Consider the following 72089-nt stretch of genomic DNA (forward strand, 5'->3'; position numbering starts at 1 on the left):
AAAAAAAATAAATAAATAAAATAAATAAATTTAAGTCAGCTGTAATCCCTCTGTTAGTATTAGAAGTTCATAATGTACAGTTTATAATTTCCAGGCTCTCCAGTGATGCAACACAACAGCATATTATGTACAACTATAGTACCAACAGCAAGTGCTGGTGTGCTTGGTGGTGTGTGTCTGCAGGTCGTTGTTCATTAATCAAGACTAAGTCTCAACAAACTTTTTTTGAATATGGGTCCACAGCTGCTGTTGATTTCTTAAAAGTGATTTTCCCGTAAAGGCTGTTATTTATTTGGAAGGAAACACTTTATTTCATTATTGGCAATCAGCTAATTTCACCTCCCTTGAGCATTATCAAGATACATTTCAACCAAAACTGTTATGCTTGCAGCACATTATAATCAACACAGCAGTTTGATAACAGCAATGTGTGATGGCATACTTAATAAGAATTCCACATATCCATATTCGGTACAGGCACAACTACCAGAAATGTGATGCCCAACGTAAAATGAAAAAAGTGCTACCCTTAAGAGAGTTTTGTCACTGTAACAGCATATAATGCGCAACAAATGTTTCAGTGTAACTATTTATCTGGAAAAAAATAGAAAGAAACATTCCACATGGGAAAAATATATGTCTGCCTGTGTCTGTATACGTGCGGATGGATATGTGTGTGGGTGTGCGAGTGTATGTCTGTCCCTTTTTCCCCCTAAGGTAAGTCTTTCCACTCACTCCCGGGATTGGAATGACTCCTTACCCTCTCCCTTAAAACCCACATCCTTTCGTCTTTCCCTCTCCTTCCCTCTTTCCTGATGAAGCAACCGTGGGTTGCGAAAGCTTGAAATTTTGTGTGTGTGTTTTTTTATTGAGTCTATCTACCAGCGCTTTCCCGTTTGGTAAGTCACAGAATCTTTGTTTTTAATATACTTATCTGGAAGCATACACAGTGTGATCAGCATCTTAAAATCAAATAAAAGACATGTCAACTTAGCAGTGCAACTGTACTGTCAAACATATGAATGACAACAATAATAACTGCTGCTGTTGAATCCTTCATGTTCAATAATGAAGACTGGAAGTTATTCTTTGCAGCACAGGACATGTGCATATATAAGTTATAGAGTATGCTACAAATAAAGTGAGAAAGTTGGTGAGTATTGCATGAATAAGCACAGCTAACAAAAAATTAGTCACCTTCATTAGACTTCACACTAATACCGTATAACACCACCTCTAACCTCGATAATGACCTCAATTCAGTGAAGCAGAGAGTACAGAGGTTTCTTCACGTATGCCTTATCTAGTTCAAGCCACTCAAAGACGATTTGATGCTGCAGAGCGACTAAATTGCAAGGATGTTGATTGCTACATTTATCCCAATGTCATAAATAGTCCTACGCAATTTCTATGGGATTATGTTTGGCTGACTTAGCAGGCCAGCTGAGTTACGATAGGGTGGCTCAGTGTTCATCAAACTATAAATGTTTATGTGCAGTTCTGTGAACAAAGCTGTAGTCATCTTGAAAAAACAAAGTGGCCACAGCGTAATCATGATGAAGATGAATAAGAAAGGACAAAACTTGGTTATCGCGAATGCTGAAATAAACATCCTGGTTCTTGTTCACAGTAACCCAAATGACTTGATCCTAGTAAGAAAAACAGTTCCACGCCTGCAAAGAACACCCTCTGACCTGAGCTGCAGCCTCCTAACACTGGCTTAAGTGCCTCATTGGACCATCACTGTGGTCAACGCCTAGCATTATTTGAAAAGAGAGAAAATCATAACTTGTCAGACACACACTACATACAGTCCCGTTTCTGTGTTGCTTGATCCACTGAAGACATGCACTGTTATGTGTTGCTGTGAACAATGACTTTTTGAAAGGTGCGCAACTCCAAATGTACAATGCATTCAGTTCTTTTTGTAATGTTTGCTCGGAAATGCTGTAAGATGGACCTCCACTCACTGACAGCAACAATCCCTGTCTGGTTTCAAATTGATTGTGGTACACTATTCCTCGTAGACAGACATGTACAAGAAGCCAGACTTACACACAACAAAATCAGGCAACTACATTCTAGGTGTGGTCTGCCACTCTATCATGTCTCCATATCATCCCATCGTACTGCGCTGGTTCCATACAACTGACTGACACATGCACAGTGCATCACTGCCACGACTTGCGTCAGCTGTAATGGGTCATGTAACTAAGTGGTACCAGTTGCATACCATCTACATTGTTCCAAAGTGACCACTATGTTCTTTTAAGAATTTAAGGTGGTGATTAGTATTTTGTCCAGTGATATCATGAATACTTATTCTATATATTAATGCTGAAACAATTGCCAGAATCTAAAATAGATGTGAAAGAGTGAAGCACAATTGAAAATAGTAACTATGTCTAGGTATAATGACAGTTACATGGTTAGAAAATGATCTTCAGACAAAAGGAATCCCAAAGCATATAATATTACATTAAGAGTAATGAGGAGAAGAGTTGACCCTTCACAAACCCTTTCTTTAGAAGAGTAGTCTTCACAAATATGTAAACAAAGCCCAACACTTTTAGTCTCAAAGGTTCTAAGAAATGCTTCAGGAGCACAAAGAGCTTTGCACGTACACCATCCACACTGTGCACTGAATTATCACATTCAAATACTGCAAGGGAAATAGTCCATAAACACTTAAAAGGTAGCTTTTTTAAAAAATACATTTAAATACCGAAGGTTTCGTCGAGCATATTTACTATCATCAAACATTTCATTTAAGCCACTGACTATCAAACACAAAATGGAATGAATACCAATGTTTATTATTTAACTCACAAATACTGATGGAATCGTATGACAACAGAGCAGTTCTCCATCACCATGGTAAGTCTGATAAACTGCTTTCCAGTGTCTTCAGCCCGGAGTTCAAAAACTTCACTAAATTTGCTTTCAGTAAACAATGTGGTATGGTCATCCAAAATTACCAGGCCACCATAAAATGGAATGATAGTTACATCTGCCCACACTGTGATATTACAACAGGTATTTTTGGTTTATTATTGGGGCCTGTAGGGACATTTTCAATCTTACGCATTACTAGTAGTCCATCAATCACACGACCAAAAACAACATGTTTACCATCAAGGAAATTACATTTGGCACATGTAATAAAAAACTGACATCCATTTGTGTCTTTTCCGCTGTTTGCCTGAAAGAGATTGACAAGACAATTAATAACAAACGTGAAATGCATGGAACCAATTTATATTAAAATGTCACATAATAAATAAGAATAATAACAGATTCCCAACTGTTCACTCTTCTGTAATGGCCTTTTCTTTCAAGTTACAAGTTTCACAGCAACTGTGGAAATTTTATTAATCCTTTTTTGATCACTTGTTTTCACCTACATCCACCAAACTTTTATTTAATTATTTTCTAAATTATTTTGATGTCACATTTCTCTGATATACGAGGGTTGGAACTTTAACAGTGGCAACTATTTATTTACAGCTTGTGCAAAATAGATAAGTGTTTCAAAGTTTTACTGACCTTCAAAGTAGTCACCAGCATTGTGTATAACACATTGCCAGCGATGTGGAAGTCATAGGATACTCTTAGCAGTGCCAGTTGTGTTGACAGTTCGAGCGGCGCGGTCTATTGCCTGACTAATTTGTAGCAGCTCTGAAGCGAATGCCGTGAGTGCTTCCTTCAGTTTAGAAATCATGTTGAATTCATGAGGGCTAAGGTCATGGGAGTGCAGTAGGTGGTATAGCACTTAGCAGCCCCATCAGTCAAACAAATCACTAGCAGCTTGCACTGTACGTGCTTGAGCACGGTCATGCATAATGATGGTCAGGTCCTACAGAAAGTGTCATCACTTCTTGTGTTCCAGAACTGAACAGCATAGAGACAGAGACACTTTCTCCAGGACCTACTCATTTTGCAGGACAATGCTCAAGCACATAAAGTGCAAGCTGTTGATTTGTTTGACTGATGGGGCTGCTAAGTGCTATACCACCTACTGCACTCACTTGACTTAAGCCCTTGTAAGTTCAACTCGATTTCTAAACTGAAGTAAATACTTCACGGCATTCGCTTCAGAACTGCTACAAGTAGTTGGGCAATAGACCGCGCCGCTCGAACTGTCAACACAACTGGCCTGCTCAGAGTATCCTATGACCTCAACATCACTGGCGACGGGTTATACACAATTCTGGTGACTACTTTGGAGGTCAGTAAAACTTTGAAACACGTATCTATTTTGTACGAGCTGTAAATAATAGTTGTCACTATTAAAGTTTCAACCACCATATTAGTCTTTCCAGTTATGATTTAGAATCATCATATTAATTTCTGCTGTAATGAAATAAAGACAGAAAAAAGTATACATCAACTCAGAAAGTGGCATCAGAGCTACAATGCTGAATGTGTAATAATACAGCACTCTCAAGCAAAGTGTTCCACAAATACTGTCATGAAGGAGAGCCTTCAGGAAAGTGGAACAAGTCAAGTCATACATTAACAGATAGAAGTAATTACTGCAAACTATTTCTGTGACATACACTAATGCTATATTATGATTAGTGCTAATCAACTCGCACACATAATTATGGGAATTAATTTTAGTTTACATTACATATGTATATTAAGAGAAAGTAACTACTCTAATAAAAGATACTGCCTCTCCTCTAAAAGTACTCAATCACTGTTCTTTAACTTTTAATTTTATACTTCAAACAAAGCATTTATGTAACTTTACACAGAACACTATCAGCTGGTTATATGCTGCCTAAGTCCATTTCTGTTTAACGCAAACATTAGAACCGACCAAACTTTACATCCCTGATTCTAACAATTCCTAAAAACTGTAAAATGAGTTGTTTTTTAATATCTAGGGTTTTTCAGTTTCCTGCCTTACGTCTTCTAGCAACCTGTTACAGTCTTTTACACCACAATATAAATCTCCATTCTGAGCACTACAGAGGGATTCACATTTTATAAGGAAATGGTTGTGAATAGCACTGTTCATCAACCACAAATGCCATTAGAGGATAAGGAAAGTTCTGGCAGAATGTAAATAATTTAGGAGTAAAGGAGACCACTCACCAAATAGCAAAAGCATTGAGTTGTAGACCAGTACACACAAAAGAGAAATAAAACTTGCTTGCTTTCAGAAAAAAATGCTTTGATGAACTTGAGAGACACTCCCTCTCCACACAAACGTGTACTAGGGCGGAGAGGGGGTTGTGTCGGCTCAAGTGGATAGAGAAAGAGGCGTAAGCAGGAAGAGGGGTGGGGGGATGGGTGGCTTGGTGAGAGGCGGCAGGTTTGCTGTCTAGGAATGCGGGATGGAGGGGTGACAGACAGATGCATAGGCTACGCATGTGATATGTGGGTATTGGAGCCAGTGTGATGTGGTGTATGATGAGGATGATGTGGAGGTGGGGACTGAGAGGGGGTGACAAGACAGAGGAAGGTGAAACTGTTTGTTAGGGGGTACGGTGACTTGGGATAATGGTTTATATATGAGTTGTTTAAATGATTCATATGGTGGAGCCACCTAAACTTCTTATCTAGCTGAGTGCCTAAATGAAGATGAATTCCTGAACCTGTTGAATGGAAAGAATACCCCACTGAGCATGGAATATACACACAAAGTAAACTAAAGAAAGACAAAACTACCACATTGATAAGCAATAAAAATGGGCCGGCGACAAAATTCACTTAAAAAATGGAAACCACACAGTGTGCAAAGTAAAAGGAATTCTCCTTCAGGAGCAAAAAACACAAAATGAACAAAGCAAGGAGGAAACCAGCAGAAGACTAGCACATGCACAGAGAGTATGCCTCATTAAAAGAAGTAAACTAATATCACACTTAGGCCTTAATCTGAGAAATAAATTACTGAGAACGTAAGTCTGGAGCATAGCACTGTATGGAAGTGAGTCCTGACTGTGGAGGAAAAAAGAGAAGAGAATTGAAGCATTTGACCTGTGCTACAGAAGCATGTTGAAAATGTAGTGCACTGGCAAGATAAGTAATGTCATCCGTAGAACTGATGAGGAATACACAAACTAAAAGATGGGACAAGATAACAGGACTTTTTCTTTTTTAACATTTCAGGGAGCAATATAGTCATCATATAATTAAGAATTAAGGTGTTTGCTGTGAGCCAGCTTTAAGACTGTTCAAGTATTTTCCTGAATGTGTCAGGTACATATGTTTTTGCATCTTTTATCGGTATACTTCTGTCTTCAAAAACCACCACAGTTCTGACAAGTCATCCTACGTCCTAGGTTTAGGTCATACTGTAGGTCATAAACAGAAGCTAGCCAAACACTGAACCTTGGGAGACATATTTAATGTTTCCCTGCTCTGGTTGTAGTCTTACTCCTTTGATACCTTTTTTTTTTAAGTGTGACATCTGTTCGCCATTATTAAGACGTGGCTCCATCTGTAGCACAGCCCTGTTTTTTTACACATACCATTTGAGTTTCCCTAGTTGAACTTTATGACCTACACAATCAAAGGCTTTAGAAAGACACATAAAATGCTACCACAAAAGTTTTTGTTTGTTAGTTCTACCAGAACTGAGTTTATTAGCACATATACTGACTGCTCAATAAAGACACTGTTGTTAAAAGGTTATCTCAAAAAGGTGGCTAAACATTGTTGTAAGCCACTTTTTCAAAATAAAATTGAGAAAATGATGGAGATGGGTCTATAATTAAAAGTCACTTGTTTAAGCACTCTTTTATAAGTGGGAGTTACTACTGCATAACTCAATCTTTTAGGAATTAGACCCTGAATCATCAACTGGAGGCTAATTCAAAGCAGACACTACAAAGTAAAAACATGACTTTAATCAGGGTGTATACGACCCGGGAGATCCGGGAAAAACTCAGTAATTTTTTCATCCAGGAGAAAAGCGGGAAAAACCCGGAAATTTTTTAGAATTCCGGGAATGTTTCGTTATTTTAGTTTCCAGTTAAATTTTTGTGATTTTGATTGCTAAGAACCAATACTCCAACAAAGGACATTACTGTATCCCGCATCTGCAGGATAATACTGCAGCAACAAAACATTAACAAGAGGAAGAAAAAACTAAAATAAAACTTAAGTCGCAAAGGAAATCTGCCATATACAACAACAAAACATAGTGGTCATACAAGCGTCTGCCAACAGCAAAGTGTGTCAAAGGCTTTAGAAAGAATATGCAATGATTCATTACGACAAATTGCCTCCGATGAGCGTGACATGACAGCTGCTGACATTAGATTCGTTTGAGCAGTTGCGGGCGGGCTCTTGTGCATGCGCAGTTGAGTCGCGTATGGGTAGTACCTTCTCCCTCTTATGGCTACGGATGTGTGGCTGGGCGCCACTATCTAGTATTGCCCCGGTTCGGAAATATCGTAGATCAGGGGCTGATGCACAGAGCAGTCTGAGTTGTGGTGTGGAGGTGAGTAGTCTTCACATGACCTGTGTTTACGTTTAGTGATTTTGCAGTTTCCTCTTCATTTATTACTCTCACGTCAAATGAAAACAAAACGAATTTCTGTGCCCGGGAGCTATCAAATGAATTAAAATACGTTCACATAATTACGGAAGGCTAAAATATGTTACTATTTTCAGGTTTTATTTCCACCTTTCTGACAGTCAAGCGTTAGTCGACTTGCAGAACAGTGAAGTTATTTTTGTCGCTTTGCTAAAGAGATTTGGCTTTTATTAATCTTTTGGGCTGAGGCAGTCAATTTATCTGAAACGAAGTGTATAATTTCACACTGTTGGCTAGTTTCAACTGTTCGCTGCACGTTTTCCATCTTCTAGCTCGCATGGCATTATGCCATAATAGAGAACCACACATGATATAATACAGTACTGGTACTCAAGAAAATTTACATCTGAATCTGGACATACGAATGTGCACTATAAGGCCAATAATGTATTTTAATATGGTTCACGAAATTCCTATAAACTTAAAGTGTCCTCTGATGTCTTGTTTCTTTTGTGACATACGGCTTTCCTGTGTCATCGTAGCTGCGCAAGAGCGGTGGCGCCTGTTATCTGGCGCTCTCTGGCAACTGCTGAAACGAATCAGTTTCTAACAGGTCACAGGAAAACATTGCGGATGGTGGTTTGAAAAGCGTTACTTTCTAAGTGAATTTCCTTTTACACAAAATGAACTATATGCGAGAATGTACGATGAATTTCTTAAATCACAGAGCGTTTGACTCAGTTAAAAATCAACTCTGAGGACGACCATCTAGAAGAATTTCTAGCCCAGAAGATCAGACATTTACGTCGTTATTAAAAATTTTACTGGCACATTTGTGTGATATATCTTAAAGTGTAACACGCGCAAAAAAGATCAGCATTATATGTGGACGCTTAGCTCCTCTTGCAGCTTATTAATCTTCGAGACTACGATTATATGTGAAACCTCTGTTTTTCTTGTAGCAACACTATGTATATTAATTTAAACCATCAACTTTTCTTAGTTGTGTGTTCGCGCTACTTAAGAGTGATCTTGCTATTGGCTGACTACATCACGTGTCCTATGCTGTCATCAGCTGACGAGATCACATGACATGAGCTATGACTGGCTTACAAAAGCGCGTCGCAATCTCGACTTCAATGCCTTGGAAAGTAACATGCGTTGTTTGGTGTAATTCGAATTTATATATTCGTAACACAAAAATATGCAACGTACATCTTGCTGCTGCACATCAAAGATCTTTCCAAAACGTGTCCAATTCACGTTGTCACTCCTGCCATTCTCTCATCCACTATAACAAAAAGTAGAGGGCACAATGTACTTCTTTGCTCCAGCCCATTTTTCTGTTCGAACCAGTCTCTCTTCTGTAGTCCATTTTTACACAACTCACACTTCTTTGATACATTCCCTTTAGTCTTCTCCCAATAGCCTTCCACACTTACCTTTTACAAATCTTGCTTCTCTTCATACTATCATAAGCTTTCTCAGTGACCAGTAACACCATTACTAAATTTTTGCCATATTCACAGTGTGTCTCTTGGAGCTGCTTATACCAAAAATTAGATCCACTATTGTTTCTGTTATAACTTCAAGTTTAACAAGTATATTTAGGAACGACACAACAACACATATATGTCACAGAGTAAGTTGACATGTGTACACGTTAGCGGTCAGATAAGCACTGAGTCTCGGTCTAGCGGCCGCTGCTCGGCTGGCTGCTTAGATGGCGCAGCTGCTGCATGGCTGGCAGACAGACAGCGCCGCACGTAGAGGCCGTGCGTAATTGCGCGGCGGCACTTTAAATGATCGGCGAGTCACAACACTTTTCCCCCCTTTGAAATTGTTGCACCGGTCTTGATGGATGTGTCCTGGAGATGGCTGACGTCCATAGGCGTTGTTTGGCTCGTCGTAAAGTCTCGAGGAGGCGGCTTCCCGTACGGGCGGAAGTGTCCCCGATGATAACGGGTCGCGATGACAGGAGACGTAGGGGTCGACTCTGTTGGGGCCCCACGCACCAATCTGCCCGTTGCGGCAAGTCCAGTTGATATGACAGGAGACATGGGCGATGTGTCAACGTCTGTTGGAGGAGGAGGCGAGTAGATGTACTCGGACACTGGATGGTCCTCCGGTTCCCGCATGGGCACGTCTTCTGGTGGCATCCGTTCTGGTGCTGGCATCGCGATGACGGGTAGAGGGCGGCGTTGTGAGTATGGAGATGTGCCAAGATCCCGAGCATCAGGGAGAGTCAAGGGTGGTGTGGCGGCATTCGGAACAGGTGTTGCTGGCACCCGAGGCCGAAGCTGGTCCGAATGACGCACTGCAACACCTGTGTCCGTCTGGATTTCATACAGGCGTCTGCCACGGTGTCTTAAGATGCGGCCCGCGCTCCATTTTGGCCGCCTGCCATATCCCCGTACCCAGACGAGGTCGTCGGTGGTGAACCGGCCCAGTGAAGGCACCCGCGGCCGGGAGGTGGGAGGCCGCAGAAGATGAAGTAGAGTGCGGGGCTGTCGGCCATGTAAGAGCTCAGCCGGGCTGTGATCGCCCATGGGGGTGAAACGGTAAGACGCCAGGAACTGGAGAAGCGCCTCATCAGCAGCAGAAGAAGTCAGAAGTTTCCGCATCTGAGCCTTAAACGTGCGGACCAGTCGTTCAGCCTCACCGTTGGATTGGGGATGGAACGGCGGGGCCGTGACATGCGTAACACCGTGATGAGCACAAAAATCCGCAAAGTCAGAAGAGGCAAATTGCGGACCATTATCAGTAACAAGAGTAGAGGGGAGGCCTTCCAAAGAAAAAATGCGGGCGAGAGCACTGGTGGTTGCCGCTGTGGTAGGTGACGTGCAACGGACAATGAAAGGAAAGTTAGAGTAGGCGTCAATTACGAGGAGCCAATAAGTACCTAAAAAGGGTCCCGCAAAATCAGCATGAATGCGCTCCCAGGGCGTCTCAGGCGAAGGCCACGGTGACAAAGATGACTTCGGGGCAGCGGCCTGTGACGCACAAGGGCCGCAGGCAGCGACCATGTGTACTATTTCAGCGTCGATGCCAGGCCAGTACACATGACGGCGCGCCAGAGATTTGGTGCGAGACACACCCCAGTGCCCCTGGTGAAGGAGGCGCAAGACCGAAGCACGCAAAGACGCGGGGACCACAACACGCGGCGAAACATTGTCAGTGGAGAGGAGGATAACACCATCCCTAGCCGTGAGGCGGTAGCGCAAAGGATAGTAGTTCCGCAACGGATCAGAAGTCTTAGCGGGCGGGCGATCGGGCCAACCCGCCTGAATACAGCGTAAAACCCGGGAGAGGGTAGGGTCAGAACCCGTAGCAGGCGCCAGCCTGTCCCCAGTGATGGGGAACCCGTCCACAACCCGCTGCTCGGCAACATCCAGGTGGAAACACAAAAGTTCGTCCCTATCGAATGCCTGATCAGGGCCCATGGGGAGGCGAGACAAAGCATCAGCATTCGCATGTTGAGCCGTGGGCCGGAAATGAATCTCATAGTTGAAACGGGACAAGTAAAGAGCCCAACGCTGGAGGCGGTGTGCAGCCTTGTCGGGAAGTGACGTCGATGGGTGAAACAAGAAAACAAGCGGTTTGTGATCCGTAACAAGATGAAATTTTGTGCCATAGAGAAAAACACCAAACTTATGAAGAGCATAAATGATGGCCAAAGCTTCTTTCTCAATCTGAGAATACTTTTGTTGGGCATCCGTGAGCGTTTTGGAGGCATAAGCAATGGGTTGTTCCGAACCGTCAGAAAAACGGTGCGCAAGGAATGCCCCAACCCCATATTGAGAGGCGCCTGTTGCAAGGACACGATGTTGGCCAGGTCGATAAGTAGCTAGGCACGGGGCCTGTATCAGCATAGTCTTCAATTTCTGGAAAGCCGCGTCACATGACGCGGACCAGTGAAAAGGCACGTTTTTATGCAACAGGCGATGCAACGGTTGAGCCACCGACGCTGCAGACGGTAAAAACTTGTGATAGTATGCTATTTTCCCCAAGAAGGCCTGCAGTTCCTTAACAGACGTAGGGCGAGGAAGGGCATCGATCGCAGCAACAGTTTGTTGAAGCGGACGAATACCATCCCGAGAGAGTTGAAACCCCAAGTACGTGATAGATGCCTGAAAAAATTGCGATTTCCTAAGATTACACTTGAGACCTGCAGTCTGTAAGACATTAAAAAGTGTGGAGATTATGAAGATGTTCGTTAGTGGTGGAGCCCGTGACAACAATGTCGTCCATGTAATTGATACAGCCAGGGACGGGGAGCAATAATTGTTCCAAGAATTGCTGAAAGAGAGCAGGGGCGCTAGCAACCCCGAAAGGCAAGCGTTGGTATTGATAGAGGCCGAAAGGCGTGTTAAGGACCAGAAACTGCCGGGAAGCAGCGTCGAGAGGAAGTTGATGATAAGCTTCTGACAGGTCAATTTTAGAAAAATACTGCCCCCCAGCGAGTTTAGTGAACAGTTCTTCAGGACGGGGCATAGGGTAAGTGTCGATGAGGCATTGAGCATTTACCGTGGCCTTGAAATCGCCACAGAGACGAATAGCACCATTGGGCTTGGCAACTACAACGACAGGAGAGGACCACTCACTGGAAGTGACAGGAAGCAAGACCCCTGAAGTAGTGAGACGATCCAACTCCTGTTTGACCCGATCACGAAGGGCCACAGGAATGGGCCGAGCCCGAAAAAACTTAGGCCGAGCAGTGGGTTTGAGCGTGATATGAGCTTCAAAGTCGTGTGCACGGCCTAACCCAGGAGAAAAAATGGACGAAAAGGTCGTCGACAAAGAATCCAGTTGAGCATAAGGAATAGCGTCAGAGACAATATTGACAGAGTCATCTATGGAGAACCCAAAAACGCGGAAGGCATCGAAACCAAAAAGATTTTCTGCGTTGCCCTGGTCGACCACAAATATGGGAACAGTGCGAACGACGGATTTGTAAGATACCTCCGCATTAAACTGTCCCAAGAGAGAAATCTTCTGTTTATTGTACGTCCGTAATTGCCGAGTGACAGGGGACAGGAGTGGAGAACCCAGCTGAAGATACGTCTGAGAATTATAGTGGCGGCAGAACCGGTATCCACTTGCATGCGAACATCTCGACCAAGGATTTGGACAGTGAGGAATAACTTCCCTGAAAGGGAAGAAGTGCAATTGACAGACAACACAGAATCAGAATCAGCGTCATGTTCATGAATGTCATATATGCGGTCGGATTTACAAACGGAAGACACATGACCTTTCTTTTTGCAATTGTGACACACAGCCCAACGTTGTGGACAATCCTCGCGTGAATGTTTCGTAAAACACCTTGGACATGAAGGAAGTTGCCGGGGATTTTGCTGCAGTTTCTTAGGGGTTTGTTTACGGCTTGGCCGAGGCTGCGCGTGGGAGCGCACTGCGGCCACGTCGGCCGGCGGGGACGCGCCGCGCGCGTCGTCAACAGCGCACAGAGTTTGTATCTCCCCGACGTCACCCCACGCTTCTATTTGTGCCCCAGCGGCGCGAGAAATTTCAAAAGACTGCGCAATGGAGAGAACTTCATCTAGAGTCGGATTCGCCAACTGAAGGGCCCGTTGCCGAACTTCTTTGTCGGGCGCCGACCGGATAATAGCATCCCGTACCATGGAATCGGCATAGGATTCTTTGTGAACTTCAGTAACAAAGTGACACTTTCGACTGAGGCCGTGAAGTTCAGCAGCCCAAGCGCGATAAGATTGATTGGGTTGTTTGTGACAACGATAAAAGGCAACACGAGAGGCTACCACATGCGTTTGCTTTTGAAAATAGACCGACAGAAGTGAACACATTTCAGCAAAGGACAAAGACGCAGGATCCTTCAAAGGAGCCAATTGCGACAATAACCGATACATTTGAGGCGAAATCCAGGAAAGGAACAGAGACTTACATATTTGTTCGTCCGAGACATAAAATGCCAAGAAGTGCTGTCGAAGACGTTTTTCATAATCAGACCAGTCTTCCGCCGTCTCGTCGTAAGGAGGAAAAGGAGGTACAGCCAACGACGAGAAACGGCCCGCATTTGACGCCGCGACGAAATCGCGAATCGCCGCTGTTAGAAGCGTTTGCTGTTCAAGGAGATTTTGCAAGAGTTGCTCGACAGTAGCCATGGAACCCTGTGAGTCAACGGTGAAAAGGAAAAATCCCATCCTCGTCGCCAATTGTTATAACTTCAAGTTTAACAAGTATATTTAGGAACGACACAACAACACATATATGTCACAGAGTAAGTTGACATGTGTACACGTTAGCGGTCAGATAAGCACTGAGTCTCGGTCTAGCGGCCGCTGCTCGGCTGGCCGCTTAGGTGGCGCAGCTGCTGCATGGCTGGCAGACAGACAGCGCCGCACGTAGAGGTCGTGCGTAATTGCGCGGCGGCACTTTAAATGATCGGCGAGTCACAACAGTTTCCCAGTCTAAAACTGTACTGTTCCTATCACTGTTCTCCAACTACTATTTTCCGTACTCTCTTTTTCAGGATCTTCTCAAATACCTTGGCGGTATGACACTTCAGAGTAAATCCCCTACAATTTTGGCATAGTTTCTTCCAAACCTTCTCAAAGGCTGGCACTCTGATTTTTTTTTTGTCTTCAGGTGTTCCTCCTTTCCCTATGTACTCATCACCCCACTGAGCCACCACAGCACTCCAACAATGACAAATCCTCTTACCATCTCCATATTTGCTTCGTCAAGTCTAGGTGCTGTGCCTCCTTTCATGGGCTTTATTGCTTTATTGCAAAATGGCTAAGCAGGGATGGCTAGAGGACAAATGTAACGATGTAGAGGCTTGTCTCACTAGGGGTAAGATAGATACTGCCTACAGGAAAATTAAAGAGACCTTTGGAGATAAGAGAACCATTTGTGTGAATATCAAGAGCTCAGATGGCAACCCAGTTCTAAGCAAAGAAGGGAAGGCAGAAAGGTGGAAGGAGTATATAGAGGGTTTATACAAGGGCGATGTACTTGAGGACAGTATTATGGAAATGGAAGAGGATGTAGATGAAGATGAAATGGGAGATAAGATACTGCGTGAAGAGTTTGACAGAGCACTGAAAGACCTGAGTCGAAACAAGGCCCCGGGAGTAGACAACATCCCATTAGAACTACTGATGGCCTTGGGAGAGCCAGTCATGACAAAACTCTACCATCTGGTGAGCAAGATGTATGAGACAGGCGAAATACCCACAGACTTCAAGAAGAATATAATAATTCCAATACCAAAGAAAGCAGGTGTTGACAGATGTGAAAATTACCGAACTATCAGTTTAATAAGTCACAGCTGCAAAATACTAACGCGAATTCTTTACAGACGAATGGCAAAACTGGTAGAAGCGGACCTCGGGGAAGATCAGTTTGGATTCCGTAGAAATGTTGGAACACGTGAGGCAATACTAACCTTACGACTTATCTTAGAAGAAAGATTAAGAAAAGGCAAACCTACGTTTCTAGCATTTGTAGACTTAGAGAAAGCTTTTGACAACGTTAACTGGAATACTCTCTTTCAAATTCTGAAGGTGGCAGGGGTAAAATACAGGGAGCGAAAGGCTATTTACAATTTGTACAGAAACCAGATGGCAGTTATAAGAGTCGAGGGGCATGAAAGGGAAGCAGTGGTTGGGAAAGGAGTGAGACAGGGTTGTAGCCTCTCCCCGATGTTATTCAATCTGTATATTGAGCAAGCAGTAAAGGAAACAAAAGAAAAATTCGGAGTAGGTATTAAAATTCATGGAAAAGAAGTAAAAACTTTGAGGTTCGCCGATGACATTGTAATTCTGTCAGAGACAGCAAAGGACTTGGAAGAGCAGTTGAACGGAATGGACAGTGTCTTGAAAGGAGGATATAAGATGAACATCAACAAAAGCAAAACGAGGATAATGGAATGTAGTCAGATTAAATCGGGTGATGCTGAGGGGATTAGATTAGGAAATGAGACACTTAAAGTAGTAAAGGAGTTTTGCTATTTAGGGAGTAAAATAACTGATGATGGTCGAAGTAGAGAGGATATAAAATGTAGACTGGCAATGGCAAGGAAATCGTTTCTGAAGAAGAGAAATTTGTTAATCGAGTATAGATTTAAGTGTCAGGAAGTCGTTTCTGAAAGTATTTGTATGGAGTGTAGCCATGTATGGAAGTGAAACATGGACGATAACCAGTTTGGACAAGAAGAGAATAGAAGCTTTCGAAATGTGGTGCTACAGAAGAATGCTGAAGATAAGGTGGGTAGATCACGTAACTAATGAGGAGGTATTGAATAGGATTGGGGAGAAGAGAAGTTTGTGGCACAACTTGACTAGAAGAAGGGATCGGTTGGTAGGACATGTTTTGAGGCATCAAGGGATCACAAATTTAGCATTGGAGGGCAGCGTGGAGGGTAAAAATCGTAGAGGGAGACCAAGAGATCAATACACTAAGCAGATTCAGAAGGATGTAGGTTGCAGTAGGTACTGGGAGATGAAGAAGCTTGCGCAGGATAGAGTAGCATGGAGAGCTGCATCAAACCAGTCTCAGGACTGAAGACCACAACAACAACAACAACAACAACATTGCTTCCTCTAGCTCTGTCCAGGTTTGGTCCAGCTTGACATTCTCTACAGTTCCTAACTACTCATTTTCTTCTTCCATATTCCTGTTAGGGTTTAGTAACTCTTCCACATATTGCTCCCTTATCGCCTCGAGTTCCTTCACCTCAATGGCTTCCTTTCCTTCTTTACTGATCAGGCTGACATTTTCCATCACGCCTCTGTTCTTAGCCTTACGCATTCCATATAGTACGGGGTGGGGAGGACACAAATAAAAGAGGGCCAGAGAACACAGTTCCAGGCTACAAAGAAACACAGCAGACAAAAGGAAATACAGTACTAACCTGATGACAGCATATGCTGAAAGCGACCATCATTCATGTCTTGGCATTTTTGGCCCTGATGGAAGGAACTATAAGTCTTTTCTTCCTTGTTAATGCTGTCACTCATCTGAGCCACTTTTACTTGCCCCATCCTGTATTTGTTCTCCTTGCTGTCTTCTTCCATCATTTTTGTCTACTCTTCCATCCATTTCCTCTTCTCCCCTATTAAAATTCCTTTATTCACCAACTTCTTCTTCTTCTTCTTCTTCTTCTAAGTGTATTCCCTTCTTTCTTCCTCTGTTCTCTTCTGAAATCGTATCTGGAGTACTTTGGTTTTCTTTGCCATTTCCTACCATACACTATCATTACAACATTAAGTTTCTTTCCACCTTTTTTTGTACTGGTTCTTCCACACTTTTCCTGCTGCTTCCATCACCACTGTTTTGAACTTTCTTCTTTACTCCTCTGAATGTCCATTTCTTGATATGCTGCTCCTTACTATATTCTGAAATTCTATAAATTTCTTTTATTTTGTCTTCCAGACCCTGTCTTTCTGTTCCATTTTCCTTTTTTAATCCCTGCAAATATCACTACTAAAAGGTATTACTAAGGTACTACGTTGGCATTTGTGACTGTTCTCTACATCTACATTTATACTCTGCAAGCCACCTTACAGTGTATGGCGGAGGGTACCTCTGGCACCACCATCATTTCCCTCTTTCTCTGTTCCATTCACGAATGGTGCATGGGAAGAACAACTGCCGATAAACTTCCGTATGAGCCCTAATTTCTCTGACTGGCTGCATTGTAGTCATTTCGTGAGACATATGTGGGAAGAACTAATGTGTCATCCAACTCTTCTTCAAAACTCCACACTCTGAATTTTTTTGTAACACTCTCACTTTTACTACACTATCCTGTGATGAAATGTGCCCCTCTTTGTTGGATCTTCTCTACAGGGTGAGTGAGGAGGAAAGGTACATGATTTGAGGGGGTGATAGTATTAGTGATTCTGAACAAAACACTATATGAATGTGTGCCATATTCCAAATGTTTCTGAGATAGATGTAATGTAACTTTTATACATTTTCCTGAATAACTCAAAAACTGCACCTCCAGTGAAAATACATTGCAGTACAAATTTAAACTACATTTTTTTAATTTTTTGTTTTTTTTAGAACTAATAGTTTGCATGGAGAGAGCGTTAGAATTCTGAAAATCTTGCACAATGTGCTTGCACTGTATTTCTGTAGGCCACTTTGAGGTAGCTTCCCATCAATATCTGAGAAACACAGAAAATAAATAACAATGTACATTAAATGTGTCCTATCTCAGAAAACATTTGAAGTAGGGTATGTGTCCATATGGAGTTTTTTGTTCAGAATCATTAATATTATCATTCGTCAAAGCAGGTACATTTCCTCCTGATTCACCCTGTATATCTTCTGTTAAATGTATTTGGTATGAGTTCCAAACTGATGAACAATACCAAAAAAATTGGTCGAACAGATGTTTTATACGTCATTTCTTTTGTAGATGTGTCCTAGTAACATATTATGTACTCTGCCACAGATTTACTTGACAAGTCACAGACATGAAGTTACCTTATGCCTCTCCTTCTTTTTAAACCTGGTCTAGCTCACTGTTAGTCCATTCCTTTTAAAAAGTCTAATAGTTTTCATTCTTCCTTGTCCATTCTTCGTCACTCTTCTACTGCTAATATTTTCTCATACCATTCCCTTTCCTTACCCATTTGTGCATTAGATCTCTGGCATTATCATAATATTCTATCCAGTTAGTTGTCTCTGCATTTAGTCTTCACAGTCCTCCTCAACTTGAGATACCTGCATATACCTGCAGAATTTCCAAACCTTTCCCTTTCACTAAGCCTTCATCGTCCAATCACTTATTCCCTTCATCTTCCCTTTCAGTCCTCCTCTCATATCTACTTCTACTCCATGTCTTCCTTCTTCCTCATTCCCACACCAGCACAGCCTACATCCACTTCTTGATTCTCTCCTCCCTTTACCCCTCAATCTGGTTTCTGACAATTCTAGACTATCCAATCTCCTCCTATTCACCAAGTCCACCATTTCTTTCATCTTCCCTGTCAGCAACTGTATATTCAATCCGTAAAATCTCAGTCCCTGGGAATAACTATGTCTTCTTCCATTATATCCATTCTTTTAGAGGCTTGTTCCTCGTCTGAAACAATGTTTTTTACCCAGTACTGGATTGCTGGGTTCACCTTAGATGGATTTGCTATCAAGAATTTCCTCTCCATCCTTTCTGGTCTATGGGAGATATTTTATTTCCCTCATACACCTCAACAGCATTTGACGATAATAATTAATGTGACTGTATAACATTTCAAGTTACATAGAAACCAAAGTTGACTTTCTTACAGTACATCTGCTTGATAACAGATGGTGTGAGCTGCTTTTACCTACTCACTACGTGAATTGTATCACTTAATGAGAAAGCAAGAAGCAAATTACAGCACTTGTTATTATGCAAATGTACTATGAGTGAGTTAGTTCAAATTCCAATGTAATTTTAACCTGAAATGATATCCACACACATTCATTACATTTTCCTCATTGTCCTATTGAAGCAATAACAAGAATAATAGTGAAATACATCAATTTATTATGTATGTAATAAGCAAATGAAAACTAAAAAGGATGATTGCTGTATACGGGTAAACATTTCTACTTATGCAAATCTTTTAGTTCCAAAGAACAATTAATGTTTATTAGTAGCTTTCATAAAGTTTTGCTTTGGAACATTGAATTGATTTTGAATTTAATTGAAACCAAGGTTACGAAATACTGTTTATGTCTTCTTTGCTCACCCGTGAGAGACAAATAAATCTGTGGCACCATTAAATCCTGTTTAGTATATGTGTTTCTTGATCAATTTTTTTTTGTACAATAGTTTGCAATGTAGTATTATTTTAAGGGTAATATGTTTTTATACCTAAAGTTTCTTTTGTTGTGATATTACCAAAAGGAAAATTCACTTCAGAAAAATATAAATTACAAAGAAAGTACTGCTAATAATAGAAACAATAGATGCATTAGTCACTCTTGATGTGGGGTTTGAGTGTCCTGCCCCATCTTTACAACCTTCCTCAACTTACTTTGTGAAGGATCTACTAATTCTGAAAACTTCTTGTGGATATTTCTATTTTTAAATGTGTCTGTTGGTAGTACTTGGATTTTTACCTCATGAAGGCAATTAGTAAGACACCAGGATATGATACGAAGCTCATTGTTTGAGACGTCAAAGCTGAAGTCTGAAGGGAGACCATTTGGAGGGGAAAAGCTGGGATAAAAAGCTTACACAATGAAAGTGACAAGAATAGAGTAAAAATACTCCACTGGGCACATGCAGCAAACTTCAAAATTATGAGCACATACCTTCCTCAGGCAGACATTCACAAGGCAACAAGGATATCACCAAATTGTAGAACAAAAAAACCAAACAGGCCATGTCCTGGTACACCAATGACATAACAGAAGTGTAACGAACATGAAAACTGTAAGAGGAGTCGAGGAAGGCACTGGCTACCATTTAGTCATGACAGAGGTACAACAATGAATAGCTACAGAAAAGCCAAAGAGGGGAAAGAGCATAAGAGAATGAAAGCCTGACACAGACAAATTTGAAAAATAATGAAAAGGCATGGAAATTTGTCATTATGCTTAAAAACAGATTTTGAGTTTCTAACAATGGATGACAACTTTTTTTTAAGTGGAAGCAGCAGCAGAAATATGTGGAAGAAGAAGGAAGAAAAATTTGTTGTTCTCAAAAGAATGTGAACAAAAAATGAAAGAAAGGAAGATTCCATAAAAGCAAAGAAGCATATGAAAATGCTAACAGGGAAACCAAAAATCTTCTCAGAAGGAAAAACAGAGAGCATGTGGAAAGTAACTAAAAGAACAAAAGAGGATAAAACTGCTTGGAATGCAACATATTTTCACAGGTAACTTAGGTTTTTTGAAAGAACCAAACATACAGAAATTTTGAAGGAATATTTTAAGGAACCTTTAAATGTCAAAGATGGAAGTACAGAGATGGAGGAACTACATGAATATTATAATGTAGAGCCCTTTGTTCAACAACGAAAGAGACAGCAGAAGCAATCCAAATACTAAAAAGCAACAAAGCTCCAGGGAGAGATAGAATAACAGCTGAAGTTCAGGGAAGAGAGACAATTCCGAAACAAGTACACTAACTTGTGACCAACATTTGAAATGAGGAAAGAATGCCAGCTGAGTGGAAAGGAGCGGTCACAGTACCAATTCATAAAAAGAGTGATAAGCAAGATTGCAGAAATTATAGAGGCATTTGATTAATTAGTGCAGTCTACATAGTGTTCTCCAAGATTCACAAGAAAAGATTGGAACTGCATTTGAAAGAGGCAATAGATGAGAAACAAGCAGGATTTATGAAGAAACGATCCACCATTTATCAGATACTTGTATGGAAGGAGGCCGCATCAAAATACTGAGGATACAACTACACAATGGTAACACTGTTTGTTGAGTTTCTGGAAGCCTACATAGCATAAACAGAGAGAAAATGTGAGAGAGAATACTGAAATGGACAGAGAATATTCCATGGCTTTCGACAGAAAAATAAGAGTCAGGCAAGGAGATGGAATGTAACCACTCTTGTTCAACATAATCATACAGCAAGTCCTGGATGGAATAAACAAAACAGAAGAGGGAAGTAGGGGATACAAATTATTGTACTGGCCTCTGCAGTTGATGTAGCATTAATTGTTGAAAATCTAGATGACCTAGAAATAATGGCAAGAAAATTATTTCAAAAATCAGAAAAGTTGGTTTAAAGGTAAATAAGGAGGAAACAAAATTTATGATGTTAGAAAGAAATTATGAGACAAAAAGGTGGGAAACCATGCAGATTGATAACAACATGTTTGAAGAAGCAGAAGAGTTTGAATGTCTGAGGTTGTAGTAAATAGCAGAAATGATGAGAAATGAGAAACAGAAATGATGATAAAACTGGAATGCACAGCATCATATTCACTCAATGAATTATTACTCTGTGGGACAGAAATATGAAGAATATGTATGTAGTCAGACAGAAGGATAAAAGTTTTTGAAAATGAAATCCTGCAGAAGATGTTTGGGTCAATTTGTACAGGAGGAGAATGGCCAAGAAGAAAGAACAGGGAGCTTTGGCAAATATATAATGAACCAGATATTATTGCGGATGCGAAGACAAGGAGACTGAGATGGTCCAGCCATGTCTTTAGAAAAGAGGAGGGATCGAGACTGAGAGAAGTGTTTGAGAAGAAACCCAAAGGCCGAAAACCTTCGGTGGAACACCAATAATATGAGACGACCAGGTGGCTAAGATCTTCAAATACTTGGAGAAAGGGAAGGAGATGCCAGAGACAGAACACTGTGAAGGAGGCTACTTGACAAGGCCAAAAACCAACTGCAGCAGTCTGTGGAACCAGGAGAGTAAGACTAAGATTAGATACAATTACTATAACACATTGTTTTCCATGACTTAAACCTGCCTAACCTATGGATTGTTTGAAGTATCGAAGTCATAATTTCATGACTTAATATGGATATGGAGAGTTAACAACCACAGCTCATATCTCTGTTTAGAGATTGGTTAGATATATTATGCGTGACAATATCAAAGAAATAGTGGTAGTCACATATTAGGTGTGATCAAAAAATTCAGTAAATGAATCTTTTTAGTAGCAACTGCTGATGTTACTACAACCGTTTGAAGTAATTTGCTTGACAGCTGTATCTGTTGAGACAGGCAATGTTAAGTTGGAACACATTCTGACTTAGTAAGCATCCAGAGAAGATAGAGTGAGGTTATGTTTACCATGTCTGTCGCACATCATGGATTTAAAATGAAGCATGAACATTCTGTTTCAAGCTGGGGGGGGGGGGGGGGCAAAAAAGCTCATGAATTCTTGAAATTGGTGTATGACGATCATGCTGAAACTGTGAAGACTGTTTAGAAGAGGTAAGAAGACGGGCAACATTCAGGACATCCATTAACATAAAAAACAGAAGTAAATGTGAAAAAAGTGGCAAAAATTGTTTGTTCAAACTTGTGAAGTACTATTTGAGAGCTTACTTAAGTCCATAGCATCTCGCACAGGTCCATGGAATGCATTCTGACCAATAATTAATGATGGGAGTGAGTGCAAAATTTGTTCCCAGACTTTCGAGTGGCGAGCAGCAGGAGAATTGTATGTCAGTTTGCATGGAGTTGAATGATCATCTTCATTCACATCCTGACTACTAGTTCAAAACTGTAACTGGAGTTGAAACAATGTACAAAGAAAAAGGCCAGAAAAATGGCTTCCTTCTTCATCAAGACAATACACCATGCCACACCTTGATTTCAATTCACGAGGTTTTGGATGGAAATATGTTCCTATCTGTCCACATCCACCTTACATGCCAGATTTAGCACCACACAGTTTCTCGCTCTTCCTAAAATTTAAAACTGTGCTTAAACAAAAACATTTTGACCCCAATCCTGACACTGAGAGGGCCATGACAGAGCAGCTGAACAGCCTTCCAAAAGAAGTTTTCCGCAAATACGTCCAGTCATGGATTCAACAATCGGATATATGCCCTGCTAGCCATGGACAGTGCTTTGAAGGAGATTAAATCAAATTCCATGCAAGCTTATTATTTTGTTCCTAATAAAACTATTCACCAAATTTTTGGATCACACCTCGTATTATGAAACAATAAAATGGAGAATATTAACTCATACAAACTGAAAAATTTATATGCATCCAAGGTGATTACACATCATCATCTTTTTTTTTTGTCCCTTTGTCTGAAATCAGCGCAGAGATGACGTGGTTATAGTCTGTGCAGAATGACTTGGCCCGTACATGCACAGACGACAGGGCACATATGGAAGAACGGTAGTGGTGGGGGTTACGGACTGGTGTTTTATGGGAAATGCCGAGCACTGGAGAGGATGTGCCGTTCTAGTCCACATTCATATTTTTTTTGTAAGTATTAAGTGGGGGCCCTCCATGTCCACACTTGCATGGTGACTGTTCAAAAAGCTCTTCTGTCACCTCTGCTTTGGTTAGTACCTAAAAAGAATTCCACCAAAATGCAGCGATTTATTTTAGTCTCGCTTGTTAACCATTGACTTTCAGAGAAGCGTCACGAGTGGCAAATTTTGTGTAAAACCTACACATTTCTCTGGCTGCTATGATAAAATCTGCTTCTTTTGCAAAAACACAGTGGAATTTACAGTCTCACTTCACTAATGTATCATGGAGACACAACTGTGAGAGAATTCTGAAACAGTGGTTTATTAAGTGAGGAACTGAGGAAAAGTTAGGCCAGTAGCTTATGAAAAAGCACGTCCTCAGCACAAAAAAAGTGTAATGTCTTCACTTATGTTGTTCCAAAACCCATAGCATTTCTTTTTTTACCAGCTATCAATGGCCCTTAAAAATTACATTCTTTCATCGAAAAAGTCTGTAGTTAGTGGAAAAACATGGTACATAATGAAGTTTGTGTGCTATCATTTGCCAAAATATCGTTTTGATACATCAAACCATTTATGAACACGAGGAATGTTGCAGATACTTTACTCTGGCTTTATTGCTGGCACGGCGCAATCACTAATGAGTGTGCTGTGTCAGATCAGTTTTCTTGAGAATGGTGGCAGATAAATATCTCTACCCAAATCCAAATAAAAATTCAATATGTAAACTAAATTCCATACAGAACAATGTATTATGTAATATGCACCAAGCACAAAATCATACTGACCTCTATTTTTAATTACAAACTTTTCCAAGTTTTGCCAAGTGTCTTACTTCCATGTGAATATCACAATAACTATCACCATTTGCTGTGTCGTCCAAACAAGACACAGCTGGGGCAAAAGCACCACAGACAAGGCGCAAAGATGTGAGCTGATGCCAGTGCCATAGAGGCTTGCCACTTGCATGAGTTCCACCAGCACCATGGACGGTGCTGAGGATGAGTTCCACAAGCACCACGGGCGGTGCTGAGGATGAAGATATCGACTTCACCTGGGCCAGTTGCTGGTCGAGTACAATCCGCCAATGACCGGATGACAATGGACAGAAGCCGACTCGGAAGATAGATAAGCAGCTCTCACTCATTTGGTTATAGGTCATCATCCAGGGCTGACTTACACAGGGAATATCATTTAGTGAACTCTTAGAAGTGGACAGACAATTGTTGTAAAATTGCATTTGCTGTGTACCGTGAAGTTGGCCTACGATTATTTGCGCTTAGCCATTGAGGGCTTTTTTTGTGTTATATTACATGCAGTGTTGCAGACTTAATCATTCAACAATTCACAAAGACAAGTAAACCTTTTAACTCATTTGTCTAACCTTGTTACCAATCTCTTGGAGTGTCGTAGAATCTTCGTTCTCCTATCCTGTTAACTGACCCTGGGGCATACCTGCGTAATAGTGGCAGGGAGAAATTGTCTTAGCGGTGTACTGCACCAGAAGCCATTTTACGAACTCACAGACTCAGCCTACTGTAACAATGGTGGCAACTTGGCCTCTACAGCAGCAGTGACGAGGCCTTCACAACATGGGCAACAAGGGTTTACAAAACCATTAATGAAACGATGGGCACATCATCATGAACCTGACTATAAAGCTATAAGTAAAGCAAAAGTGACTTTTTTTACCAAACAGTTTCTGTAAAATCATTTGAGAAAGACTGTGGGGTGTGCACCTCAATTCTGTCATCACTGATCAGCCAAAAGCTGGGAAACACTTGTTGGCCTCCCTTTCTGAACAAATGAATGAACTCTCTCAGCGCTTTGGATGAAAACTGATCACTGTTCATTGGCCGCCGTACCCTGCACAGACTCTATTAATGGATTGGCAAAGTTAATTGAAGGGGGTGGCTGGATGCCCTTTCTTTTGCCACTGTTACCCCCTGGGATGAAATTTGCACCCCAGCTGTCCTGTGTGCAGTGGTGCTCATGTGAAAATGAGCAAAAGTTTTCTAAATGTTTGCAAATCATGTAACAGAGACAGGACATGGGTGCCACTCTGGTATCCACCTAGTGAGATGTGGGAAACTGCCTAAAAGTCACATCCAGGTTGGCCAGCCCAATGACTCTCGTCGTCAAACCACAGGGTGTATTTGATCTGGGCTGGCACAGCTCCCATCCCAGAATCACTGCTTTAAAACACATCTATCCACACAGGTTAGGGAGATAACACATACTATAAACTAATCTCTAAAGATCAAACTGGATTAACAGTAGAACACTACACTTTAATTTATTATGCAAGAATCATCATCAGTACGCCAGTATTCATTTGACTGGGTGCAATACGGCTACTGAACTCTATTTTATATTTCTCATGCTGTTATAGAAATTAGTTTTTTTGCATGAAAGATTGACCAGTATTTATTTTAGTTATTGATATATCTTGTTTCTCTGCATCAGTGCCCTCTTCCCACAGATCTCATAGTAGTAATATTATGATTGGTTTCTTATTATTTTTTTCATGAAAACTGTAAATATGAAATATATTAAACTACAGATGTTAGTAAACAAAGTAGTGGAAGGAGACACTGTCACGCCTACCTTGCTGGTGCTGTTAAGAGTCGAAGTTGTAGGGTATCTTTTTCTTTTAATCTATTTACTTTCTGAATTTGAATGCTGTATTATTTAGTTCTTATAAGACACGCAGAAAGGTATTGGTTAGTGCTGCATCAAAGGTTAATACATACCATAGACAGAAGTCCTGGTGCATCATGCTTCAGATTGAAGTTCTCATCAGGAAAAGTGCCACCACCATATACACTCATCACACCAGTTCCATCTCCCTGCGACATACCAGTACAGTTGATTAATTAAATACATCCTATATTAAGCCTTTCATGGTTAGTTTACTTTCAAAACACATTACATTAAAATTACAGTGTTGTCTAACTTAGAGTTAACAAGCAGAGCAGTACATAATATGAGGTATTTTTTGTTATTCAAATGTACATAATCAGTGATGATGCAAAATATTACCCTGAGTTAACTCAGTGTGATGTTTTTAAATAACCAAATGAAAGAAAGATTTAACAAAAAAAGTTCAAATGTATGTGGTATCTTATGGGACTTAACTGCTAAGGTCATCAGTCCCTAAGCTTACACACTACTTAATCTAAATTATCCTAAGGACAAACACACACACTCATGCCCGAGGACTTTAACCTCCGCCGGGATCAGCTGCGCAGTCCATGACTGCAGTGCCTTAGACCACTTGGCAATATCAATAACAATATTTATTGATTGAAACATTGTTCGTGGTAGAACTGATGACAATACAGAAGTAGAAAACATTTATTTGATTGGTTATGGTTGTGTGATCAACACAAAACAAGAAGGAACACAGAGGGTATAGTGCAGTCAACACGATAATACGAAGTCCCCCTTAGCCACCCATAACAGAGCTAGTACTCTACTTTGCTTGCAAGCCACAGTGACTCACCTATTCAAATGCTTGCTCTTTATTCTTGGTAGTGGTCTGAATGCTGAAGCTGCCTGTCAAAGGCAATGGTGTTAAAAAAAAAAAAAAAGAAAATGTGCTTATTAACTGTTCGAGGAATATTTATCAACACGTCAAAACAGATTTTCAATGTCGAACTGAGAAGCCATCATCTGGTGATTTGAGGTGCTATCATCTTGTAAACATTGTAATTACTTGTTACCCCCATTCGTGTCGTGGAGTGACTGGCCCCATACCTGCCTCCCCTCCCATTTCCCTTCCAACAGCAAGTGTCTATAGCTGCTCCATTCAAGCTCTGCACCTGGCACCACAATGGCACAAAGCGTGTGACACTTTCAAACAGGCTCCAACATTTTACTCACGATGCATCCATTGTACCAGCTCATAAAAAGCAGATATTCACAGCTTCTTTGACATAGGAAGCAGTCTGTATCACAGTGCTTGTTTTGTTGCACCACATAGCTTGTTTACACATTAGTATGTGTTTAGCAATTGGGCATTCGAAATTGGGGGGGGGGGGGGGGGGGCACAGACCAGGAAGAACTCAGGGTATTACACACACTGCAATAATTAACAAATTAGAGCTGCTGTCCCCCACTGAAACCGACGACAAACTATTGAAACACAGTACACTTGTTGGGGAGCCTGCTGTGCTCTGTGTTAACAAAAGTACAAAAGGGTAGGAATCTGTTAACTGCCAACAAATAGCCCCCCTTAGGTAAATCACAGCAAGGCAAGAGAAGGATCTCCTTGTGCACTCAGTATGTATTCCTGCAGGACTCACTGACTGCTAGCTGACTGTGGTGCACAATACCTGTTGCCTGTGCTCCGAGGTCATACTACGATTATTCCAGTGATTTGCTGAGAAAATTGAGAAAACCAGCCATGCTCACATAATTCACCAAAACTTATAGCACACCCTTCTTCTGAGTCCAATTAAAGGATTTAACCAGAAACTCAGAAGGTTCAGTGCCAAGCTAGAGCGTACATCCCTAGACTTGCACTATGGGGTTGAGAACTGTAGGGTCCCTGTAAATGGGTCAGTGGCACACTACATATCAGAGGGTGCTACACAGGAGGCTTATTATGGAATATATGCAAGATATAAGACAAAAGCCAGTTCACTACCTGAATTTCAATGCTGTGTTATTTAGTTCTTATGAGACGGGCTGATGGACAGTGGGCAGTGCTGCCCCAGAGATTACAACCAGACTGTAATACATATGATAAATATTAGTTACAATGGAGAAATAACACAGCCAGGTGGTTACTAATAACACAGGCCAATGATGGAAAAACATTTTTTCTGAAAATACCTTATTCTTATGTTTTTTAGTCTGGGAAGTCCAAACATGGTACTTAAAAAACTGTATCACCCATATTTTACAGTTAAATTTATTAAATTAAGCAATTTTTAAAGAATTTAACAACTTTTATATAGTTAAAATAATTTAAAAAGGAGGTTTAATGAATGTAGATGACATTGGTAGCACTGCTGAAAAACATTTGCTGGTAAAAAAAGGTCGCATGGTTGTAAAACCTTTGCTGACAGTTTTTGTTATATTTATGGTGAATTCGTGATTAAAAAACACCAAAGAAACATTACAGACTTTGTGAAAATGGATTTATCTATCATGCTTTGGATCTAAACTTGGTGATCAAGATAAATCTTGGGCACCGAATAAGGTATGTTATGTGTGTGTTGAAGATCTGAGAACATGGTCCAAAAAGGAGAAAAGAGCCTTTACATTTGCTGTTCCTATGATATGGAGGGAGCCAAGAAATCACCTAAATGATTTCTACTTTTGCAGTGTTGATATTACTGGTCGTAATTCAAAAAACAAGAAGGTAATAAGCTACCCTTGCCTTCCGTCCACCATCCGACCATTAGGGCAAGGTGTAGATTTGCCAGTTCCTGAACCACCAGATGATTTTAATTCTATTCCAACAGAAGTATTTTCTGATGTACAATCTGATTTAGATGAACCAGATGATGATGAATTCCATTGTAATACAGAAAACCTAGAGCCCAAATCGTTTACTCAGACCGAGCTTAACCACTTGGTTAGGTTCAAATGGCTCTGAGCACTATGGGACTTAACATCTAAGTTCATCAGCCCCCTAGAACTTAGAACTACTTAACCTAACTAACCTAAGGACATCACACACATCCATGCCCGAGGCAGGATTCGAACCTGTGACCGTAGCGGTCGCGTGGTTCCAGACTGTAGCGCCTAGAACCGCTCAGCCACTCCGGCCGGCGACTTGGTTAGGGATCTGGTCTTAATGAAAGAAAAAGCTGAATTGCTTGGCTCTAGATTAAAATAACTTATTGGGAGTTGGAACCAGCATATAAATGTATACAAAGAGAGAGAGAGCAGCAATTTTCCAAGTTTTTTCAACAAGAAGGTGATTTAGTGTACTGCTCAGACATTCCCGGTATGACGAATGAGTTTAGTATTGAATACAAAAAGAAAGACTGGAGGCTGTTTATTGATTCATCCAAAACTAGTGCAAAGGCTGTTTTATTACACAATGGTAACATGTATGCATGTATACCTGTTGGATATTCTGTACATATGAAAGAAAGCTATGAAAACCTAGAAATAGTGCTAAATAAAATAGGCTATTTTGCTCATAGTTGGATGATATGTGGCGATCTAAAAGTAGCATGCATGATCCGTGGTCAGCAAGGTGGCTTTACCAAATTTCCATGTTTCCTGTGCGAATGGGACAGTAGGGCTAGGGATCAACACTGGTGCAGAAAGAACTGGCCAGTGAGGAAATCTTTAAAACCTGGTGAGAAGAACATTCTATGCAAAAACCTTGTAGATCCCAAACACGTACTCCTTTCACTTCTATATATAGAGTTACGCCTAATGAAACAGTTTGTAAAGACTTTGCCTAAAGATGGACCATGTTTTAAGTATCTCTGCCAAAAGTTTCCACACCTTACAGAAGCTAAACTAAAAGAAGGCGTCTTTGTTGGACCTGACATTAGAAAATTTATGTTTGATGTTAGCTTTGAATCTGACTGGCAATGGCAAGGAAAGTGTTTCTGAAGAAGAAAAATTTGTTAACATCGAGTATAGATTTAAGTGTCAGGAAGTCATTTCTGAAAGTATTTGTATGGAGTGTAGCCATGTACAGAAGTGAAGCGTGGATGATAAATAGTTTAGACAAGAAGAGAATAGAAGCTTTCGAAATGTGGTGCTACGGAAGAATGCTGAAGATTAGATGGGTAGATCACATAACTAATGAGGAGGTATTGAATAGAATTGGGGAGAAGAGGAGCTTGTGGCACAACTTGACTAGAAGAAGGGATCGGTTGGTAGGACATGTTCTGAGACATCAAGGGATCACCAATTTAGAATTGGAGGGCAGCGTGGAGGGTAAAAAAATCGTAGAGGGAGACCAAGAGATGAATACACTAAGCAGATTCAGAAGGATGTAGGTTGAAGTAGGTACTGGGAGATGAAGAAACTTGCACAGGATAGAGTAGCATGGAGAGCTGCATCAAACCAGTCTCAGGACTGAAGACCACAACAACAACATTGAATCCACAATGACCTTAAATTAGAAAGCAGCATGGGTATCATTCAAGCAAGTCGTTGCAAAGTTCTTAGGACATGAAAAAAACTCAGAATATGTTTCTATTATAACTACAGTGTTAAAGAAGTTTAAAACTTTAGGATGTTTAATGAGCCTGAAAGTTCACTGTCTGAACATTCACTTTGATTACTTCCAAGATAATATGGGAGATGTTACTGAGGATCAAGGAGAGCATTTTCACCGGGACATTAAAGTTATGGAAAAATGCTATTATGGCCGCTGGAACACCAATATGATGGGGGACTATTGTTGAGCACTTCACCGAGAAGTTCAGCAAGTGACTCATCCTAGAAAAATCTGCACAAGAAGCGTCAATGAAAAAAGAGAAAGAAAATACCAACCAATTCCAGCAGACAAGTGAAACCTCTATTAACACATATCATTTTTTTAAGTAACTTACTGTAAATACAAACCACGCTTATGTTGTAACAAAGCATATCATTAATTTCCCCGTTTACCGTATAGCATAGGATTTTTATACTATATAATAAAGAGCATATTGCTTGAAAACTATGGGTGATACAAAAAAACTAAGGCTAGATTTGGATTCAGCTTATAAAAATCTTTAAAGATCAGTTATCAAAGAAAGAAAAAAAAAGTTTCAAAAAAAATTTTCGTTGGCCTGTGTAATTGTTTAATACATTTACCTAGGATTGAACACCTTTACAGGTGTCTTCATAGAATGAAACATTTAAAAGCCATATAAAATGATACGTAGGAAAATAAGTTTGACAGGAACATTAACCAAGATTAAAAACATCATAATACAGAAAGGTTGCTTACATAAAGTTACACTATGAGAGGGCAAGTGTCAAAGTTTAGAGTAGACATGCTCAAGTCCACAATTAAAAATTAAAAATGTTTAACCTTTGGTTCGCACATTTTGCAAGGAACAACATCAGACTGAGTGGCCCAGTGGCTTACATTGCTACTATGAAAACGAGACGGATGTTGCACTGCCTATCGGGTTCAGACAGTGACATATGCCCATTTGAGACATTACAACAGAAATTATGAAATTAAACAATAGTTAATTATAAAAAACAGTCAATTAAATGAAATACAACCTAGAGCCATCTATTAGGCTTTACTATAATGCCCGTTACATAAAGTACAGAGTATTGTAGAGTATTTACACAAACGGCTGCACATTCCAAGAACACGTGCATGAAGGAAACTTTAGTAGTACACACCTGTATGAGATTTGAAGAAAAAGCTGTTTTGGAACTAGACACAGAAAAACATAGCAAAAAATAAAGGAATAAAAAAGTTGTGAGCAGTGGATTAAAGCCATTGAAAAATTTTTTGTTACATAATTGTAACTGTTCCTTGAGGATGAGGCCATGGTTCTTAGAAATATGCTTGAAAATCTCCAGCTCTTCGTTTTCTATGTAAAATAGAAATTTCTTAACACTTTCTGGTTTTTGACCAGAAATTAACAAATGGTCAGCGAAAGTGGAATTATGTACATTATTGCCTCTTTTTTCCAATAAATATTCCTTATACCTGACACTGAAAGATCTTCCAGTCTGTCCTATATACGGTAATAAACAGGACATGTATCACAAGTAATTTTATAAACTACTGTACTGTGTACAGGAGCAAATGTGGACTTGAGATTGTGAATAAGATTTTTCTGCAAGCTATTGTTAACAGCAAAGGCAACTTTGCAGTCATATTTTTTAACTAGAAGGTGATGAATTCTGTAAGAAATAGATCCTAAAATAGGGACCAAAAAATTTTTTTTAATGCTTGTTACTATCAGAAACAGCACTGATGCCTAAAGTAGAGCATCAGTTTTAACTTTGAAGATGTTTTCAATTAACGAGGGATCATAACCATTATTAACTGCAATAGTTTTTATTAAATTCCTCTCATTATTAAACTTCTCTTGTGATAAAGGTACAGAACCTAAATGATGATTGGCTGAATGGGAATATGCTTCTTGATAGAAATTAGGATGCACTGAACTAGTGGACACAATCTGATCTGTATTAGTGGCTTTTCAAAAAATATCGAAGGAAAGTCTGTCATTGTCTATGGCAATACTAAGGTCCTTGCCACAAGGATAATACCCCTGTGGAAGACTTAGGTGCAAAACCTGCACAATCCACCCACCCAGCACTTCCTATTCCAGTCTTACATCAAGTTCATCTTCCCCCATCAGTGGCTGCACCACCTGTGAAAGCAGCCACGTCATTTACCAGCTGTGCTGCAATCATTGCACAGGTGTTTTTTTTTTTTTATGTTAGTATGACTATCTAACAGCTGTTCATCAAGATGGATGGCCACTGCCAAACTGTGGCCAAGAGTAAAGTAGACCACCCTGTAGCACAACAAGCAGCTGAACATAACACATTTGATTTCAATGGCTGCTTCACTACCCGAGCCATCTGAATCCTTCCCTCCACCACCAGCTTTTCTGAACTGTGCAGATAGGAGTTACCCTTAAAACAAGATGGGAATTATCCTTACAACACATTCTCCACTTCCATAATTAGCCCGGCATCAACCTATGGTAACATACTGTCCCCACACCCTCCACCCAACAGTTTCGAACCCCTCTGTCCTACTCTTTCCCGCCATTCTCATCTCCCACCCTGTGTATTTGCAGCTCTCTGCCAATGCGTCAGCTCATTTTGCCCCACTTCTCTCCTTTTCTTTCCCCAACTCCCTGTCCCACAACCTCCTGATGTTGTGTCTGTTGGCAGTCTAGTCCCTGTACACTCCACCAGACAGCATTTGTCTCTCTCCCCATCCATATGTTACTATCCCTTCCCCTCCAGACTGCTGGTTGCATCCCCCACGACAGTTGCATTTCAGCCTGAGATAATGGAGCTGGTGGTCATGTGCGCATGAGGTGCGCTTGCTTGTGTGTGAGTGTTTTTTACTGATGAAGTTTTGGTTAAATGTCTTTTAATTATGCCTGTCTGCAACTTGACATGTCTTCTTTACAATAAGTATCAATCTGTCTTTTCCTACATTGTTGTTAAGGCCTAGGTAATGCAACTAACGATCATTTATTTCTAATTCACATGTGAATCTGATTTTTTCATGGAGACTATTAAATATTCCAATCAAATGCTCAATACCTTCCTAGGAACCACTGTATATGATCAAAATGTCATCTATGTACTGAGAATATGACAAAATACCCAGATCAGTAACTGAAAAATTACTGAAGAATTTTTCTACCAAAAAATTCTTGAAAATTTTGGCTCAGATGCCTGCCAGTGGATTACCTATTGCCAGGCCGTCAGGCTGATGGTGTTTTTTTCGCCCAATGATGTCAATAGTTATTTGAACAAGTACAGCAGTATGTTCCCTCATAATATCTAGTGAAGACAATTTAGTATCCTGCACACACTGCAAAATCTTTGATTTTACTGACTAGTTTTTGACTACTGATGACAGAATAATTATTTTGAAAAAGAAAGGACTTCTTTATTTTACTGTACAGAAACCTTGTTAATTCAAGATATGCACTGTTCATACTGCTCACAATCAGAAGTATCAGATCGTGAATTTTATATGCCTTAAACAGGGAACACAATTTTAGGACCTGTGGATTCATACTAATAAGCTGTATCTTATGGTACGGTTTAAGCAAATGTGTAGCACTATCAATGGCAAGTCTAATTTCTTTTAGTGTCGTGGGAGTCGGATCCTCATCTAGCTACAAAACATTGTTCTCTTCAAAAAACTGTGATGCCGATGTTTTAGACACATACTCGTTCTGAATAGCAATGATTACAGCATTACTTTTGTCAAATTTCATTAGAAAGGCATTGTTTTCTTTTAGCTTGACATTAATACTTTTAATCAACTTTTTGTCACAATCGTATTGACAGGAGTTCTGAACTGCATATTTCTCAAAAACATTACACACACCACGAGCTATCATCGTTTGTCGAGACGTGTCCATTTTGATGCTATCAAGGCCTATTTCAAGATCTACAATCATACTTTCTACAACATTTTTGTCTGACAGGTTAGGCATTACATTGTATTTAAGCCCTTTTTCCGTGAAGGCAGTTTCTTCTGGAGTAAAATTTATTTCAGTCTTATTCAGAATTCTGTTAAAAATTTATGTTCAGACCTCTGAAAACTAGGAACACCAGGTTTTTGTTACAGGTAAAATGCTCTTCAGTTTAGCCAGTTTTCTTCTCTTGTCTTTTGGCAATACAATTCTTACAGTTGTCCCTCTCATAATTAATAAAATCTGAAATGCTTCAATATGAAAATCAGAATGTACGCAAAAAAAATTTGTGAGTTCAAGATACAAACACAGGCCTTTTCATTAGATCTGTCCTTTTTCTTGTATAAAGCACCAATTTTGGTGGAAATAATTCTTTGAACTAGGCACTGAAACGTTTTTGGATGTTCATGCATTACCTGATGTTAAGATAGGATTTCATGTAATTTGGCAACAGCCCATTTTTTCTCAGTTCTTATTGAATTTAATGGCCATTTCTGTGTTTAACAATGCCTGGCCAAAAACCGAAAAGTGTTGAAGAAATTTCTATTTTACTTAGGGAAGAGAAAGTTCACAGGCTTGACATACTCAAAGGGCTGGAGATTTTCAAGCATATTTCTGAGAATGATGGCCTCGTCCTCGACGAATATTACAATTACAAAACAAATTTTTTTTCAATGGCTTTTTAATCCACTAGTCACAGATTTTAGATCGCTTATTTTTTACTGTTGTCGTGCCTACAGTTACGAAACATCTTTTTCTTCAAATATCATACAGAAGTGTACCACTAGTTTCCTTCATGCACTTTTTTGGACTGTGCAGCTGTTGTGTGTAAACACTTTACAATACTCTGCACTTTACGTAATGGGCATTTCAGTAAAGCCTGACAAATGGCTCTTAGTTGTATTTCATTTACTTTATTTTCAAAAATACATTAAGCTCTCACCCTTTGAATTTTTTTATAATTAACTATTGTTTAATTCGGTTATCTCTATTATAATGTCTCAAATGGGCATATGTCATTGTCTGTGCCCAATAGGTGGCGCAACTTGTGCCTTATTTTCATAGCAGCAATGTAAGCTACTGGGCCACTAAATCTGATGATGTTCCTTGCAAGGTGTAGGTACCAAAGGCTGGAACATTTTTAATTTTGGATTTGAACATATCGGCTCCAAACTTTGACAACTGCCTTCTCGCAATGTACCTTTATGTAAGTAACCTTTCTATGTTACGACTTTTTTCATATTGGTTAATGTTTCTGACAAACTTATTTTCCTGTGTATTATTTCATAGGACTTTTAAATTTTTCATTCTAATGATTATATCCTTAGAGGTGTCGAAACTTAGGTGAACGTATTAAACAATTATTTGCAGATGGTTGGCTGTGTTATTTCTCCATTGTAACTTATATATGTTGGTGAAAGACAGAAAGAGAGAGAAAAAAGGACAGGGCAGCTGGTGCATAATGTTTCAGACTGAAGTTTAATAACTGATGGTTGTATAATATTGACATAACATGAATTATTTACAGATTTTGGGAAATATGTTTGGGTTCCGAGGAAATGTAGTACCACACAAGGCAATACTGACACTATGATTTATTCTAGAATATAGGTCGAACAAAGGCAAACCTACATTTATAGCATTTTTAGATTTACAGAAGTGTTTTTAACATTGTTGACTGGACTACACTATGAAATTTGGAAGACAGCAAGGATAAAATGAAAAGTTATTCACAACTTGCACAAAAACCAGTCAGCAATTATAAGAGTCAAGGACATGAAAGGGAAGCCATAGTTGAGAAGGGAGTGAGGTAGGGTAGCAGCCTATCCCCAGTATTATTCAACCTGTACATTGAGCATGCAGTAACGGAGACCAAGGATAAATCTGGAAAGGGATTTAAAGTTTAAGGAGAAGAAATAAAAACTTAGATTTGTCCACGACACTGTAATTCTGTCACAGATAACACAGGATTTGGAAGAACACTTGAACAGAATGGATAAGGTCTTTAAAAAAGATTAAAAGATGAACATTAGACATTAGCAAAACTAGAACACTAGTAATGAAGTGTAATCGAATTAAATCAAGCAATGCTGACAGATCAGATTAGGAAATGAGAAAAATGAAAGTAGCACATGAATTCTGCTCTTAGAGCAGATAAAAAACTGATGGTGAAGTAGAGATGGTGTAAAAGGCAGATTGATAATAGTGAGAAAAGCATTTCTGAAAAGGAGGAATTTGTCATCTAGTATCAGTTTAAGTATGGATGCATAGCTTTGCACCAATATGTATTGATAAAATTCTCTTGATTTTCCAGCCAAGCCGAGTTGTTTAAAATCCATGAGCTTTTTGCTGAGTACTACTCTGCCACTTTCAAGTGGTGACTGTCGTTTGGTTGCTGCTACCACAGTTATATGGCTGTTTTTGTCTTCCGTAACACTAGTGGTGCTCACTCCAGCACCATATAAGGTAATGTTTTTGTTGCACATCTGCTTCAACCTTCCAATGCCTGGGTCCCAAGCTGTGCTCAACAACAGGCTGCTGTCTTCATTGACGATGTTGTCACAAATTTTTATCTCAGTCGCTTCATTTAGGAAGTTATCTCAGACACTATTAATCCTTGTAGTAACAAATGTCTTTTCAAATGCAATATGATATCCATTCCCTAGAGCATGCTCTGCTGTCACCGATTTCTCAGGGTACCGAAGTGTTCTATGCAGCACTGTTCAGTATGTTTGATGTAAATGTCCACACCTACACAGTATTTTATATTCTCCTAGCATTCTTAGGTCTATATTGTCTTTCACAGGCCTCATGAGTTCTTGTATTGTTCCTGGAGCCCTAAAGACCAAATCAATTTATGTCTCTTAGGAACCAGCTAAACTTTCCTGTTACTGAGCAAGAGAACAACAAAAATGCCAGCTTCTTTGTGTTCTCCTTTGGGTCCTTCTGCTTGTGTGTTTTCAGAAAGCTGGCTTGTAGAATCTGGGATTTGTTGTAGCCATTTTTCTTGAATACTTTCCGAAAGTGGTTCAATTCTTTCAGAAGGTTTCCAGCATATTAGACAGCTTCCACTCAATGCACCAACTTCATCAGAACAGAATGTTTCTGTGACAGATGGTGGTAGCTGTTAGCATGCAGATATCAGTCTGTGTGTGTTGAGTTTCCAGGAAACACCATGCCGAGACACCCATTTGCTTTATGACAGACAAGGACATCAAGGAACGGCAAGGCACCATCTGTCTCTACCTCCATAAGGGTGTTTTCATCCCATATCGTACCGGTTATGTCAACTTGTGGTATGAATTTCTCTCGAAAAAGTACATAGTACACCTCTATGTCATAAGAACTAATAAATAAAGTATTTTCATTTTGATTTTGTCTTAATTTTTGTAAATGGTGCGGCCCTTTGAAAAATGTATATTTTGTAAATAACTCTTCAAACAGTACAGAAAAAAAACTAATAAACCAAAAGTACTGGAGACCTGGTAGATGTATTGCATTAAAGGTATCTTTTCTGCCATATTACCAAATACTGCTGATGCAATTATAAACAATATCTTCTTCACACCAGCTATCTGTATTATGTACACTAAAAATGTAAAAAATTGCATTTTTGTGAGTTTTTATGAATTATTTACTCAAAAAATCCAATCCGAAAACTTTTGAGAATTACCAAAATATTGTTTGGTTAGTATGTTAGAAGTCAGTGCAAACACAGTGGGCAACATTTTTCTGTGTAAAGTGTTAAAAATTTTTCAACATTCTGCATATTTCGCATCATTGAATTTCTAGTGTAAAATATGGTTGTTGGCAACACTTTCCAGCACCCTTCTGTTTATAACAAATGAGTGAGAACTTGCACATAAACCATTCTGTATCGAGTTTTGTGTTTGGTTTGAACTTTTTGGTAGATACACAGTCACCGAGAAAATACAGAAGTGAATGAGCAAAGTGTGTGCGGACTATGAAAAAAAGACACAAGACAGTGGTGTTTAATAAATAAATAAAAAAATAAAATAAAAAAATAATAATAAAAAAAAAACTTCACAGTCATTGGAAAGCTGTCAGATGTACTGCAGGAATATCTTGGTCCTCGAGTAATGGCATTAATATCACATCCATTGTGCAGGAATTGCTACACGCATTACAAGAAGAAATTTAGTGACAACACACCTGAACGATCCCCATCATCCAAATGTGAAACTGAACAAGATAGTTCAGATGTTACGAGGGGCGTTCAGAAAGTAAGCTCCGATCGGTCGCGAAATGGAAACGACTATGAAAATCCGATAAAGCTTTGCACAGATGTGTTGGGTAGTGTCTCTAGTATAACCCCAGTTAGCATCACGTCGCTCTTCTCATTTCTGAGCTCGCAGTGAGTGCGTAAAGATGTCTAGAAAATAGTGTCTGCCGCCAAGTACGAGGGCCTGGTGAGAAATTTCGCCTGAAGCTATGCAGCTAACATTACATAACTGTCATGCTGTTTCGTCTTCAAGACAATTCTCAGCCGCATTCTGCAGGGGCAATGAAGATGCTCCTGCATCATTTGCAAATGGAAATGTTAGATTACCCACAATACAGTCCGCAATTGTCTCCCCCTGAGTTTCATCTCTGGTCACATGAACCGCTGTCTTTGACGACAACATTTTGACACAGACAACGAGGTGTAGGCCAGCGTGGAGAATTGACGGAAAGCACTGGCGGCTGCCTTCTATGATGAGGCTATTGAAAAGTTGGTACAACGCTATGACAAAAGTCTAAGTCAGAACGGCGACTACGTAGAGAAGTAGCTGAAAGGTGTAGCTAATTGTTACAAGTAAAACATTTCTGATGTTCACTGTGGTTTCAATTTGGCAATCAATCGGAGCTTACTTTCTGAACAGGCCTCGTATATTCCTGGGTGTGAAGTAGTTGATGCATTGAATATTAGCGTTTCTGCCATAGCCCCTACTATATCCCCCATTAAATGTCCAGAAAGAGGTAGTGTATAATGTAAATGAACTTGGTGCAGAACATGAAGATAGTGATATGAGCATGAAATGTGATGTGCAGTCTCAAAACTTAAATACTGCTATCTCAGCAGTCACCTATACTGAGACTGATACCAGGTAGCTACTCTAAGCAGCAGATACAGAAATACATACCCACTTCCTCAGATTATTTGATTTCAAAAGCTCATTAAATAAAAAATGATAAAGGTGTTTGGGCATGCCTAGATTCTTACTGTGGCACATCCATTGCAAGAAAATATGCTTACTGTTGCTCTCGAATAGTACCTAAGTGATGACAAACATTGCAGCAGGCAGTCCTAACCAGTCTGATGTTCTCTCTTGTTGTGAAAATTGTGAAAAAAAGTTAAAAAGGTAAAAAATATATATGACAAGATCAACAAGAGAAAGCATTTCTCCTAATTAAAAAGGAGAACCCGAGTAAAAAAAAAACTGGTCTCACAAAATTCAACTCCTTATGACCAAAATGGGTAAAATGCCAGCCAGTGAAGGGAGTATGCACATGTCTTTGCTGCACTAATTTGAAACTTGTTTGTTTTGCCATAAGCAGTGTCACAGGAAAGAAGTCCACAGAGATCGGCCTGATGCTTTTGTATACATGTCAAGAGCCGCAAGATAAATCTTGGTTGCAGGAATGTGCAATGTGTCCTGGTGCTGAAGTGATGACTGTTGAAGCATTAAACCTTCAGGATACTGACATTGACATAACCTATGCATTGTGGGAGGGAAGAGGGTTGGTGAAAAAGACAATAGAGCCAGAGAAGTTTGTTACAGAGCTTAGGCATTGGGTCATGAAAGGAATAGCCCACCATCATATCCGGAGCATTCAGAGGCAGGCCATAGCAGAAGTAAAATCAACCATGTCCCAGAATGCTGACACACTATTTCTTCATTTCGACTTTGTTGAGAACTGGTCTTTTGCTTTGCAGAATGACATTCGAAGTTACCACTGGCACACATCACTGGTATCAATATTCACACATGTGGCTCGTTTCCTTAGAACATCGCACTGTTTTTCTGTTGTATCATCTCATTCACGGCATGCACACTATGCTGTCAGCATGATAATTGATGACATAGCATCTGAAGGCCATGTGTGTGCCTGGTGGTGCAGTATCTCATTTTAAAAACCGCTTTCAGCTTTATGAGCTTGGTCAACACTATAGTACAGGAATTAAGGCAAAAAATGGATATTTTCAGCAACAGGCCATGGAAAAAGTGCACGTGATACAGTAGGAGGTCTCTGTAAACATCCTGCAACAAGATTTAATCTCCAGCATGAAGCTGTTGAACTATACAAGGTGTTACTGGATTTGTACACACCATGTCAACATTAGTAACAAACATGAAACTCGTAATTACAAATCAAACATGAAACTTGTAATTACAAATGAAAGCACATTAAGGGAATTCCGTTTAAAAAAGAGAGAAGAGTGGTCTGCTATGAAGCCTGTGGTAGGAATTCAATCAAGTCATTATCGGGTTGCATCCCACATGGGACATACATTGCAAGAATGGTTCTCCACAAAATGCAGCCTGTCACTGGCAGAGACCACAGTATACATTAGAAGACTTTGTAGTGAGCCACATCATTTCTTGTGTGTATGACAATCAAAGGTGGTTGGGACAGATAGTAAGTGTCTCTCATGAGCTGCAAGATATAATTGTCTCCTTTATGACACCTCATGGTCCTGCTAATGCTTGCAAATGGCCATCATCAAAAGATCAGTATGCAGTTCCCATTTCCCGAGTACTGCTCTTGTTGGATCAAGCTTATCTGTGGGCAAATTCAGTTCAACTACAGAAGTTCAATGAAAAGCAGAAAAAAAGAATGAACTCTTTGCAACAGTGCTGTGTTGATTGTTACATTGTTGGTAGTTTTAATTCATGGAAAGTCATGAAGAAGTAAACTCATGACAGAAGACAACAATTATTTGTGAATAATATCATAAAAAGAAAAATGGGTATAAGTATTCTATATCTCATTTTTGTTACAAAATGCTTTCGAACAAAATTATGCATTGTTTTCCCAGTAACTTATAGTGTTCCAAAGTAATTATTTTGATTCATAAATACCAGTTTTGCACGACATTTACTTAAAATCAGCAATAAATTTAAATATTTAAGTGTCCATGATTTTCTGACTGTGAGAGTAGAGCTAGGTCTACCTAAAAAATTTCTCACATTTTGTACAGACAAGTATTGGCCTCTCTGATCGTACAATGACCAACTAACGCACCATGAAATTTTTAGAACATTTAGGAAGGAGATTTGGAGAAAATAATTTCTCAATAACCAAAAAATTTCACATTCTTTCATCTTTATGTGCAAATATTTTGTCAGTTTAAGAATTTCACGCATTAATGTCATAGCTGACAGTTAGCAGCCCTTTCACTTTATTATTTCTCAATACAACTGATATCCTGTGACTATACATATTTTCAAAACACTTTTAAAATTCACAAAAAGTTGCAAATTTTCACAGTTTCCTTCCCCCTCCCCCTAAAAAAAAAAGCTCAGAAGTGTTTATGTATTAATCATGTCTTACAGTACTGGGAACAAAGTATTTATTGAAAATAAATTCAGATCTCTATCACTTTTGGTTTCTTTATTATAATTTTTCAATTTTCCCTTTCGCTACAAAATTTTCACAAATACTCTCATACAGAGAGGTCTGTAGCGTTTTAACAAATCGTCAGAAAATCAAGACTTTTTTTTTTTTTTCAGCAAACTTTGAAATAGTGATGTTACACTCTCACTCTTAACCTGCATGATTTGGTATGAAATTGCCCATCAGAAACTTGATGTTGTCAAGGATATTGTTGGTGTGATCGTGGAATTCTCCCAGCTTTTCAAATCTGTGATACTGGACAACAAAGTGATGATAAAATGAACAATGCTTTGCAGAAGCTGTGTCCAGAGCGATGTCCTCAAAGTACTCTATACATATACTGGCTATAACTGGAGTTAATGGGCTCCATATCCCAGTGCCATACATTTGGTTAAAATATTCTGCATCATACAAAACATATGACAATGTCACAGTGTGCCTAATTAAATCCACATCAGTGTCACCCAATAACTGGGAGAGAGCGCACTCTCTGGAGTACAGCAGTTTATTATTTATTTAAAATTGAATATAAACAGATAACTACAATCAAGCTTTTTTAAAATTTTTTATATAAAGTTACCAGTTTCAGCCTGTTTTAGCCTACCTTCAGACCCACACCATAATATAGATGGTGGCTGTGAACTGAGCAGGTGCTACACCTCCACCAATGCTAATTGCAGTTAGCATTCGTGGAGGTGTAGTGCCTAGTTTATGTGCAAGTTCTCACTTGTTTGTTATAAACAGCAGAGCACTGGGAACAATGTTGCCAACAGGCATATTTTATGAGGGATGCCCAGAAAGTAATGCACCGCACTTCTTTTCTTTAACAATTCTTTACTGAACATAATCATGAAAGAATAATCATGTTTTATCTAAACACCCTATTTTTCCATATAATCTTCATCCCGTTCTATGGCCTTGATCCAGTGTGAAACAAGGGCATGTATGCCCTGTCAATACCAATCCTTGTCTTGGTGGCAGAGCCAGTGATTCACTGTGTGAATCACCTACTCATCATCCTCAAAATGTCTTCCAACTGCTGAATCGTAATGTTTCTGTCCTCACGAATGACATCATAAGCTTGTGGCAATACCTCCTCGTCTTCCTCAAAATGTCTTCCAACTGCCGAATCATAATGTGTCTGTCCTCACAAATGACATCATCAGCTCGCGGCAACATGCCACATGTGACAGCTGTGTATGGTCTCTCTGTAGGCTGCAAATCATGGATCTCCGCCTAATTGCCTTCTGATGACCTCACCTTCCATGCCCAGCTACTAACTGAACTACTATTGACAGCTGATGCTCCATAGACTTTGTACAAGTTTTTGTGAAATTCCCCACAGTTTCTCTGCAGTGAGAAATTCAATGACGGCTTGTTGCTTGCAACATACATCACCTACAGACGCCATTTTGAAACTGTCCTGGAGCTACGCTATCTGTCGGAAGTGACAGAAACTTGGTACACTCACTCAGGAGACTTAAAATAATACATACATAATGTTTTGCATTTGAAGCATTGTTTTTGACTGAGGACAAAAAATGCGGTGCATTACTTTCTGGCAACCCTCGTATACTAGAAATTCAGTGATGTTAAATATGCAGAACGTTAAAAAATTTTTAACACTTTAAACAGAAAAATATTGCCCACTATGTCTGCTCTGACTAGTAAAATATTAACCAAACAATATTTTGATAAATCTCAAAAGTTTTCAGATGGGGGTTTTCGAGTAAATAATGCATAAAACCTCACAAAAAAGCAATTTCTTTTACAGTTTTAGTGATAAATATTTACATAATACAGATAGCTGGAGCAGAGAAGATATTATTTATAATTACATCAGTAGTCTCTGGTAATATGACAGAGAAGATAGTGTTCTGTGACTTTACAAATTAGAAAATAATAATAACTTTTTAAGTGGAAAAATCAACTTTAATTTCGTATTTGCATCTTAAATTTGTAAGTTAAAGGAAGCCCATTAGTGTGCATGTGTCAACTAAATTTCAAGATACTATGAGGGAGCTTTAATGAAAAATATCTGCCAGGTCTCCAGTACTTTTGGTTTATTAGTTAGAATGTTTTTTTTTGTTCTCAATTGTTTTAAGAGTTATTTGCAAAATATACATTTTTCAAAGGGACGTACAATTTACAAAAATTAAGATAAAATGAAATACTTTATTTCTTAATACTTATGATTTAGAGATCTAATATATATTTTTTTCATAGAAATTCATCACCCTTAATAGTGCTGAAGAATCTGGAACTCTTTTATTTGTTTGTCTTCCAAAATATTAAAAATACCCCATGCCCATAGGTCCCCACCTACAAACTATTGTGTCGCTGCCCTGCTTCCATTCAATGCTACAAAACATCTGTTGTCTGACCATTGCACTCTCACTGGCTACTTCCAAACTGCCACTGACACACACAGTAAGTGCTGTTACTATTGATGTTCGTAATGCCTGTTGTCTAAATAGTTATCAGTATAGTAAAATTCCAGTTTAATAATCCCCAGTTTATGGAACACTCATTTTTCGAATAACATATCATTCATATTTCAACTGATTTCCTACAGATTACTATCCATATGATGCAAATGAATGAAAGTATGCAATGTACACCAGCTTAAAGTTGGTTGTGGATAGCGTTCTGATTGTAAAGGGAGCTGTACTTAACTTCTACAGTGTACTGTGAATATTAAAATCTAATCAGATCTTCCCATCCATCAAAAATCACAGAAATCAGATTTCATTCACCTACTTATCGCACCACCACCATGGATGATTAAAATAACATACCAATAATAAATATGTTAAAAACAGAATGCACTGTGTTTTATTACAATTAACAGTAAATTTATTAGGTACGATTTGATTCATTTCAACAGATGCCCTGTTTCATTATTTGGTTCCTTGACTGCACAATTATGCTTGTACCAATTTGAAAAACTGTCAGTGGAAGGTCAATGGAACATACCGAGAAAAGAAATGATCAAAGTATGGAACCCTAAAGCATGTTTCAAAGTGCCCCTACCAGAAGCAATTTTCCTCTTACATAATGATGTAAATAAATTTCCAGCATAAAAAATGAAGATAGTCTGGCTCCAGGCAATCATACCTTTAAGGTGGAAAATCAGATCAACTGTACCTACCAATACCTTCGAACTTTACCATAAAGATATTGTAGCATGTGACATTTTATGTGCACAGACAGAAAGAAAACAGAACTATGACAATATTTCTTTTGCATATATATTAGTTTCTGGACGTACGTTTGTGACCACAGCCTGATCTGTAGCACAGCTCAAAATCTATTTTATGTTGAAAGGCGACAGTTGAGAATTGTGGAAGCTGTGTCAAACACCTCAGTTAACTTGGAAAAACATAGTTTCCCTTTATTGTGAACTTTAACAGTATTTTAAACAATACACAGTTCTGGGAGCAATAGAAAAGCCTAGTTTCAAAACAGGATTTTTTGTGTAATTTTTATTTGAAGATTTTGTATCCCAAAACAAACAATTGTTTTTGTGCATAACCAGCATAGACTTACTTTTGAAAAATTTTACACAACTTTCAAACAATGCAATTGCTTGTACCACATAGTTTAAAGTTCCCTCCAAGCAGGTGGCCAAATGAAATTTGAATTTACACTTTTTTCACCCTCATAGATGAGGTATACAACACCACTGAAGATATGAGATAAAGGTGCTTCAGTAGAAATGGATAATACTGGAGGAAATTTAATCAAAAGTACTACCTATAGAACACCTGCAGAGGAAAACAATTCTCCAAAATTGAAATAATTGTTTCATACAACAGAAGACAAACAAGACAAAATAAGATGCAGATCTAGTCACTCTTCTAAATAATTTGCATGATATTCAATACTAAAGTGTTTTAATCAGAGAAAGGAAAAAGAAGGCTTTAAAAATGTAAATGTCATATAGCGTTGTTGACTCTGATGTGCCAGGGTTCAGTTGCCTGTTCTTCCTCCACACACTTCGGCCCCTTAGGCTATGGACGTTGTATCATATGTATTTGTAGTCTGTAGGTAAGTGTAACGGATGCAAGACTTTAGAAATGGATATAACATAATGGATAACTTGCAATCTTGAACAGAATTTCAATACAAGACACTAAGATGAATTACATTTGGCCATGAAATACTAGAGTTTTAAGATAGTTCTTGACTCAATTTTGACAATTTACCTACTAACAGCCTTTATGAAACAAACTGTTGACTCAAATTATATTATGAATATGACCTGACATATGTAATTTGTGTCATACTGGGACTTGAACTTTAATCTATTGTTTAGCACGAGCAGTCCCTTTACCCACTGGGGTATGTGGACCAACCTAAATGCCTGACTCGAACATTCACTATCGCTGAGTTCCCTCCAACTAATTCAAAACATTACCATCACGGTGTATCTAAAAATTATGGTACACTACTGAGCAAAAGTGATTGATGAGAGTGCTGCAGTTTACCCTACTGTCAATTATATATCATATATGCGAATGGCAACATAAGCCATGGACTACTGCCAAAACTATTCCCGGACTGGTAGTATTTAAGACAATAAATTACACATGCACTAAGTAACACACAGTCTAGAATGAAGTTTATTTCTGAAAAAAGGTTAGTCCAATCAGGTTTTTATTAATTATCTTTTTCTCCTAGTGTCATTCCATCTCAAGTGATCATGGCTCTCCCACTCCTTGAGATCCAATTTTCCTGAAATTTGCTGTGGGTGTAGACCTATCCTAGAAATGAACCTGTGCAAAATTTGAAATCATGAGCTTACATACTGAGAGACTGTGGCCTTCTAGTTGGATGGCTTTTCAATCAATGTGTATGAAAATGAACAAAACCCAATGTTTGAAACTCTTTCATTACAAGGCAAAACCAAGTAGGAAACTCTTACCTTCAGGTCCTGGATAACTTTCAGCCGTGAATCAGTAAAATACAGTGTGACAGAATGTAAAGCATTCTGGGAGCCAGCATAATGCATGAAAGTGGCTTAAAAAATGTGCAAAGAAAAATGCATAGATTTTTTTACCCTCTTTAGGGTCAGATATCTCAGGAATAAAAAGTGCAAAGGAACTACAACTTGGTACATTTGTTGACAGCCTGGGACATGATTCTGCTAACATGTCTTCCTGCTTAGCCAATTATTTTTGATTATACTCAATCACAAATATAGCACTGAATTTAAAATCACAACATATGAGGCACAAGTTCAGATGTAAATATCGCAAAAGGGTCATTTCAGAAATTTTTGTTTCCAGAGCCACAGGAAAAAGAGCACAATTTTCTGCACTGGAAACATCTTGCTGGACCTCAGAGTCAGCACAACAAAGGTACCAAATATGAGGCTGAACTTCAACAAAAGTCATGTGCAATATGTTAAGATTGCAACATGGTATAGGCTGCTGAACCCATAACTTCAAGACGAGCAGGAATGACAATTGGTAGATTAATGCTGGTGTTTCAACTAGCCATGAAAACCATGGAAATTTGATGACTCAACCAGTTTAAAACCTTTAGTTGAGTCAGTTTCTGAACCTATACTGGTAGTGGCCATGTGTGGTTGCAAAGACAAGAGGTGTATGATGTTATCAAACATTGCTTATTCTGTTACATAATATGGATGCCCGTGTTTGCTGACTTCTTCATCAAGGTTCCAAATCCTCACTTGGGTATCTTGCTTGGTTCACAAGCCATGTTTGTTGGTTTCTTAAACAAGTTTCCAAAGCATCAGCTGGATTAAAGCTTCACAGAATTAAATTGTTCTTGAATACTGTTCAATATGGCTTTTGGAAAATTATGCTGCTGTCCTGTTCTAGTTACTGAAGGCACTGCAATATTCATGAAGATGTGCTGTTCAGGAATCCAACATTCATCTTACCTTTCAGGCAAATAGAAAGAGTGAGCTGGACCAAAGGGGTGAATGAACTTGACAAGGGCATCATGTTCTTCAGTATCAACTTTTACCAACCTGCCAGTCACTGTCATACGTGCAGGTTATGTAGTGGCCAGGAATAAGGCTTAAAACTGGCATGAAAGCCTTATTGGTGTCAGATGATTGATAAACCAAACCCACAAAAGAAGCTGTATCCTTTGAATGTGGATCTAATCCATTAGTAAAAAATGTTCCAGCTAAAATAAGACCATTTTCAAAGAATTATTCATGTAGCTATCTTTTGCCTTCTATTTGTTTGCTTGTTACAAAAATGAACTTGATTCCTTGTACTTATTGGTCACAAAATTTGAATAAATGTTCTGGGGTTAAATTTGATCATCTGTAGTTTGTTGCAAGTGTGCTGTTACTGATAAGCGTTCAGCCATTCCACCAATGCCATCGCACAGAGATCTAACTTGGCTTGTGCCACAAAAACTCCATTCAGCAGATATACACTATGTGATCAAAAGTATCGGAATACTTGGCTGATAATGACTTACAAGTTTGTGGCACCCTGCAGCGGTAATGCTGGAATTCAATATGGTGTTGGCCCACCCTTAGCTTTGATGACAGCTTCCACTCTCACAGGCCTATGTTCAATAAGGTGCTGGAAGGTTTCTTCGGAAATGGTAGCCCATTCTTCATAGAGTGCTGCACTGAGGAGAGGTATCGATGTTGATCGGTGAGGTCTGGCATGAAGTCGGCGTTCCAAAACATCCCAAAGTTTTCTACAGGATTCAGGTCAGGACTCTGTGCAGGCCAGTCCATTACAGGGATGTTATTGTCTAACCACTGCACCACAGGCCGTGCATTATGAACAGCTGCTCAATCATGTTGAAAGATGCAATCGTCATCCCCGTATCACTCTTCAACATTGGAAAGCAAGAAGGTGCTTAAAACATCAATGTAGGCCTGCGCTGTGATAGTGCCACACAAAACAACAAGGGGTGCAAGCCCACTCCATGAAAAACATGACCACACCATAACACCACCATCTCCGAATTTTACTGTTGGCACTACACATTCTGGCAGATGATGTTCACCGGGCATTCTCCATACACACACCCTCCCATCAGATCGCCACATTGTGTACTGGGATTCATCACTCCATACAAAGTTTTTCCATTGTTGAATTGTCCAATGTTTACACTCCTTACATCAAGAAAGGCACCGTTTGGCATTTACTGGCGTGATGTGTGGCTTATGAACTGCCGCTCGATCATGAAATCCAAGTTTTCTCACCTCCCGCCTCACTGTCATAGTACTTGCACTAGATCCTAATGCACTCTGGAATTCCTGTGTGATGGTCTGGATAGATGTCTGCCTATTACATATTACAACCCTCTTCAACTGTCGGCGGTCTCCGTCAGTCAACAGACAAGTTCGGACTGTATACTTTTGTGCTGTATGTGTTCGTTTACGTTTCCAGTTCGTTATTACGTCATAAATAGTGGACCTAGGGATGTTTAGGAGTGTGGAAATCTTGCTTACAGATGTATGGCACAAGTGACACCCAATCACCTGACCACGTTTGAAGTCCGTGAGTTCCGCAGGGCGTCTCATTCTTCTCTCTCACAATGTCTAATGACTACTGAGGTCACTGATATGGAGTACCTGATAGCAGGTGGCAGCACAGAGCACCAAATATGAAAAACATATGGTTTTGGAGGTGTCCAGATACTTTTGATCACATAGTGTACCAATGTCCTTTTAATGGTAGCACAGGCTGATAAATTTTTTGTAATTCTTGTACTGAGCAGTGTAACCATCACTGAAATAGTGAATGCATACTGCTGCTTCATTGTACTTTTCAAATTGTTGATGAATTTGCTCAGAAATGTATGGACGGCAATGGTGTCATGGTCGGGACAATAGCTGATAATGCGTAAGCTAGTATGTTGTACTTCTTCAGTTTTATAGTGTACAGAAACGGGTGCAATGCTGCTGGACTGTTCTCTCAGTGGCATCCTTAAACAGCATCTTGGATGATAAAAGAACAGTTTTCCGTGAAATGCATTAGAAAGACTTATTCAGTAGACTTCAAATTTTCTTTGACTTTTTTCAGGTGACATGTCAGGTGTTTCGCAACGTAGTGATGACTAGAAAGCTTCAAATTTTTGGCAATCAAATTTTCACTAAATTCTTTAATAGGCAGCTGCTTTGTCTCCAGTGTATCAAAACCAGTGTTGGTCCATAGCTCAAAGTCAATCACCTCATCAAAACCACAGTCTTTCACACCACTGAAGCATGCAATCCTTCGAATCTAAACTGCAATCAGTCTCAGCAAGAAGGAATTTGTATTCTGTGTCAACAGGTTTTGCATTAAACATCAGCTTCACATTTTTATGGATTGCAGAAAAGCGTACTGAAAGGTAATGCACTATTTTGGTTGAAACTCACAAAATTTAGGTGGGCCTAACCCAATTTTTTGCTTCATATTTTATTTTCAATACTGAATAAACAACAGTTTTGAATTTACAAGCAATTGGCATTTCTGTTTTCGTTCCTTTAGGACTTCTAGCTATGACGAAAACCTTCTTTCCTTGACAATATCTACAAGAATCTTACATGAATTTCGCAACATCAGATTAGACCATTGTCCAGCAGCTTCATAGAAGGATGTCTTTATAGATGAGAACTGTATAGGTCTTCATGATTAGCTGTAAATCAACATCAATTTGCCTGGCACTGTCCATTCAAACAGCTGTACGATCTTGTGTAGGAAGTATACTGTGCATGATTTTTGTTGAAGTTCAACCTTACTTTTCATCCCTTTGGTGAACTAACTCTAAGATACAAGAAGATGTTTGTAGTGGAGAAAATTGTGGTCTTTGCGGTAGTCCTGGAAATGTTGGTAAGTTCCTATTGGACCAAACTGCTGAGGTCATTGGTCACAGTACTGGAAATACGAACTCCTGAAGTGATCCTTTTCCAATTTTGCACCTGAACTTGGCTCACTTTATGCAGTTTTATATTTGACACCATGTTTCTGATTGAGTATGATCCACAAGTAGTTAGGCAAGAAGATGGACTGAGAGTCCTGCCCCAGGTGCTGTTAATATAAGTGCCCAGTTGTAGTTCTTTTGCGTTTTTTTTTTCCAGAGATATCTCACACCAAAGAAAGCTAAAAATTTTAAAATTTTTCTCTGCACGTCTTTTTGGGGTATTTTGATGCATTATACTGACTCTCAACGTGTTCTGCACATTGCCACACACTGTTTTTCTGATTCAGGGCAAAAAATTCTATAGGATCTGAAAACAATAGGTTCCTAGTTGCTGTTCCCTTGTATTAAGAAAGGTTCCAAACATCGGGGTTTGACTGCAACATTCCCTTGTAGAAGAGCTTCTCAAATAAAGGGCCACAATTTCCAACATACCGGGTATGATGAGCTCACATTTTTCACAAGTTGATTTCTATGGTATATTTGTACCCACGGCAAATTTGAACAAAATCGGAAATGGAAGGGCGGGAAACTTTTGAAAAATGTGATCACTAGGATGGAATGGCGCCCTAGCATTCCATTTTTCTCGGTCGGTTTCAGAATTTCAAATACCTTGAACGATGATAATAACTACTCACGTTTACGAAGTCCCCACCCTGAATCATGAAATCTTTTATCACTCTGTGGAATATTGCACCCTTATAACCCAAAGGCACTCCATCTCTTCGATATTCGCCAGTACAAAACTCGCGGAAATTTTCGCACGTTTTTGGCACCACATCTGCGAAGAGTTCAAGAATCATACGTCCTATTTCCTACGAAAGATTAAAAGCCATGACAAAAATACATATATACACATCACTATGTAATTTGGCATTTTAACACTGAGTAAATGTGCTACCGTTGTCCCGACACTTATGTCAAAGAACACAACAGGATTATTCGGATTCCTAAGTTGAGACTGAATTTGATTCCAGGTTGGCATTATGACACCGTTTCATAAACTTCTCGACTAGCGTTCATTAAACAGTCTTAATCACAACATCAACACACATTCAAAACTCGCACCCCATGTTTTGTTTAACCATAGCGTTGCACAGAAACCAAAGTTGTCGAATAGAAAACATGCCTACTCCTTCCACTACACGGAAGTAGATTCACACTGGAAGTGTCTCGCGCCAGTAAAGCGTTTGGTTGCGTTAACGTTTCTGACTGGAAACCAGCACCATGTGACTAGCGCCTGTACACGCCTGGCTGTAGTTTAACGACGCGCAAATAGCTGACGCGAAACTCTATGCTCGAGTGAAATATGGGTGGATATTTGTAGCTATAGAATACGCATAATTTGGCTCATTTTGACCCGACGAGTTATCTATATGCACTAAACAACTTAGCGGTGTATACTAAAATGACTGACTGCAATTAAAGGGACAAATAAGTTGCTAACTATTTGAAGATGGTAAACAAAATATTTGTTATGTGTGTCAGGAGCTTATTACATGTATTCTTAACTTGTTATATGTCACATATTGTTTTAGCAACTAAATTAAGTGTAATAATAACGATGTCCATTATCAGCTTAACACAATTCACTGAGGTGAAAGCAGTCATGTGATACCTTCTAATATCGTTTCGGTCCTCCTTTTGCCCGGCATAGTGCAGCAATTCGATGTGATATGGACTCAACAAGCCATTGGAAGTCCTCTGAGGAAATACTGTGCCATATTGTCTCGATAGCCGTCCGTAATTGCGGAAGCGTTGCCGGTGCAGAATTTTGTGCATGAACTGAGGTCTCAATTATGTCTCATAAATGTCTGATGGGATTCATGTTGGGCGATCTGGGTGACCAGATCATTCATTCGAATTGTCCAGAATGTTCTTCAAACCAGTCACGAACAATTGTGACCCATTGACATGGCGCACTGCCATCCAAAAAATCCCATCCTTGTTTGAAAACTTGAAATCCTTGCATGGCTGAAAATGGTCTCCAAGTAACCAAACATAAATACTGCCAGTCAATTGTCAGTTCCTTTCGACAAGAGTACCCAGTCTATACCATGTAAACACAACTCACCATTATGGAGCCACCACCAGCTTGCACAGTGCCTTTGTTAACAACTTGGGTCCAAGGCTTTATGGGGTCTGCACCACACCCGAAGCTCATACTAACTGAAATCAGGACTCATCTCACCAGCCCACGGATTTCCAGTCATCGATGGTCCAACCAATAAGGCCACGAGTCCAGGAGAGGCGCTACAGCTGATGTCGTGCTGTTGGCAAAGGCACTGATATCAGTCGGCTGCTGTCGTAGCCTATTAACGTCACAGTTCGCCACTCCTACTGGATAGTTCGTCGTATGTTCCACATTGATTTCCTGCGGGTATTTCATCCAGTGTTATTTGTCTATTGGCACTGACAAATCTACGCAAACGATGCTGCTATCGGTTGTTAAGTGAAGGCCGTCGGCCACTGTGTTGTCTGTGGTGAGAGGTAATGCCTGAAATGTGGTGTTCTTGGCACACTCATGACACACTGCATCTCAGTATATTGAATTCCCCCACTATTTCCGAAATGGGATGTCCCATGAGTATGGCTCCAACTACTATTCCGCATTCAGAGTCCATTAATTCCCACTGTGCAGCCATAATCCTGTCGGAAACCTTATCACATGAATCGCCTGAGTACAAATGACAGATCTGTCAAGGCACTGCCCTTTTACACCTTGTGTACACGATACTACCACCGTCTGTATATGTGGATATCACTATCCTGTGGCTTTTGTCATCTCTGTATTCTGATTGCACTCTTTTGTAGAACGAATTGGGCCTACTTATTTTTGCTGCTATATCACAGCTCACATTAAATTATGATGTAGGACAGCAGAGAGTGAAAATATGCTAGCAATCCACCGGCAACAGATTGAATAGATTTCATTACTTGGCTTAGCTCTTTGTGGTTAACAGTCTGCAATTATGTTTTTAGTTATGTACCGTTTTCCTGTTTGCCATAGGCTCAGACACTCGTAATTTTGCTGTTAAATATTTTAAGCAATTGCCCTCTTATACCCTATCGCTGTATTCCCTGCTTTTAATTTTCCACAAACATGTATTACACTGGACGTTTCGATAACCGTGGCAATGAATTATCTAGAACACAGACGTATATCTGCCATTTTAAAATCCACTGTGCGCACACAGATGAGAAACACCTGAGTGAACAAACAGCTGGCGCAGACACGTTTTAGCGTCAGATTTGCGGCGATCTGCTATCTATACCCTCCAATTTGTCTGCGCATACGTGATTTGAACCCACAGATTGGAGCAATTTCGCTCAAACTACCAACTCCAACTTCCAGGTCTGTGCACATATCATATCTGTGCAAATACCCTGTACAGGCCTCTATAGTTCATACACAATGATCTGCCAGGACAGGTGTGATGTGCGCAGACATTTGCTCAGACAGCTCGTTTCTTGGGGATGGGCCTTAATATTCCCTTGCGCAGTGTGCCTTTGTAAGTGCTGGGAAGACATTATTTGTAATAAAATACATATTCCTAATTTAAGTTTCTCCATAAATATTATTTTACTGTGCAAATATATAACCCAACATGTTACGGGCCCGGGAAGAAATAAATGCGTAAGTTTGATCAGTAAATGGTGAAAAATGTAATACTGCTTGTGAGCAGTTTATATTTTACACTAATTATATTGTAACTGCATAAATGGCTTCTGGCCACATACCAGAGATTTAGAAGCTCCTGAGTCGAGAGAATTATGCATTTGGAAGTTTGCAATAGAAGCTATCTACAGTTGGACCACCTTTGGGACATCATTGATGGAACCTTAAAGTCCATGGATTCAGATTTCTAGAATAAAGATCATAAGGCAGAAACCAAATTAATTTTTCTAGTCGATCCTATAAATTACATTCATATAGAAAAGATCAGCATGGCTAAGGAAGTATGGGACAATCAAAGAAGAGCTTTTGAGTACCGAGGTTTAACAGGGAAAGTGGGTTTCCTGTGAGAGCTTATCACCACACGTTTAAATTAATGTAATACGAATTCAACATTGCTGAAGGATTGATTGGTACCTTGTTACTAGTGGGGTACCTGATAAGTGACACCTCTCCTTATAAGAGTTGAGGGATACCACCTACAGGCGACAGTGTAAAAGTCGAGGTATTACATGATGTTAAGAATTTACAAGAATATACATCTACATATATATCTACATCTATACTCTGCAAACCACCATGAGGTGCATAACAGAGGATACGTCCCATTGTACCAGTTATGTTGGTTTCTTCGTGTACTATTCACGTAGGCAGCATAGGAAGAACGATTGCCTCTGTGGGTGTAGCAATTTTTCTAATCTTATCCTCTTGATCCCTATGTGAATGATATGCAGGGGATTGAAATATCTTCCTAGAGTCATCATTTAAAGCCAATCCTTGAAACTTTGTTAATAGCCTTTCTCGGGATTGTTTACATCTGTCTTCAAGAGTCTGCCAGTTCAATTCCTTCAGTATCTCTATGACACTCTTCCATGGATGAACAAACCTGTGACCGTTCGTTCTGCTCTTCTCTGTATACAATAAATATCCCCTGTTATTTGTATTTGGTATGAGTCCCGCACACCTGAACAATATTCAAGAACCAGTTGCACGAGTGATTTACAAACAATCTTCTTTGTAGACTGATTGCTCTCCCCCAGTATTCTACCACTAGTCCAAAGTCTACCACTAGTCCAAAGTCTGCCACTTGCTTTACCCATGACTGAGTCTATGTGATCATTCCATTTCATTTGCCTACAAAGCGTTACACCCAAGTATTTGTATGAGGTGGCTGATTCCAACAGAGACTCACTGATATTATAGTCATAGGGTACTGCGTTTTATCGTTTTGTGAAGTGCACAATTGTACATATCTGATTATTGAGAGTAAGTTGCCAATTTTTGTACTACTTTAAAATCTTATCAAGATCTGACTGAATATTTATGCAGTTTCTTTCAGATAGTATTTTATTACAAATGACAGCATCATCTGCAAAAAGCCTGATTTTACTATTAATACTGCCTGCAAGATCGTTAATATACAACGTGAAGAGCAAGGGTCCCAATACAATTCCCTGGAGCACACCCGATGTTACTTCTATGTCTGACTATGACTCTCCATCCAATATAACAAGCTGCATCCTCCCTATCAAGAAGTCCGCAATCCAGTCACAAATTTCACTTGATACCCCATATGATCGTACTTTCAACAGTAAGCGTAGGTGTGGTTCTGAGTCATATTCTTATTGAAATTAAAAAAATACTGCATTGACCTAATCGCCTTGATCCAGAGCTTTCACTATGTCATATGAGAAAAGTGCAAGTTGGGTTTCACATGATCGATGATTCTGGAATCCATGCTGGTGACACTGAGGAAGACATTCTGTTCAAGATATCTCATTATGTTTGAGATAAGAATACATTCTAAGATTCTACAACAAATCGATGTCAAAGATACTGGATGGTAGTTTTGTGGATCATTTCCACTACCCTTCTTGCAGACATGAGTGGTCTATGCCTTTCTCCAAGAACTGGGCACAGTTTTCTGTTTGAGGGATCTGTGAGAGACTATAGTTAAAACAGAGGCTAACTCAGCCGCAAATTCAATATAGAACCTGACAAGGATTCCGTCAGGGCCTGGAGCTTTTTTCATTTTTAACGATTTCAGCTGTTTTCAACACCACTGACACTAATACTTATTCAATCGATCTTTTCAGTGGTACAAGGATTAAATTGCGGCAATTTTCCTGGATTTTTCTTTGTAAACCAACATTTCAAAACTGAGTTAATCAATTCAGCTTTTGCTTTGCTACCCTCAATTTCAGTTTCTGTTTCATCTAAAGTTCCATCTTCCTATGAACTGGACACCAACTTTGGTACCACTAAAAGTCTTTACATATGGCCAGGATTCCATCGGGTTTTGTGAAATATCATTTGACAACATTCTGCTGTAGAACCATTGAAGGCATCACACATTGCTCTCTTGACAGCCAAATGAATTTCTTTCAGGATTTCTCTACCTATAGCTCTACACTTTGTTTTATACCTATTTTGCAGTAATCTCTGTTTCTTTAGAAGTTTTGTTGCAGTGGCTGTATACCATGGAAATTCTCTGGCATCTTGGACTGTTCTGCTGGGTACATATCTATCCATTGTGTGGTCAACTATTCTTTTTAACTTCACTCATAGTTCCTCCACCTGCTCCTGCCCTGTGATGAAAATTTCAATTTCTGCATTGAGATATGGCACTACTAATTTTTTATCTAGTTTATTGATCACATATAACTTTCTACTTGTTTAAGTTGTCTTAGTTTTGCCTTTGTAATTTGGTTATCATTGTTGCCTCTAACAACATCATTGGCACTGATACCAGTTTCGCTGTGGATATCCTTAAAAAGATCAGGTCTATTTGTTACCATTTGATCCAATATATTTCCATTATGAGTGGGGCTCCTAACTATCTGTTCTAGGTAGTTTTCAGAGAAGGCATTTAATAATGTTTCACAGGATCTCTTACCATGCACTTCACTATCCCATCCAGGACAAGAAAATGGTTTTGTATTCAAAACACAAAAAGAAGGAATGTGTTTGATGTTACAAATTCCAAGGAATCAGCCTTTTTGTATTGCAGTGAGTGGAAAAACAATTTCACAAGAAAAAATCCAGGTTTCAAAAAATGCAGAGATGAATGCAATCAATCCAAGCAATAAAGTTAAAGCGCTTACTGCATATTATTACTATTATAAAACTGAAAGTAAGAGTACAGACTGTTTCCTGGATTCTGTAGCCTCTGTGTATATTAACAAAGACCTAAAGTTTAAAGTGAGGATTCTGCAAAAACAAGCATCGGTGTTAAAATAGGGCATGGTTATCAATTACCTTGTGGACTGTTAGGAGAGATAAACTTTAATTTGAATGTTGAAGACGAGTCACAAGATATTACCGCATATAATGCACATTATGTGCAGAAAGTTGCTATAAATTTGCTTTCGGTGAGTGAAATGGTGAATATGGGCAAGAAAGTAAATTTGATTTAAATAGAGCAGAAATTATTGATCAGAGTGGCAGAGTGATAGCCACAACAGGTAAATAAAGGGGTATTTATAAATTAGAAGTTCTTTAAATTAGAAATTGATGTTCCGCAAAAAGTTTTTTATGGCATCAAAGACTGAGGCTTCTTAATAGAAGTAGTCTTTGTCAAAAGCTTTGGCAACAGGGTTAAAGGAATGTAATAGTTGTAATGTACCTTGTAAAACTTGTATAGAAAGACAGCAAGGCAGCAAATGAGTAAAAAAGCATCTACTGAGCTTCTACAGTTGATACAAACAGACCTATGTGGTTTTGTGGAAGAAGAATCTATAGAAGGCATTTGTTATTTGCTTACCTTGATTCATGATCTTTTATGATATAGTCATGTTTATCTCCTTAGGACCAAGTACCGTGTGAGCGACATATATGGCAGTTTTTGCACCATGGTTGAAAGGCAGACGGGTAAGAAGATAAAAAATATCAGCTCAGAAAATGGTACCAAAAATATCAATAATCTCTTTAGATAACAACTTAGTGGATTTGGAATCATACATCAAACTACAATTCGCTATAGTTCTACTCAAAATGGAGTACTGGAATGGGCTAATAGGAACAGTTATAGAGAAAGCGGGGAACATGTTAAAGGATGCAGGATTATCAAAATGTTATTGGGTAAATGCACTATCAACTGCAATGTATCTACATAACGGATCATGTACTACAGCTGTACCAAACAAGACTTTATGTGAATTACGTTTGGACTGTAAAGAAACCTGATCTAGATTACCTAAGAATTTTTGGATGAAAGTCTATGGTACTGTTTTCAGACAGCATGCATAGACTATAAAGAAACATTGTCACTTCTAGTGAAATATGTTTCTTTAAGCTATCTCATGCTCCTTGCTGTAAAAGAAGGTTTATTAATCCATGACATGGATGTAAGGAACACATATCTCAATGGAGAATTGAGAAAGAAATTTCTGAAGTGCCACCAGAGGAAGCCAAGAAAACTTCTCAAGAACAGAATAGGTGTCAGTAGCTGATACTGATATATACCACAGAAGAAATGAAGAAGAAACTATAATTTTGGACATGCCACTTTATGATATTTTCATTTTGACAAAAAGGGGAAAGTTCAACAAATAGTTTCAGGAAACAGCTTCAATCTGAATTTGATATGCATGATTTAGTTGAAATGAAGCAGTATCTTAGTATGAAGACTTGCAATGGAGAAGAATTGTCCCATGACCATACAATGTACACATAGAGGATACTAGAAAAAACTGACATGAATAATTGTAAGCCAGTTTCGATACCTATGAAACAGAGTGCGATGTGTTTAGTAGCAGAAGAAGATGAAATTTGTTAAAAGGAAGTACGTTATTTGGAGGCAACAGGAAGTCTTTTAGATTTAGCTCAAACTTTCAGGGAAGAGATTGCCTTTGCTGCTAATACTGTGAGCAAATTTTTTAAGTACCCTAGAATATTTAGATATTGAAAAGGAACTGCTTTTTTATGGTTTAGATAATGTAAGACAGGAAATTGGAATCTGCAACGTCAGAGTGATGCAGAATCGTGAAATAAACAGTATAACAGACATTCTATTACAGGTGGCTGTTTCAAGTTGATGGGAATATCGATAACCTGTAACCTGGTGTTGCAAGCGACAAGGAACAGTGCCTTGACTACTGTTGATACTGCTTATATGGTATTGTCTTTCACCATAAAATAAGTTCCATGGTTAAGGACTCTCATAGGTGAAATTCAGCCACATAGAATTATTAAGCAGATCAAACTGTTTGGTGTGAGGCAAAAGTCTGGATACACCGCCATAAAAGTCGAACAGTGAGGAATCATAATAGCTTCTGGTATGGGATGTCTGTGGGTGGGGGCCCTACTAACAGCAGTGGCCATCTTGTACTCCGCCATCTAGGATCTGGGTTACATGTTTCTTTCTCAGAAATACACACTTTAAATCTATTTTTGATATCTTCATTTCTATAGGAGTTATGGCCTGTTACAGTTTAGGACACTCATCAGAGTCAACTTTACAGCATAATTCAATATGACCTCCACTGTGGTTGACACACAATTGGGTCTTTCTTGCCAGTCCTGCTGTACACATTGTAGGATCTGTGGGTGAACAGTGGCAATCGCCTTGTCAATATGCCTTCAAAGATGGGCTACATTGTTAATTTCCAGTTCATATGCAATTGATTTCAAATGGCCACACAGATAAAAGGTAAGAGGTGTAAGATCAGGAAACCATGGTGGCCATTCGATAGTACCTATCCTGCCTATCCATTTACCTCCAAACTGTTCATCCAGAAACAGTCTGACCACAATAGTATAGTGGGGTGGTGCATCATCTTGTTGGAAGAAAGTTTGGAAATCATCCTGTGTATTCAACAGCGTTGGAAGCACGCATCAAGGAGCAAGTTAAGATACCTCACACCCTTCTAGCTTCCATCAATAAACACCAGACCATCACTTTTTCACTACTATAACCTTCATGAGGATCCAATCATGAGAGGTTTATGTTTGACCAGTAATGATGATTCTCCTTGTTCACTGGTCCTTGCACATAAAAATTAGCTTTGTCACTGAACAATACCTGTCATAGAAGTTTCGATTCCTATTACGCTGATCTACAGCTCATTCTCCAAACTGCACTCGCCGATCTGGGTCATCCTCTGAAAGATGATGTTGCAACTGTAAATTGTGTGTGCCATTGGTGTGGGTGCAACTTATGCAGGATTGAATGCTGACTGACACCAGATATTGCTGATAACAAGTGTGTACTGAGATATGGACTATTCACAAACAATGCCACAATTGCTGTTGAGGTCTTCTTATCGATGACTGCTCCTGGGCACCTACTACATGGCTTGTCCACCACAGAACCTGTTGCAAGAAATTTGTCCAATAACTTGGATACTGTCATATGAGAAACACCATTTCTCTCTGGATACTGGGCACTCAAGTCAGCAACAATCCATCTGGTCCTTCGTCCACCACTAATTAACACAATTTCAATGCGTTCCAGCTGTGTAAGTGCCACTATGGATGACCTGCAACAATAAACAGAACTGATCACCTCCTTGCAACTTCAAACTTTAACAGGCGACAACTCCAACACACATAAAGACATCTTAAAACAAATTTCACTTTTGTATTCCTGAGAAAGAGGCAGTTCAAAATGAGGTGCCACATGACCATCTTCCCATCTGAAACACGTGGCGGGTTTCAAGACGGCCGCCGCTGTCAACAAAGCTCCTATAAGTTGCGCCCCCACTTATTTGACACCTCTTACGAAATGCCATAATGATTCTTCACACCGTTAGACATTTATAGGGCTGTATCACTCTGTAAATAATTCAGCACTAATTACGTTGCAGTTGTCCTTAAGAACTTTTGCCTGCCAGAAAGAAAGCATGTTATTGTTATTTTCGTAACATGTGTGTGATCCTGCTGTATCAGTAGACTCAAGATTAAACAATAGTCAACATTTGTTGTTGTGTACGTGACGAAGTTATTATCATTGTGCATCAAATACTAAGGAATGAACTGTGCTACTGAAGCTTTTCTCGTAACATTAATACAAGAAAACAATACCATATGCTACTGGCACATTGGGGATTACCTTAAAACACTTCTATACTGACACGGTAAATGTAATCACTTCTGTATGCCTGTAAATTACTTTACGAGTAATATTGTACAGTTGTTTGTCTAAACCAGGTAAAAATCTTCAAATTTCACAAAATTTTCTCTCTTAGTGGTTGGTGTATGAAACAAAATACTCATATTTTTCTAGTCGTCTGTATCAGTAGTAAAGGTAGTTCATTGACATCTTCCTCTCAGTGAATTTAAAACTATGAAGATTTATTCAGTTTAAAAGTGAAATCTAGATTATTACCACATGTACGGTCATGTCTGTGAACATCATGCCATTGTGACCATGGTAGCTATGGGCACAACAACATCACCAACCCACAAGAGTGACTTTGTGGACTGTCTCTGTTTAGTAAGAACTGTGCTCTGGCGATGTGCAGACGTATTGTGTAAATGTTTTCAATAAAAAGTGTGTTACTCCACATACAGATCTAGTATTAAATATTATACAACCCCCAATATCCTGAGTTGCCACATTGGTGACCATCTGATGTGTTCCATTCTATCATGTTTTTGTGTGATGTATTAATGCCTTCATGCCTAAGCTTGCGCAATGGGTCAGCTGCACTTTGTGACGTGGACTCTACCATGGCACATGGACAGTGTTTTTTGATAGTGACACTGCTACCATTCAGTGTATACTTATCCTGCAGTCGTTTGTGCCTATCAGCTGGCATCCATCTGTGAATGTGAACTTTAACCTGTCTGTGTCGCAGCCACCTTAGCGGGAACTGCATATAGGACATGTCCACATCCACAACGTGACACAATACCCCAAATTCATACCACACCAAATCAAGCAACAGACATTTTCGGCTTTCCAGTGCTGCCACAGCAGACGTTCGTACATAAAGTGGACTTGTTCCATCCTTCCACTAAATGTGGACACGTACTTTTGCGCAATCATTGTAATGACAAGATTTCTGTTTTGTCCATTCGTGACCAACATTGCAGCACTCACGAAAGCCACATGCACATCCATGCCAACTGCATCATGTGTCTAGAGTGGACAGTGCGTAGCTACCCCCTCCCCCCTTCAGACTTCAGACGAAATATTACTTCATGGGTCTTTGTCGCCACTGTCATCACAGTTCTGCCACTCGCCTCTTTCTGCATCGCCGCAACAGGTGCTTGTCAGACGTTTTCCTAAACTATCTCACCCGCAGAAGGAGCATCCCAAAACAGGGTTTGCATTGGCCTATAACTCATTGGACATTCACGGAATTCTGTACTATGATGCTTTCATATGCCTGGTTAACCACTTACCTAATGAACCAGACTTCATCAGTCACCTGCTGCTGGATCTGCCCTCGCAACATAAATATGCTACCATTAGGTCCCACGTATTGAACCCCTGTTTCACCCTCCTAGCGAAACAATTCAATACATTATACACAAAGTAAAGCTACAGGTTCAGACCCCATCTCAATTGTGGCGCCATCTCCGCTCTAAAGTCACATCTGAGGAACTACTTGATGTCATGCTATGGACTTTCAAGCAGGTTAAAGTGCGTCTGATCTTCAGCTACATATCCTGTCTCACAAGTCTGCTGTTCCTTTGTGCAGCCACCAACTACGACCAGTCCGTGGCATGGCAGTCCTTCATCCCCAGCTCACGATGGACCTGATGTTCTCTTGGACCTCTGAGGTCACTGATGTCGACTGTTCTGTCCTCAGGACCGATTTTCGTCTATATTTTGGGCTCTCTGTGAACCTCCAACCGGCCTCACGTCTTCACCATGTATTCCTCACATCTTCACCATGCATTTCAGGGACCTTTATCCCCCTCTCTCCCTTTTACTCCCACTCAGTGCTTGGCACTCATCTGCTCTTCATTACAAAAGATGGGACTTTCTACAAGACGACCACACTCCATTTTTAACTGTTAACTTCACAAAAGTCACTCCTTTTCACTCTTTCCTGATGATGTAGTACTTTGTACAGTTTTAAATGTAGTTGCTTGCGCATCACCTTTAACAATGTAAACTTTGGCATGAACAATTCTCTGCTTGTCTTACTAAGTGAGTTGTGAGGATTTTGGTATAACGCCTCTCGCACTCTTTCGATGTTTCCACCAGAAAAAAACTAGGCCAAAAAGAGCTCTCTGCCTTACAAGGACATCCGGGTTCCATGAACAGTGGCACCACCTGCTTATGTTATTCTTGTATGGGGTGTCTTAAACTGTGCACGAAACTAACACTGCCCTGTAACCACAGATCTGGACACCTCAATACGGTGCACATAGAAAGCCTTTTCCTATTGTGACGCCATCATGTATATAGACACTACCATTGCACAGTAAGCATCACATACAAACAGTGTGTAGCACATCGAAAACTTGGACAATTACCGCTGCTTATGCTATAAGGTTTGCCCATACAAAGTAATAATTCGATTTAGTATTAATTTTCAAAACCGTACCAGTACATTAAAAACATGAAGTCTATGTCTGTTCAAAGAGCATTGTGTAATAATTTTAAGTAAATCGGTCAGGAACTTTTCTAGATTTTTGTTAACAATGTTGCCCCTTTATGAAGTGTATATATATATAAAGTGTGTGTATATATTTATATACACACATATATATACATGTATATTTATATCGGTGTGTGTGTGTGTGTGTGTGTGTGTGTGTGTGTGTGTGTGTGTGTGTGTGTGCACTTGTGTGTGGGGGGGAGGGAGGAGCAGGCCTATGTCTGTCCAAAGGTTCGTTACATTATTGCATAAAAATTTGAAGTAAATCGGTCAAGAACTTTTCGATATGTTTGCTATTATGGTATTATGCTATCATATTCCTTTGTCAAAGATTTGATCAAAGATATGATCAAATATTCGTCCAAATTGTTTGGCAAAGATATTTGATGTGGCGCTAAAAATGGGTATTACACTGTCATCATATTTTTCGGCAAAGTTCAAGATGGCTGACAACAACTTGTTATTATGCACAGCAGTTGCATTTACCACAATAGCGCTGTGTGCGCATTTGGAAGAGGAACGTGGGAAGGAGAGGGGGGAGGAACATACCTGGGTGAAGCCATGGGTTTTAAGACGAAACGATAAAAGCTTTCAACAGCTTCTAGTGGAGGACATAAGTGTACATAAATTACTTAAGAATGGATGAGCATACATTTCAGCATTTGCTCAGTGACATGTCTCGTCATATCACAAAGCACAATACTCACTTAAGAACCGTTATATCTGCAGAAGACAGACTCAAAATAAGTTTCTGATTTCTTGCTACAGGAGAGAGTTACTCTACCTTAAAGTACAGCACTCTAATACCACAGTGCACATTAATTAATATAATACCTGAAACCTGTGAAGCAATTCATAAAGCACTAAAGGACCAATATCTGAACGTAAATATATGTTCTATGCACTTTATGTGCACTAAGAACTATTTTTATTGTAGATCAAAGTAATAATTACATTTTGTGTCCCAAAATTACCAAATTAATAGAAACTTATGAAGCTGATGAGGTGCCTTACAATGTGGGGCATCCTGAGTACAAAAAACGATAAAGAATATTTGAGAGCTCAGAAAATTTCTGTACATATATAAATATGCATGGTGATACTTACTTTTGCTTTCTTGTAAGAATATCTGGAACGGAGGCCATTAATTTACTTTTTTATATCGTCAGCCGTGCACCTGGTTCAACAAATGGCTCTGAACACTATGGGACTTAACTGCTGAGGTCATCAGTCCTCTAGAACTTAGAACTACTTAAACCTAACTAACCTACGGACATCACACACATCCATGCCCGAGGCAGGATTTTAACCTGCGACCATACGGTCGCGCAGTTCCAGACTGTAGCGCCTAGAACCGCTCGGCCAATCTGGCTGGCCATGCACCTTGGCCTTATCTCATGGCTAATGACCTCCGCAAATATTTTGTAGCTCTCCCGCCGTCTCAACCTATTTTTGTACTCGTGGTGTCTTATGTTGTAAAGTGCCTCATCAGCTTCATACGTTTCTATTAATTTTGTTGTTGATGGCACACACAAATTAAGCTTTGCAGCCAATTTACAAACACACTAATGGTGACAGAACGCTGGAGCGATGCTAGCGTTCCAAGTGGTAACATTTCACATTGCAGTGAACAGAAGACAAGCGACTTTTATGATCAAATCTACTGTGAGGCCCTAGATTAGAGCATATTTATTAGACGATAGGCGAGATTTAACAAAGTTCCCTATTACGCCATAAAATTTCTTTGACATAAATATTTGACATATCAACTTTGACACAGAAATAGGAAAGTGAAATACCAGCCTTAATAACATTTCCCACATAATATGTTGTCTATGTCCATTCAAACATTTATTAGTGTGTTGTGTTCAAATTGGAAGGAAGTTCGTCAAGAATTTTTCAAGATTTTTAGTTACATCACTAAAGATCAACTTGTCTCGATATAATAGATCTTAAATGAATATTTTTATACCACATATATTACAAAATATTTTGTCTAGAAGTTTATTAAAGTATCATGTAAAAAACTCAAGTAAATTGTTGTATGACTTTTGAAGCTAACCTATTCACGCTGTAACGGCACCACCTACCACCTTAAACAGCAATCAATGCTAAGGTTCTACCTGTGCGAGGAATTTTTGAGATGTGTTCGCGAGATAACCTAATGGATGAGCAATCAAAGTGGGATTCATTTTCGAAATACTGCAGCAGAGTATAAACATTAGTAAATGGTGGGTCAAGAACAGATGTACCCCCCCCCCCCCCCCTGCACAAAAGCAAGTTGTAACATTACATATAAAAACAGGTCGCCAGCCTAATTAGGCATTATTGTGTCAAGCATAACGATAAAGAGAAGGCTGTGCTAAGGCTAACCTAACCTTCTTTGACACACACATTAAAGTCTTTCATTATATCTGTTCACACTACAACACAATAACCTAACCTTACAGATAAATGTGCTACTAACTAGTAAGTCAGATAAGCAAATGGCCAATGAGATAGTAAACAGAAAAATATGCCTCTCAGCATCAAGTACCTTAAATGAACTAGGTAAAACAGTTTATAAAACCAAATACCGAAACACATGAAACTAGTAGCAGTACTGAACAGGCAAAAGCTTGAAATGACTCTGAATTTAAATCAGGGGGTCTACTAATGATTATAATCTATAACTTTATTGCCTAATACTGGGTCTCTATGCCTGTATGTTAACCAACTTGTATTAGAATAGGTAACGCAGTAAACAGTTCTTCCTTAAACTCAGTTTGAAGTAACTAAACAGAATACAAATCTAACTACACTGGCTCTGAAGGAGTCTTTTCATTGCTTCATTAAATAACTAGGCTGGTCCATGAGGACCCTTAAACTTTCATGGTTTGAAGAACCATGCTCATTAACAAAACTACATCAATATGTATGAGAAAAGGTAAGTATTCTTATCATTAATTATTAGTTAAGTAAAGCACAACAAACTATAACTTTTTAAATAACAAATGTGCTTTCATAAGCAGTCTTTTGAAATACTCAAAATTATAATTGGCTGTGCAAATGACAACACAACGTTAAGTTCAAGTTCAGCCACTTTCTCATAATAAATTAGGACACCCTGAATTAAATTCATTAGGATAGGAACCCAGTACAATTTTGTGATTTGGGATAATCATGGGTATAAGATAGAGTTTTAGAAACTCCATGATTATTATTAAATTGAAGCAAATTTCACAAATACCTGGTCCATTTACAGAGTGCCAAATATAAAACAATTTAATAAAGGCTAGTGGCACTAGTGGCGCAATTTGCAGTGGCTATTAACCTGGCAGCGATGCAGTCATGGCAGTATTTTGTCTTCGCCCTGTTACTAATCCTCTTGGCGTCGAAGTAATACTTTTATAGTGCCAAAAACCATGCCATGATAATGGTATCACCAAATTCAGCATCCGATGCCAATAAATACTGACCTTAAGCTCTTCTGGTCTCAAAACGCATGGAATATAAACTACTATGATCCGCTGCTGCTAGCTAGGCGTTAACCACAGCACTGCTCAGCCCAGACTCCTTACTCATCACGAAGGACAAGTTGCCGCTTCCACGCCAACCACACCTTTTCCACTCTGCCAGGCTACTTCTGTAGCTGTGGGGCTTCCCCACATCTTTTACATTTAACACTATGTTCCCTAATCATGGACCAAGCCATTTATAGAACATTACATAACAATCATTTCAGTAGTTATTTTAATTCACAAGCATAATTTAAATGATATCGTTCAAAAATTCATGTAACTGAAACATGTATATATAGTCAAAGAATTTCCATGACAGATACAACATCATACATAAGCAATACTACAAACTGACATAGAAATATCGATACAGTTACAAAGTAGGTCAAAAATAGCCGTTACAACGCCAGTTTCGTTCAATACTGAGTAACTGAAACACAAACCAAATGTTGTACATACGTCAAATATTCTGCATAATATAAAAAATCTTTGTGACTGAATCTCTTCGTTTTTATCCATCATTGAAAATACAATAGATTGGCACTCATGAATTATCATAAAAAGACGCAACCTACCTATAGGCAAAAACCCCAACTCCAAAACTTGAACAAATGAGAACACTGCATACAAGTGTTGGTGGGCCATAGATTTGCATTGTTATACAAGAATTTATACTTCGTTTCAACATTATGATCACTTGGTTGGTCCAGTCTACACATTCAGTTATTTAATATGACACACTTATCAAATATTCAACTAACAAAAGTAAATGTATGTGGCATATAGTAAACACTAACACAGGGAGGACAAAAACATTACAAATAACGGTAACCTAGAAATACATGGAAGATATCAGCGCACGCTCCGCTGCAGAGTGATAATCTCATTCTGGAAACATCCCCCAGGCTGTGGCTAAGCCATGTCTCCGCAGTATCCTTTCTTTCAGGAGTGCTAGTTCTGCAAGGTTCGCAAGAGAGCTTCTGTAAAGTTTGGAAGGTAGGAGACAAGATACTGACAGAAGTAAAGCTGTGAGGACCGGGCGTGAGTCGTGCTTCGGTAGCTCAGATGGTAGAGCACTTGCCCACGAAAGGCAAAGGTCCCAAGTTCGAGTCTCGGTCGGGCACACAGTTTTAATCTGCCAGGAAGTTTCATATCAGCGCACACGCCGCTGTAGAGTGAAAATATCATTCTGGAAATTGAAGATTGATTATTAAAAAAAATGGCTCATGAACTTAACTCCTTCTTCACAAATTCTGTTGTAAACCTTACTAGTCACTTGAAGAACAACCATATGCCGGCTTCTTGTCCAAGCAACTCTATTACTTCACTATTTTTATCACCAACCTCAGAAGCAGAATTCGAAAATACAATCGGCAAAAAAATAAAAAAGGTTCCTTCTGCTGCACAAGATGAAATCCCTTGTTTCCTTGTCCACAGATGTTCAAGTATAATAAATAAGTCTCTATCACATATCACTACTTCTTCATTTTTGGAGGGCATATTCCCTAAATTACTTACCATAGCAAAAATTATACCAATACACAAAAAAAGACTCTAACGAAGATTACAATAATTATCAGCCGATAGCAGTCCTCTCTATGTTTAGTAAAATAATTGAGTATGTAAAATCATTTCTGAATAAGTATCGTATCCTTTCTCCAGCTTACTATGGATTCCAGGAGGGGAAAACAACAGTAGATGCTGTCTATAAATTTCTAGATACAACTCTCATTACTATGGATTCCAGGAGGGGAAAGCAGCAGCAGATGCTGTCTATAAAGTTCTTGATACAACTCTCGCTCTTGTAGATAAGAAACAGCCAGCTGTGGGGTTGTTCCTTTATCCTTTGATATTGTAAACCAAGAAATACTATTACAAAATAATATAACTATGGTATACGAGGCACAGCATGCGATTGGTTTGCAAGCTATGTACTAAACAGAAAGCAGTATGTGCAATTATGTGAGGTCTTCCCTTCATAAAAATTCCCAGTTACATGTTCTGATGTGCAAACCATAAAACATGATGTCCCTCAAGGATCAGTTTTAGGCCCAATCCTATTTCCGCTATTTATTAATGATCTTCCTCTTCACCTACCGACTTGTACTAGCTTCCGTTTCGTAGATGACACCAATATCCTAATATCTGATTCAGATGATCACACTGAAGCCGAAGTCAACCAATATACCGCTCTACTGGATTCATGGCTAATAGGCTGTGTCTTAATGCAAAAAGAAACTGTAGGCAAAACTTTTCATACAGTCCAGAACAGAAATTGCAGCGTCTGAACTATACAAATAGGTGGAAATAGTATTGAACTGTAAAATGTAACTAAATTCCTCAGAGTATCTATCTCTGACACTTTAAACTGGAAAAGGCACACTGACAGCTTAGCTACCGATCTAAGTAAAGTATGTTTTATGCTTCTGTCAGTCAGGGAAGTGATGAGTATAAATATCCTAATGTCAGTGTACCATGCTCTTTTTCACTCAATATTGCCTCATATTCTGGGGCCACAGTTCTGAGTCCAATAAAATATTTAAGCTGCATTAGACAGCTGTCAGGATAATGTTATTTAAAAAGCAAAGAGACTTGTGTAAACAACTATTCTGAAAACTAGGTATTCTTCCACTTCCAAGCCAGTACATATTGGAGATACTATGTGTTACCAAGCTAACTATTGGCAGCCTGAAGCAGAATCTGGACTATTACCAGCACATCCCTAGAGGGATTAAACTTTATAATTTTCTACCACTAAACATAAAAAACATCAGCAATCCAGTACAATCTTTCTCTACTACAATTTATCTTCAAAATGTAAATGTCAATAAGGCCTAACCAACTGTTAAAAAATTGATCTACTTGTGTGTACATATTACGTTTATCTACTAAATCTTAACTATTGTATAAATTACATAGTGCTTATCTGCACTTAAATTTACACTCCTGGAAATGGAAAAAAGAACACATTGACACCGGTGTGTCAGACCCACCATACTTGCTCCGGACACTGCGAGAGGGCTGTACAAGCAATGATCACACGCACGGCACAGCGGACACACCAGGAACCGCGGTGTTGGCCGTCGAATGGCGCTAGCTGCGCAGCATTTGTGCACCGCCGCCGTCAGTGTCAGCCAGTTTGCCGTGGCATACGGAGCTCCATCGCAGTCTTTAACACTGGTAGCATGCCGCGACAGCGTGGACGTGAACCGTATGTGCAGTTGACGGACTTTGAGCGAGGGCGTATAGTGGGCATGCGGGAGGCCGGGTGGACGTACCGCCGAATTGCTCAACACGTGGGGCGTGAGGTCTCCACAGTACATCGATGTTGTCGCCAGTGGTCGGCGGAAGGTGCACGTGCCTGTCGACCTGGGACCGGACCGCAGCGACGCACGGATGCACGCCAAGACCGTAGGATCCTACGCAGTGCCGTAGGGGACCGCACTGCCACTTCCCAGCAAATTAGGGACACTGTTGCTCCTGGGGTATCAGCGAGGACCATTCGCAACCGTCTCCATGAAGCTGGGCTACGGTCCCGCACACCGTTAGGCCGTCTTCCGCTCACGCCCCAACATCGTGCAGCCCGCCTCCAGTGGTGTCGCGACAGGCGTGAATGGAGGGACGAATGGAGACGTGTCGTCTTCAGCGATGAGAGTCGCTTCTGCCTTGGTGCCAATGATGGTCGTATGCGTGTTTGGCGCCGTGCAGGTGAGCGCCACAATCAGGACTGCATACGACCGAGGCACACAGGGCCAACACCCGGCATCATGGTGTGGGGAGCGATCTCCTACACTGGCCGTACACCACTGGTGATCGTCGAGGGGACACTGAATAGTGCACGGTACATCCAAACCGTCATCGAACCCATCGTTCTACCATTCCTAGACCGGCAAGGGAACTTGCTGTTCCAACAGGACAATGCACGTCCGCATGTATCCCATGCCACCCAACGTGCTCTAGAAGGTGTAAGTCAACTACCCTGGCCAGCAAGATCTCCGGATCTGTCCCCCATTGAGCATGTTTGGGACTGGATGAAGCGTCGTCTCACGCGGTCTGCACGTCCAGCACGAACGCTGGTCCAACTGAGGCGCCAGGTGGAAATGGCATGGCAAGCCGTTCCACAGGACTACATCCAGCATCTCTACGATCGTCTCCATGGGAGAATAGCAGCCTGCATTGCTGCGAAAGGTGGATATACACTGTACTAGTGCCGACATTGTGCATGCTCTGTTGCCTGTGTCTATGTGCCTGTGGTTCTGTCAGTGTGATCATGTGATGTATCTGACCCCAGGAATGTGTCAATAAAGTTTCCCCTTCCT

The 72089-nt window shown here is 39.6% G+C and overlaps 1 protein-coding gene across 1 annotated transcript; it reads right to left on the bottom strand.

The window, feature by feature from the left end:
* Nucleotides 1–2731: 2731 nt before the first annotated feature.
* Nucleotides 2732–52151, bottom strand: LOC126251890 (peptidyl-prolyl cis-trans isomerase H). Its single transcript, XM_049952601.1, has 4 exons — nucleotides 51939–52151; nucleotides 51676–51852; nucleotides 26150–26245; nucleotides 2732–3202 (listed from the first exon to the last, which is right to left on the bottom strand). Exons 1-4 carry the CDS (start codon nucleotides 52020–52022, stop codon nucleotides 3005–3007), a joined length of 555 nt encoding a protein of 184 aa, XP_049808558.1. The 5' UTR covers nucleotides 52023–52151; the 3' UTR covers nucleotides 2732–3004.
* Nucleotides 52152–72089: the final 19938 nt, after the last annotated feature.

The sequence above is a fragment of the Schistocerca nitens genome, chromosome 4 (assembly GCF_023898315.1).
Source record: "Schistocerca nitens isolate TAMUIC-IGC-003100 chromosome 4, iqSchNite1.1, whole genome shotgun sequence".
In the NCBI taxonomy this organism is placed as follows: Eukaryota; Metazoa; Arthropoda; class Insecta; order Orthoptera; family Acrididae; genus Schistocerca; species Schistocerca nitens.

Excerpts from the sequence above, each read along its gene's own strand:
- LOC126251890 (XM_049952601.1), bottom strand. The coding sequence starts at position 52,022 with ATGCCAACCTGGAATCAAATTCAGTCTCAACTTAGGAATCCGAATAAT. Across the intron at positions 51,853-51,938 it reads ACATAAGTGTCGGGACAACG|GAAATAGGACGTATGATTCT; the intron begins GTAGCACATTTA and ends AATCTTTCGTAG. Across the intron at positions 26,246-51,675 it reads AGGGTGGGGACTTCGTAAAC|GGAGATGGAACTGGTGTGAT; the intron begins GTGAGTAGTTAT and ends GGTATGTCGCAG.